Source organism: Triticum aestivum, chromosome 4A (genome assembly GCF_018294505.1).
Source record: "Triticum aestivum cultivar Chinese Spring chromosome 4A, IWGSC CS RefSeq v2.1, whole genome shotgun sequence".
Classification (NCBI taxonomy): Eukaryota; Viridiplantae; Streptophyta; class Magnoliopsida; order Poales; family Poaceae; genus Triticum; species Triticum aestivum.
Genome location: NC_057803.1, coordinates 469,687,890 through 469,759,978, shown reverse-complemented (window position 1 = coordinate 469,759,978; position 72,089 = coordinate 469,687,890). Strand labels below are relative to the sequence as shown.

The 72,089-nt window shown below is 43.2% G+C and overlaps 1 protein-coding gene across 2 annotated transcripts; it reads right to left on the bottom strand.

Moving 5' to 3' along the window:
* Positions 1–49,417: 49,417 nt before the first annotated feature.
* LOC123086426 (uncharacterized) lies at positions 49,418–54,093 on the bottom strand. 2 transcript variants are annotated; one of them, XM_044508194.1, is made up of 9 exons: positions 53,930–54,093; positions 53,075–53,172; positions 52,518–52,690; positions 50,961–51,054; positions 50,632–50,742; positions 50,417–50,506; positions 50,046–50,131; positions 49,880–49,944; positions 49,418–49,812 (listed from the first exon to the last, which is right to left on the bottom strand). In XM_044508194.1, the coding sequence occupies exons 1-9, from the start codon at positions 53,994–53,996 to the stop codon at positions 49,703–49,705; spliced, it is 894 nt and encodes a 297-aa protein (XP_044364129.1). In that variant the 5' UTR covers positions 53,997–54,093; the 3' UTR covers positions 49,418–49,702. The 2 variants fall into 2 exon arrangements, with proteins under 2 accessions (XP_044364129.1, XP_044364130.1); XM_044508195.1 differs by having other exon boundaries at positions 49,418–49,806.
* Between the last annotated feature and the right edge of the window lie 17,996 nt (positions 54,094–72,089).

The following is a 72,089-nucleotide window of genomic DNA, read 5'->3' as shown; positions in this document are numbered from 1 at the left end:
TCCAAGCAGGACGGCCCCCTAGGATTCCTTTTGAATGGCTTCTTCCGCTGACTGGATTTAGAGCCTCTGAATCCGACATTAACTGCCGTATCCTCAGCATTATCGCTGTTAATGCGGTGCTTCTGCTTGTTGTGACGCGACCTGCCACTAATGTCCCTGGTGTCCGAACTACCAGGGTTGTTGGTCATATTGTTGCTATGAGCGAGCCAGCTGTCTTCTCCCGCGCAAAAGCGGGTCATGAGTGTCGTGAGTGCTGCCGTAGATTTCGGCTTTTCCTGTCCGAGGTGCCGGGCCAGCCACTCGTCACGGATATTGTGCTTGAAGGCTGCTAGGGCCTCAGCATCCGGACAGTCGACTATTTGATTTTTCTTTGTTAGGAACCGTGTCCAGAATTGTCTGGCCGATTCCTCTGGCTGTTGGATTACGTGACTTAGATCATCGGCGTCTGGGGGTCGCACATAAGTGCCCTGGAAATTATCGAGGAATGCGGCTTCCAGGTCCTCCCAACAACTGATTGATCCTGTTGGCAAGCTGTTGAGCCAATGCCGAGCTGGTCCTTTAAGCTTGAGTGGGAGGTATTTGATGGCGTGAAAATCATTGCCGCGGGCCATGTGGATATGAAGGAGATAATCCTCGATCCGTACCGCAGGGTCTGTTGTGCCATCATATGATTCGATGTTTATGGGTTTGAAACCCTCGGGGATTTGATGATCCATTATTTCGTCTGTAAAGCACAGTGGGTGTGCGGCGCCTCTGTACTGGGCGATATCATGACGTAGCTCCAATGAGCTTTGTCTACTGTGTTCAGCCCTGCCGAATTTGTGGCCGGCGTGACAGTTACTGTCTCGAGCCGTGGGGTGCCCACGCGATCCGTAGATCGATCGTGTTTGCCCTGCCTTGTCCTCCAACATGTCTCGTAAGTCCGGCGCATATTCCCGTGCCTTGGTACGGGGTGCGGCTTGAGTGGAGGGCCGGGAGGCCTCTCTATCGCGGCCACGAGGTGGCCGTTCGGCCGCATCAAGTGCTTCCTCCTCTAATCGGGGTAGTGACTCGCGCTTTGGGTAACTCTTGGAGGGGCGTTCGAGTTTATGCTCTTCGGCCGCAAGGACTTCAGTCCATCTGTCAACCAGCAAATCTTGATCAGCTCTGAGCTGTTGCTGTTTTTTCTTGAGGCTTCTTGCCGTGGCCATAAGCTTGCGTTGGAAACGCTTTTGCTCGACGGGATCCTCTGGCACGACGAATTCGTCGTCGTCGAGGCTTGCCTTGTCTTCGGAGGGAGGCATATAATTATCGTCCTCGACCTCTCTATCTGCCGCTCTCTCATGAGGGCTGGTTTCTCCATCCTCCTGTGCTAAACCTTGCTGGAGGGGGTTTTCTTCGGCACTCTCCGGAGTATTATTATCTCCCATGCTGGAATCACCATTTTTGTGTTGGCGGGATTTTGAGCGGCGCCGCTGACGCCGGCGCTTGGGCTGTTTCTTGGAGGGGTCATCATCCGCTGTTCCATCGCCCTCTCCCTCTTTTGGGGTGTCCACCATGTATATGTCATATGACGAGGTGGCTTTCCAGGGCCTAGTAGGCGCTGGTTCTTCATCATCTCCTTCATCGGCGTCCATACCGTCGATGTCTTCGGAGTCAAAGTTGAGCATGTCGGTTAAGTCATCGACAGTGGCTACAAAGTGGGTGGTGGGTGGGTTTTGAATTTCTTCATCATCCGTACCCCAACCTTGCTGACCATAGTCCGGCCAGGGCTCTCCTGATAAGGGAGAGACTTCAGTGACTTCAGGATATCGCCGAAAGGCGAGTGCTGAAAGATGTTTGCGGCAGTGAACTCCATGATCGGCACCCAATCGGATTCGACTGGCAGGGGCACGGAGGGTTCGGAGTCCGGAGAGGAGTCCGGCTCCTTGGAGTCACGAGCCTCACAGAGTATGGGGCTGGTGTTTGGCTCAATCGCTGTTTGGATCGCAGCCCCCGAGGTGGCGTCCAACCGCCCATCCTCAATCGGCGCAGTTGACTCCGAACTAAGGGTCGGAGCCGGTGCGGGTGCGGCCTCCAGGGCACCATTCAGCGGTAGAGTTAGATCATGCTCGTCATGACAGTGCGGCACGCTCGGCAGTGGTTCAAATCCGTCGGAGATCAAGTCCCCGCAGATGTCAGCCGTGTAATTTAAACTTCCGAATCTGACCTGACGGCCAGGGGCGTAGCTTTCGATCTGCTCTAGATGGCCAAGTGAATTGGCCCGCGGTGCGAAGCCGCCAAAGACGAAGATCTGTCCGGGGAGGAAGGTCTCACCCTAGACTGCATCGCCATTGATGATCGTAGGAGCCATCGGGCCTGACGGCGACGGCACAGAGGAACTCTCAATGAAAGCACCAATGTCGGTGTCAAAACCGGCGGATCTTGGGTAGGGGGTCCCGAACTGTGCGTCTAGGCCGGATGGTAACAGGAGGCAAGGGACACGAAGTTTTACCCAGGTTCGGGCCCTCTCGATGGAGGTAAAACCCTACGTCCTGCTTGATTAATATTGATGATAAGGGTAGTACAAGAGTAGATCTACCACGAGATCAGAGAGGCTAAACCCTAGAAGCTAGCCTATGGTATGATTATTGATGTGTATGTTGTCCTATGGACTAAAACCCTCCGGTTTATATAGACACCGGATAGGGTTAGGGTTACATAGAGTCGGTTACAATGGTAGGAGATCTGAACATCCGTATCACCAAGCTTGCCTTGCACGCCAAGGAAAGTCCCTTCCGGACACGAGACGGAGTCTTCAATCTTGTATCTTCATAGTCCAGGAGTCTGGCTGAAGGTATAGTTCGGCTATCCGAACACCCCCTAATCCAGGACTCCCTCAACCGATATTGCTGCAATGCTTCCTTGAAAAGCACAAGCAAGCTTTGCTCGTCATGACTATCCAGATTGACCCTCGCCTAGTTACAACAATGTAATGTAAATCATTCATGTGTTCAATCAGCAGAAAATAGGAAAATAATAACCATGAATAATAGCACTTACACGTAAGTTGGACAGGAAGATGTGAAAATGGTGTTTGTCTTCACAATAATCTTCCCATGATGGGAATATATGCACGTAGTCCCTAACAACATTGAAAGCATTGTCTTTTAAACTGGGAATAAATGGAATGGGGTTCCAATCTGCAGGAATTGGCCGTCTCTGCAGTTGGGATAGGTCTTCGGCCAGTGGACTTGCTGTAGTTTTTGCTGGAGTGGGATTTTTCTATGGTACAACTAGGGCTATGGCAAATGAAATCGGTATACCTTTTGCTGGAGTGCAGGTCCTGTATGGTGGGGCTAGTGGTGTGGCCAGTGAAGTATGGGTACAGTCTGCTGGAGTCGGTCTTACGTTTTGTGTCACTGGTTGTACAACCAATATAAGTGGGGTGCTGTCGGATTTCTCCGGCACCACCATGTTTTTCAAGGACTTTGCTGGTGCTCCTTCAGGTTCGGCAATCACCCTCTTCCTTTTTGATGTCTGATGCACAAGAACAACATTTGAGTGAAAAAACATGGTATGATGACAGATGGAATATGTATTGATAATGGATGGGCATGGCATCTCGACATATATGATGAGTAAACTAAGCATATGGCGGTGCAACAAAGTAGAAGAAATGCAAGACAACATATGCAAGATACCCGCAATCAATAAAACATTGCCAAATTAGAACAGGCACCTTGATGGGTGAACAGGATAGGCCATCTGCCTTTGACTCCTCGAGGTTAGAATAGTCATTAGGATCATATTCTGAACAAGAATCAACAGGTGGGGAGCGTATGAGTTTCATTGCATCCAGAATGGCACTCAATGCCTTGGTGCCAATTTTGTAAGTCATTGCAGTGTTTAGCTTCAAGAGTGGACTGCTGCTAGTGCGACACAAAGCAGCTACACAGATCATAGTGTAGATATAACGGGAAAACCTTAAGCATCAGAGTAAAATCAGCAAAGTGGAACTTGCTGGAATATATGTGCTAGTATTGCCGGTACGGCTAGAAAGGCTTCGGATACCAGCTCTCTTCAAGTGAAGGTGCGGTACTGTTAATATCAATGTAACTCTCAAAGGCGACACAGCTCCCCGCATTTCCTTGCTATTCTTATAGGATTCAAGTGGGCAGGCCACTACAAATCCTATTCCTATGTTTACAAGATCCTACGAATCAAAGAGGCTCAAAGTGTCCATCACAACCGACCATATAGACCTCTACACTGCAAATGTCCCTGCTCATCTTCAGTACAAGGAACATACTGTACTACTATCATACTCCCTCTATTCCAAAATATAAGTCTTGGTAGAGATTTCCACTATGGATCACATACAGATGTATCCAGGTACATTTTAGAGTGTAGATTCACTCATTTTGCTCCATATGTAGTCCATGGTGGAATCTATACAAAGACTTGTATTTAGGAATGGAGAGAGTACATATTAAAGAAGAACTGAAGAGGAACATGGTAAAGAAGAGCAAGCAGATTTTGGATAATAAAATGTTGGTTGCGCAGTGCCCACACATGATGAACCAGAGCGCATTAAGAATGCAACTCCTAGCTGTCTCTCGACCATTTCAGGCGGTTGGATGAAGATCCTACGTCTCCTAACCCTTCTTCTTCCTCGTCTCTGATTCTTCCCATACAGAACACCGCACGGGCCGCCGGCCGGACCACCGGCCCCCACCGCCTGTGTTCCTCCGCCACCCCCACCCCCACCCCAACCCCCACCCGCGTCGAGTTTTCTTCATTCGGCGAGGCCCCACAACCACCCGAGCCCCTTCGATCGCACCGGCGAACTCCGGCGAGCTCTGAAAAATCGACTGACCCAATTTTGAAATTTAGTCTAATGTGATTTAACTAGTGTGGAATATAAAAGGGGAAACCATAAGCATTGCGAGTATGGTGTTGAGCGTGCCATGGCGGATCGGAAGGTGCAAACCGGATAAAGACAACTTTGCAACCAAGACAAGATATCAGAGTAAAGCAGTGGCGATCTATTTTCTTGCTGCGATAAATAAGTTGAGCAAATATGAAAGAGTACCGCCTCTGGTGCGGCACCGTGTACGCATCTGCTGAGAATTTGACGGTGCTGCGGTAGCGATGGCTGTCGGCGGCGTGGAAGCAAATCTAGGAGGGTAGACGGTGGCGGTGGGGCGTGGTGGACGAGACGGTCGTAGGAGCGGCGCCGGCAAGGTGGACGACGGCGGGGATGAAGCGAGAGGACGGGATGCAAGGATCCCGGTCTGAAGTTGTGGATGAAAGAGGTTGATCTCTTGTAATGGACGATGGCGTCAGGGTATCAGCTCCGGCATGGTGGAGGAGGACGGCGGTGGATGGGGTGGTGGACGGTGGCGGACGGAGGAGGGTGGGTGGAGAGGGTGTTTTGGCGCCCACGGAGTACGAATGGGGAAAAGGGAGGTAGAGAGGAAGGGGGAACCATGTATTCAGGGCGCGCTTGTCTTAAATGCGAGGAAATTTACAAACTTAGCCCCCGTTTCAAATTTCTACTACATCACAGCAACACTAGTCGGTTGGGGATAGGACGGTAATCTCGCATACACCGAATATTTGCCGACGAGAGTTTGTTTTTGGCGCCCACCGTGTATGAATATGAATCGGGGAGGGAGTCGATTTCGACCGAGGACACACTGTGTTTTGGCGCCCACCGTGTATGAATCCGGGTGAGAGGCGGTTACGTCACGTTTGGGTGAAATTACAAACCTACCCCTATCGAAACCTATAGAAATCCAGCATATAGGCTTTGCGTGGCAGGGATAGGCAGCAGTAATTTCCATCTCGCAGATTTTGGTTTCGGGCAGTTACTGCGACTTTCCCCGCTTCGTTCAAATTTTGCAGAGCGCATGTTTACCGTGCCAACTCAATTCGAATCCCGTTTGTATTCTATTTTTTTGGGGCCGGATCCATTTTCAATTGGAATTACATTTTATATACATCATTTTTTATATATACTTTCAAAAGCACAACACCATTTATACATAAATATGGTTTACAAATGGCATGATCTCAGATTCATAAGGTTGTATCCATCAATTTGGATTTTCAAATATTTGAAACCTCTTTATGTTGAAATCCAATATATGCATTCCTCGCTAACTGTCTCTAATTAATGTGTGTTTCATGCGGGTTTTTTACTTCTCAAACATGTATAATGTGTTTCACACACACAACATATAGTGTAATCCCGTTTAGACATTAATTGCATATAAACCATGCAATGTTTGTAGTTGAAGAATCTATGGATCACCAATATTGATAAACTATATAACATTACACGTGTGCCCAAATTCAAATGAATATGCATGTTTGATACACCAATTTGTGTTATGATATTATCGATGTCGTGATCTCCAGTTTAAATATTTGAATCCTCTTTAATCCAGATATTCGTTTCATATAGCTATCACTCATGATTATATAGGACTATCTCTCTGGACCTATACGTGTTCATCGTCTCTCAGGTATCTCTCGTGCTACCTGTATGTCGACAATGATCTTTTATCTTCGTAACACACTGACGGTACTCTCTCCCTCGACCTTCATCACTCTATCTCTCTCTAAGTATATCTCGCTCCCTGCTATGTGTCTCTAACTATGATTCTCCATGTGGAATCTCTTTCTCTCACACAAACACAAAACTTTGTCTCCCGGGGTCTCATTTCTCTCTACTATTCCCATGTGTGCCACTCGCACACCCCTCATACAGAGATGTCTTTCGCTCCTTAGATATGAGAACCTACGACTCTTCCTCTTCAATATCTCTTTCTCACACACAAACACAAACTCTGTCTCCCAGGGTCTCATATTTCTCCATTGTTCTCTTGTATGTCGCTCACACACACCCTCTCTCCCTAGAGATATCTTGCGTTCCCTCGTATGTCTCTCTAGCTATCACTCTCGCTGTGAAATATCTTTCTCTCTCACAGACACAAAACTCTGTCTCTCTGGATCTCATTTCTCTCTGATATCTGTTTGTATGTGACTCACACGCACCCTCTCTCTATCTCTCTCACACCCACACACATAACCCAGCCTTCTGATCCACTCGACTCCTATCTCTAACGCACACTAGCTAGCATCTTTATCTTTCTATTTATCTGTTTCTCCATCAACCTTCTTTCTCGCCCTCACTCTTGATTCCTATCACACACACTACATATGTTTCTCTCTACATGCAGTCAAGTGCCCTCTCACACACATATAACTTCACCCTTTGAACCACCCGACGGTCATCTCCAACACCCAAACTAGTGGATGTCCCTCTAGCTAGCATCTCCATCTCTGTATCTATCTGTAGTTTCTCCGTCAACATTTCTTTCTCGCACGGAGTCTTGCTTCCTATCACCCACACTATATATGTCTCTCCATACATATGCATTTATAGGTTGGTCTCTTTTGCACAATCGTTGCGCCTCACTCCCTCTGCTCGCCATAGATGCATGCTCCAGCCCACGCCACTATCTCTTAAAGACAAAAACACATGCTCAATTGTCGGGACTTCTTCCATGCATTCTCACATGCATGCATATTGTCATACCGATCCGTCTCTCCCATGTCGTTGATCTTATGACTTATGTCTTCTTTCTTTTATCTCGATCATGCGCGTGCACACACACACATCCCATGTATACATGTATACCTCTCACGCATGCACGTTCAAGGTCTCTATGTCTCCATACGTAGTTAATTACCCTCAATCCTAACGCCACATCGAATCGTTCTCCTCTTTTGTGCACATAACTTCCGCCTGGATGGGTAAAACACACACTCACACTTAACAATCTCCTTCTAGCTACCCCCCGCCTCACACTCTTCCCCTATATCCCCGAAACCAATAAGACCATCCCTTAGTTTAATTCCTGCCTACATGCACCATCGATATATAGTAGTCTTCCTCGGTGTCTCTCAAACAAACACGTTCTCTCGAAGTCGACTCCTCTCATGCATATAGGTCCTAATGCGTTTTTCGAGGCTAACTTTGACCAAACGTTAGAGCAATAATATATGACATGCAACTTACACAAAGCATACCTTCAATTTTGTATGTCAAAGGAGCTTCCAATAATATAATTTGCATAGTATACATCTCATGTGCTATTAATCTTGTCAATAGTCAAAGGCTGTCTTGAAAAACACATTAGGCCCTATATAGATGGAAGGAGGGAGTAGGTCCCATGCAAAAAATGAGAATAAAATTCAAACATCTGGGCATCGTGGCTCGGTCGATAACATTGAGAAACTTGGTTTTAAAATCATGAAACTTGGCATGGTGTCATGTCATGGTAGTACCATGCCGTGGTAAAAAAATTGGCCGAATAGGAACAAATTTTGGTATAAGCTTCTTGCAAATCGGAGCTTCTCTCAAGAAGGCTCGTGGTTCTGGGAGGGAACGTGTCACCTTTGTGTGCATAATTCAAATTTGAAATACAAGCACATGTTCCAGTGCACCAAAGTTGGTTGAAAAATCACATGTGTGTCCTCGGGTAAATTTCTAGGTTCCATGCAAGAAACGGGAATGAAATTCAAAATTCTGGGCGTCGTGGCTGGGTTGGAAACATTGAGAAACTTAGTTTTTTAATTCCTGTAAATCCAAAACACGCATGAAAATAATGAAACTTGGCTTGGTGCCATGACATGGCACCAACATGCTGTGGTAAATTTGCAGTCCGATTTGCGAAGGCGCACACATTAACAATCAACAAAGTCATTTTGGAAGAAGTGTTGTCACGTTACAATCGGAAACACAAGTATTATTGAAACCGTGGGTGTTCTACTTACTAGTACCATTTACGTGCCGCCATGTGTCCCCTTTTTTATTAGCTAGGAGGCAACGTGCAGGGTAGCTATTTGAGTACGAGAGGCGTGCGATCAGACCCCTGCGCGTGCTTATCGGGAGGAGAGCCCTTTGACCTCCATCTGCCGTCCACCTCTCTCCCAAGGTCTCCATTAATGGCGCCCGAGCCTCTGTTTAATGGCGTGGCTATGTCTCACTCGACTGAGATTTAAGAGAGAAAAAAGAAAATCTGAAAGCACGGATCTTGATGTAAGATCCGACGGACCTATATAGCATCTACTGCGACTTATAGCAAGACTGATGAATATATAAGGACGATTAAATTTTTTTGATCAAAGAAGGGCTTGCCCCTTCCGATTTTCATTACTGAAAACCACCACAATTCACAAGAAGTTCAGCACAACTCCAGCCTAACACGAAGGACTAAAAGCTACCAGATTGAAATCGCAACATCCCAAGAGGCCAACAAAGGCCAAACATCCGCGCTAGAACCCAACATTTCACAACCGACGACACAATCCACATCCTAAACCGATTATTACATCAAAAGAAACCAGGAAACTAGTCTCCGCGGCGAGCGGCAATGAGCTCTTTCGTGTCCTCAAGACGCTGCTTGAGAACATCCACGGATTCCTCCACCAGCCTTTGGCGCTCGTTGCGGAGCATGTCATTCTCGTCCATAAGTTTCTTCAACAAGGCACTAGTCTCCTCCTGCAGGTCTGCACTTCGGACGATCTTCTCCCTCAGCAGGTCGCGCTCGGCCCGGAGCCTCTCATTGCCCTCCCTTAGTTGCCGGATGACGCCGGTAGCCTGTTCAAATGAGGCTATCATGTCGTCCTGCAACCTCGCCGAGCGGGAGATCTGATCCGTCTGGCTATGGACGATCGCATGCATGCGCCTGTAACAGTCGTCGCGTGCCCGCGAGAAATTTTCCCAGGCCGCCGCGGCGCGGCGGGACATCTCTACTGCATTCGTGGCGCGGCGGGACATCTCTGCTGCTTCCGCGGCGCGGCCGGACCAGTCTGCTGCATCGACGGCACGGCGGGACCTCCGTGCTGCTTCAGCGGCACGGCGGGACCTCTGTGCTGCTACTTCCGCGTGGCGGGACATGTCGGCTGCTCTCGCAGCGAGGCGGGACATCTCTCGTGCTTCCGCTTCCATGCTCGCCTCTCCCTGGTGGCAATCTCTCGACCCAGAACTCACGCTGGCCATGGCAGACGCAAGGGAAGGATGCTGAATGACTTGTTTGTTTTTGTGGATGAGGAGTTGAGGAGGAATGTGCAGTCATCTTGGCATACTAGTATTTATAACCGAGTACTAATACGCTCCTAAGTGGGAAACCGTTTAGGTTGTGATCGGTGTGAACAGGTTTGCAATTCAATATAGCGTGGAGTAATTTGGAATGTGACGAGACGCAAGCTCAAAATTTATTGACGGTTCTAGTTTCGAAGTGCGGCACTATTCCCGGATGGAGTACTTCTTTTTCTACTCCCTCCTTTCCGGTTTTATAGGGCTTATCTCAAAATTTTAGTTTTTCCATTTTATAAGGCTCAATTTGGTTGTCCCCAACACATGTTCAGATTCCAAGGTGCATTAAATCATTGCATGCAAGTATTAAGAGAAAATTGACCAATGCATGTACTTTATGCATGCATGCATTGCAATTAATGCATTAAACCTATCTCTCGGGACTTCTCGCACGCACCATCGTGCCACCCACAAAAACTTGTACTCTGAGTTTAGTAGTACGTTATACAGGAAGAGAAGAGGTGCACGCACGCACTCGTCCTCTCACACACGCGTCTATTTTTTCTCGAAAAGGAGGATGATGACCCCCGGCCTCTGCATCTGGGAGTCACACACGCAAATTATTGAAATATATCGAGTGCAGTGCTTTGATGTGTCGCGTCAACTCGTACATCAACGAGAAGTTTGATTATCCTCTCCCTCGCGGACTTAACTGCACATGCCTTTGGCTGTATGACAGGTTGGCCACACACCTGTAGGGCCCACCTGTCATACACGCAAAGGCAGGAGCGTCCCTCCCTCGCCCATGAGCGTGGTGGCTGGCAAGACTAGGAGAAGCTTTCGCTACACGCTCTCCCTCCCGCACGCGGTGGACATGCAGCAGTTCAATCGGTGTCAGATGGCCAGAAGCGTACTGTAGTACTCCTCCAGTGCAGTAGTATTCCATCATTGTTCGACTTCCCGAAGAGGCGAAGAGCCAAGCGCAGCCCGGACGCTCGTGTGGCAGTTTCATGTGTATAGTAGTCTAGGATAGCGTGTACCGTGCCTGTAAGCTTAAAATCGTTGGGGTCGGCTCCATGCTATGTGGCCGTCTCGAAGTTTTAAAAAAATTAAAATAGTCTTCTGGCCCTACCCGAAAACTGCCGCGCGTACTGCCCGGGAAAAGCCCCGCCCTCAACTTTTAACTACGCGAAAACAGTTCGAGCTTGTTCGTTCTATATAAATACAGTACTTACTGTATGTTTATTCACCCGTGGGGTTGTTCAATGAATGGAGGGGCGGGGAGCACAAGTGAACAATACTGTAGTACTACTAGTAGTAAGTAGGAGTCGTACAGTAGTCACCTTAAATAGAGAGTTTCTTTTCTTTAATGCCACGTACACAAATTGAAACGCTTGTTGTGGAGAGAAAAAAGATAATCACTCCACTATATATGGACGCAGGGGCCTGAGCGCTTGCTTTACTAGGGTTGCTCTCTTCATTCTCTCATCCTCTCCAGATATAAACAAGACAGCGGTAGCGACATTTTCTCTCTGCTCACCGCTGGTCACAGATCCGGTCGGATCCCTTCGGCCGGTGTGTGTAGAGGACTAAAAGGTGCATCGTTCACGCGGTCATCGCCGCCGAGGGAGGAAACCCACAGCTGCCGGAGGGGCCCGATCCTCTGCCCGTGCCGTTCTCTCCGACACATGGCCGGCTCGGGAGGTCCTCCGACCCTTCTTCCTCCCTGCCGTATTGTCCGCAGATCCGACCTGCCGCCGCCGACATCCCGGCGACCCTCAGGTATAAGTTCTTCGAAAGCGGCCTTGCTCTACTGCCCCAGCTCCCCACGTGTCTGCATGTGCATCTTTTTCTACTCCCATCAGCTCTTCCAAAGCCACCTAAATTTTTAGTATTATTAGAGGTAAAGCTACTTCATGCATTCGAATCTAGGGCTTTGTTCAAACAACGAAGAAAGGGGGGAAAGTTGTAGCATGAATCTAGGACTTGATTCAAAGAGGAAATAATATGGTGAAAGTAGTAGAGACCGGATACCCAACCGGTCTCTTGGTTGAAAAGGGAAATAATGGGAAAACGCAGTACAAACTGGATAAGGAACAGATCTATTATTGGTTGAAAAAAGGATAGAAAGTGGCGGCTGGTGGACAAGTCAACAGAGTATGTCCAGGATTAGATTTGCTGCCATCACATAGTAAAAGGTCTCCAGGATTAGATTTGCTGCCCTCACATAGTAAAAGGTCTCAGGATTAGATTTGCTGCCCTCACATAGTAAAAGGTCTCCAGGATTAGATTTGCTGCCCTCACATAGTAAAAGGTCTCCAGGATTAGATTTGCTGCCCTCACATAGTACAATGGCACTCCTGCTGTTTTCCCCAGTATGATAAGTAAGTTGCTCCTTTACGCTGCTGAGTGTCCTGGTGTCCCCACGGTCCCATGCCCTTAAACCAACTCTTTAGCTGCTGTTGATTTACTGTGTCTGGTAAACAAGCAATGCCACCATTAAAGTAATCCCATATTTGAGGAATCTCATTGTTGATCGTAATGCTTCTGGTAACATGAAGCATCGCTGACGTTTTAAAATTTCTATTGTCCTTGCGTGATTGCCATGAACATAATTAAGATGCTTCTTTTCATTTTGTATATGTTTCGTATATTCTTATTGACCAGCAACTGTTTACTTTCTATCTTTTTGTGCAGATAGGGATATCCATTTCACCTTGTTGCTATTGTGACCTTTTGGTGAACTGCAGAAAACACTTTTTTGGAATGAGTGTCTTGTGCAGTTCAACTAAAATGTCACGTGGGCAACATCTCTCAATTTTGGTGGAACTGCACAAAATGGTGATTGGAGTTTCCAAAATCTCCGTCAAGTTCTGCTGGTAATCTCGTGCAACATTTTATTAGCCTTTGCAAGATGGAGCCGTCACTGTCACCACAATGGCACTTTATTTTAGTGGAACTGCACAAAAGGATAAGAAAATTATAGTTGCACCTTACATGAGCCGGACAGCCAACCTTAATGTTCCTCAATTTTAGTGCAACTACTAAAGAAGAACCTGCCAGCTCACAAGAGCAAGTACTTCTTGCTAGCTGAATGATGCAATCTTTGCTTCATTTCAGGTGAACTGCAGAAAAAGGCGCATGAATTGAATCATGGAACTCCAGGCAGACCTCATCCAAGTAGAGCTGGAGGTTGAGTTCAAGGAGGCCGCTATTAAAGCGAAATCATGCTCTCCTGTCTCCTTGTTTGTGTTGTGCAAACATGCTGTGCAAACAGGAATACTCAACTACAGATGTTGTGACGGTCAAGAGCATTCGCCAAGTTCTTCGATTGTATGACATGGCTAGCCAAGATGGATTTAATCCCGATATTCACTTTATCAAAAGGCTCTAATGGGTTGGTTCTGAATCTTGCAAGCTGGGAATCAGTGAGATGTGTAGGCATCTTTGTTGTACTTATTATTTGGATCTTATTTGTTGGTTCTGAATCTTGCAAGCTGGGAATCAATGAGATGTGTAGGCATCTTTGTTGTACTTATTATTTGGATCTTATTTGTTGGTTCTGAATCTTGCAAGCTGGGAAACACGGCATGATGATGCAGAGGACAACAACCATAACAAACAGTTCAAACTCGGTAGTATTATCTTTGTGAAAGTGCGACAAATGTGATGATCGTGTGCGTCCTGAGAATAATAATTCTAATTGTTGTGCATGTTGATCCTGTGGCACTGATAGAACGAGCGAATGCATTGCTTGTTTTAAGTACAAATTTCTATTAAAGCTAATTAAATTTAAGTAAAGTGACCACTAACTCCTGTTATTACAGTACCAATACAGACCCGCTCGTGAACCGACGTGTGGCCGAGGGTGCATCTTCTGCCGGGCGTGCAGCGGACGAGGGAGGGGTAGTAACTGTTGTCGCCTGTACACACTCAGCTTACTGTTGAATCCAGTTCCCCAAGAGCTGAAAAACGAACTGCTGCCGCCGCCTACACACTCGTTCACTCGAAGAGACTCCAATGGCGATCCGAGGGGTGAGCCTGCTGGATATGGACTTCAGCAAGGAGTTCCCCTTTGAGTTCGCCGTTCAGTCCTATGGCTGCACCAAGTTGAATGTGATGTACACCAACGATACGGACTCGGTGAAGCTCTGCCTCGCCTCAGTCCTATGGCTGCACCAGGTTCTGGAGCATTCGCCCGTTTCATCGGCAGCGCCGACTGCACCTTCGCTACGGTGGAGAGAAGGAAGAACGCGACGATTCGGCCATCTGGTGCAACAAGCTTGTCGACATCCAGAAGCAATACAAGATCATCAGCAACGGGCAGGAGAAGGACTCCGTGGTTGACCTCGCTGAGACCATCATCGACCCCTGATACGCCAACATGAAAGAAGACGACCTGAACACGTGGGAGGTACCTCTGAATCTAGCCTACATAACCTACGCGGCCAAGGGCGCATACGCATGCTACGACATGTACATGCAGATCTTGGACATGAGGGCGTGTCTGCTTCCCGTAACCGACGAGTACACGGACAGCCGCAGCGTCATGATCAAGCGTGCCAGGAAGGTCTAGATGTTGTACTTTATCTGTTTATAAGCACCTTTATCATGTGAGTGTTTCATGCATTAGCCTATGTGTCGTAATTATCTGTTTTGTCCGAAATATTTCTTTTAAGAACCCATTAACCTGATTGCTTTTTTAGTGGCAATTTGCTTATGTATGTAAACTAGTTCACTTGTCCGTAAAAAAACTAGTTCACTCGGCTGCCGTGCTTTGAATCTCCTTCCTCCCAACATATTCCCCTCCTCAGGTGGACCCAGCAGGTCTCTGAATTTTCTCCCACTTTCTTTTTCGATGTAAACTGAGTTTTCTCCCAGTACTTTCCCCTAGAACCAACTCAACTGTCCCACGTCTAGCCTAAAAAATAATAATACCCCACGTACTATTAACTCATCAAATTAAAATGATATTTTATTTCGTAAGTTGAAAGTTCTTACAAAATAATAATAATAATTGTTTATATATAACTTGGCAAGTTAACTCCTAGTGATTGCGTACATAAGCTTGCAAAGATTTTAATGACGTGCAATCATGTGTTTATGTTTTTATAACATTTCTCCGTCTAGCCCAACATGATATTTTCACCCAGCCCAGCAAGTCCACGGCTTTCGAGAAAAATGCAAATGGGATTTAAATGGGCTGCATAGATGCTACATCATTGTTTCACCCAGCCCACCAAATGGAATAAAAAACAAATGGACTGACAGCTGGGTCCACGGCCACAGCCCAGTTTTCTTGTGATTTGCCAAGTAAGTCGCTTTGTCAGGCCTGTTGGGCTGCAAATCTTTCAAGACGAGGAGAGCTTTCATTCAGCTGGCCGAGAAAATGGCCCATCGGTAATGAGAAATAGGTTGTACATTTTTTAAAAACATCAAACCGGCAATTAGTTTCAAATATCTTTTTTTTCATTTCGAGATTTTAAATTACATTAATTTTTATGCGTGGAGAATTTGTTGGATTTTATATTGATATACATTTATTTTTAAAATCAGTTTGAATGTGAGTCGAAATTTTGGGATTAAAAACAGTTCGGACCGCACCGAAATATGCAAAATTTCGTATAATTTTTTAACCGTGGCCACAATATGGGCTGTAATGCTAACAAAAAGAATATGGGCTCCAAAAAAACCTTAAGAATTAGCAAACGGGTTGTATGCTGTTTTCCACAGATTTGAGGCTTTCCTAAAAAAAGGTTGACGCACAAGCAGTGACTGTTGGATGGCCATCCAACGGCCGTCGTGCTTCTTCAATCTCTGCTCTTCCTGCTCCAGCCGCTCAAACAGGCGCCGGCGGGACTGCCTGCTCCCTCCTCCCCGCGGCCGGCTCTGCTGCCGCGCAGGCCTCACCGCCCCACCGTACTCCCATCGCTGGCCTAGCCATCCCTCTACTCACCCACACCTGCTGTTATTCTCCGGCGACGGCAGACGAACCAGTAAACCCTCGTACAGTCGTACTCCCCTCCGCGTGGGAAACAACTGCCGAGTCTTCCCTGCCTCCGTGTCGTTCCCTTCCTAGGCCTCGCCGTCGTCCACCGCCCTGGTGCTCTCGGCGCGGCCTGGTCAACGTGGTCAACGACCGACATGCATCTGAAGTGGACTTTACGTGGAGAGGCCGACAGCTGGGTCCACGGCCGCACGCAAGGAAATGCCTCCTTATTACGCGCAAAATAATGATTCCTCCACCTGACATCAGGGACCCACCGAAAGGGCCTCTGTATTTCGCGAAAAAAATGTTACCGCCGCTGACAGCTCGGACCCACCAGCTATATCTTCGCACGCAAGGAAGTGCCTCCTTATTACGCACAAAAAAATGAATACTCCCCCTGTTAGCTGGGACCCAGTATAGTGGCAGGCTGACTTGTGGGCCTACTAAGTTGACGGGGACGGAGGGCTTTGTCAACTTAGTCAATATGCACGATTCTAGCTCCAGTGACCGTACGATGTCCATCCAACGGCCGTAGTGCTTCTTCAACCTCTGGTCTTCTTGCTCCAGCCGCCCAAACCAGCGCCGGTCGTGCCTCGTGCTCCTGCCTCCCGTGGCCGGCTGCGATGCGGCGGAGGCCTCACCGCCCCCTACTACTCCCACCGCTGGCCAGGCCATCCCTCTACTCACCCACACCCCCTGTTATTCTGCGGCGACGGCAGCCTCACACCGCAGCGAACCAGTGAACCCTCGTACTCCTCTACGCGTGGGCATCCACTGCCGCGTCTTCCCCGGCTCCGCGTCGTCCCCTTCCTAGGCCTCGCCATCGTCCACCGCCCTGGTGCTCTCGGCGCGGCGTGGTCAACGTGGTCAAGGAACGGCTTCCATCGGACGTGGACTGTACGTGGAGAGGCTGACAGCTGGGTCCACGGCCGCAGCAAGGAAGTGCCTCCTTATTACGTGCAAAATAATTATTCCTCCACCTGACAGCGGGACCCACCGGACGGGCCACCGTATTTCGCGAAAAAAACGTTTCCCCCTGACTGCTGGGACCCACCAGCTACATCTTCGCACGCAAGGAAGTGCGTCCGGGCAAAAAAAACGATTCACCCCCTGACTGCTGGGACCCACCAGCTACATCTTCGCAGGCAAGGAAGTGCCTGACAGTCGGGACCCACCTGGTCGAAGCGTACGTAGCGTTGTCATTCTGGTCGCGAACGTGTACGTACATACTGGTCGATGTAGGCGCACGGTCGTAGAGGCGCGCACGTGTCGTAGTAGAGGCGCGCACGTAGCATTTACACGTACGTACAGCGGCCAGGGTGCAAGAAAGAAAATACGGCCACGTATGTGTACATACGGGCGGGGTCTCGAACGCCTCCTCGCGCATACGTACGGCCAGGGCTCGTGTACATGGCTGGGTCGGAATGGAGAAACAGCGTCGTCATCGTGTTCATGGGGAGGCAACGGAATGCGTCGTGTTCATGGGGAGGCAACGGAATGTGTCGTGTTCATGGGGAGGCAACGAAATGCGTCGTGTTCATCGGAGGGCCTTGGACGAAACAGACGATGGAAATGAGCCTGGCGTACCCAGAAACAGAGGAAACGGCCTGTGTTCGACCGGCCACATTTGAAACGGGATCCTGTTCATCGGGAGGGGTCTGGCGTACCGCAAAACGGAGGAAACGGATCTCCTACAGTCGAAACGGGGGTCCTGTTGATCGGGAGGGGTGTGGCATGCCGCAAAACAGACGAAACAGACTTGTGTTGGAGTGCTACGGGCGAAACGGGGGTCCTGTTCATCGGGAGGGGTGTGGCGTACCGCAAAATGGGACTCCACGGGATACTGTTCATCTCCACCGTCGACCTCCTCCAGCCTCCACGGGCTCCTGTTCATCCAGCCTCCACCACGCGCTACTCCACCGGCTACTGTTCAACCACCCCTCCACCGTCTACTGTTCATCCAGCCCTCCACACCACGGGATCCTGTTCAACCACCCCTTCACGGGCACCCCTCCACCGTCTACTGTTCATCCAGCCCTCCACACCACGGGGTCCTGTTCAACCACCCCTCCACCGTCTACTGTTCATCCAGCCCTCCACACCACGGGGTCCTGTTCATCCACCCCTCCACGGGCACCCCTCCACCGTCTACTGTTTATCCAGCCCTCCACCACACCACGGGGTCCTGTTCATCCAGAGGCAACGCCACCGCTCACTGTTCATCCACCCCCCCGGCAACGCTCACTGTTCATCCCATCGATCGGCTTCAGTTAGCAGTAGTAGCGAAGGAATCGCTCGATCGGGTTCAGTTAACAGCCATCGATCGATCGCTCGGGTTCAGTAACGCGTAGCCTGCAGTGCAATCGCTCGGGTTCAGTTAGAGCCCAACGCCTCGCTCGGGTTCAATTAGAGCCAACGCCTCGCACACACGCGCGTACGTGTACGAGAGAAACGCGCATCGCTCGGCCCCCGACCTCCCACCGTAATTGGGAACTCCCCGAAATTTTCCTCGCCCTCGCTTCTACCACGGTTTTTTCTGTCATGGACGACCCAAAGAATGTCATGCAGCTGCGTCTCCGGCCCGCCCAGGACAAAAAGCCCATTTTCTGTCATGATTTTTTGTCATAGAAGTAGGAGCCCACCACATCTATGATGATACCGGGTTTTGTCACAATTATCGTCATAGAAGTGTCATATGTATGACAGAAAAAAAATTCGTTCGGCCCAAAATGTCACGGATGTGTCTTTTTTTTGTAGTGATGGTAAACGTTGTGTGACAAATTTGAAGCATGGGGTGTTCTTTGATTGCTTTCCTTATGAGTGGCGGTCGGGGACGGGTGATGGTCTTTTCCTACCAATCTATCCCCTGAGGGGCATGCGTAGTAGTACTTTGCTTCGAGGGCTAATAAACTTTTGCAATAAGTATATGAGTTCTTTATGACTAATGCGAGTCCATGGATTACACGCACTCTCACCCTTCCATCATTGCTAGCCTCTTCGGTACCGTGCATTGCCCTTTCTCACCTCGAGAGTTGGTGCAAACTTCGCCGGTGCATCCAAACCCCGTGATACGATACGCTCTATCACACATAAACCTCCTTATATCTTCCTCAAAACAGCCACCATACCTACCTATTATGGATTTTCCATAGCCATTCCGAGATATATTGCCATGCAACTTCCATCATCATCATATACATGACTTGAGCATTTATTGTCATATTGCTTTGCATGATTGTAAGATAGCTAGCATGATGTTTTCATGGCTTGTCCATTTTTTCATGTCATTGCTACGCTAGATCATTGCACATCCCGGTACACCGCCAGAGGCATTCATATAGAGTCATACTTTGTTCCAGACATCGAGTTGTAATATTGAGTTGTAAGTAAATAAAAGTGTGATGATCATCATTATTAGATCATTGCCCCAGTGAGGAAAGGATGATGGAGACTATGATTCCCCGACAAGTTGGGATGAGACTCCGGACTAAAAAAAGAGGCCAAAGAAGCCCAAATAAAAAAAGAGGCCAAAGAAGCCCACCAAGAAAACAAAAAAAAACAAAAACAAAAACAAAAAATGAGAGAAAAAGAGAGAAGGGGCAATGTTACTATCCTTTTACCACACTTGTGCTTCAGAGTAGCACCATGTTCTTCATATAGAGAGTCTCTTGAGTTATCACTTTCATATACTAGTGAGAATTTTCATTATAGAACTTGGCTTGTATATTCCGATGATGGGCTTCCTCAAATGCCCGAGGTCTTCATGAGAAAGCAAGTTTGATGCACTCCCACTTAGTTTCCAATTTGAGCTTTCATACACTTATAGCTCTTAGTGCATCTGTTGCATGGCAATCCCTACTCCTCACATTGACATCAATTGATGGGCATCTCCATAGCCCGTTGATTAGTCGCGTCGATGTGAGACTTTCTCCTTTTTGTCTTCTCCACACAACCTCCACCATCATATTCTATTCCACCTATAGTGCTATGTCCATGGCTTGCGCTCATGTATTGCGTGAGAGTTGAAAAGGCTGAAGCACATTAAAAAGTATGAACCAATTGCTCGGCTTGTCATCGAGGTTGTGCATGATGGGAGCGTTTTGTGTGACAGAAATGAAGCATGGCCAAACTATATGATTTTGTAGGGATGAGCTTTCTTTGGCTACATTATTTTGAGAGGACATAATTGCTTGGTTAGTATGCTTGAAGTATTATTGTCTTAATGTCAAATGATAGACTATTGCTTTGAATCACTCGTGTCTTAATATTCATGCCATGATTAGATACATGATCAAGATTATGCTAGGTAGTATTCCACATCAAAAATTATATTTTTTATCATTTACCTACTCGAGGACGAGCAGGAATTAAGCTTGGGGATGCTGATATGTCTCCGTCGTATCTATAATTTTTGATTGTTCCATGCCAATATTATACAACTTTCATATACTTTTGGCAACTTTTTATACTATTTTTGCGACTAACATATTGACCTAGTGCCCAGTACCAGTTCCTGTTTGTTGTAGGTTTTTTGTTTCGCAGAAAATCCATATCAAACGGAGTCCAAACTGCATAAAAACTGGCGGAGATTTTTTTGGAATATATGTGATTTTTGGGAAGAAGAATCAACGCGAGACAATGCCCGAGGGGGCCACGAGGCAGGGGGCGCGCCCTGGGCCCTCGTGGACACCCCATAGGCGGTTGGTGCCCTTCTTTTGCTGCAAGACAGCTAATATCCGGATAGAGATCGTGTCCAAAATTCATCCCAATCGGAGTTAAGGATCTCCGGGAATTTAAGAAACGGTGAAAGGGCAGAATCAGGGAACGCAGAAACAGAGAGAGACAGAGAGACATATCCAATCTCGGAGGGGCTCTCACCACTCCCATGCCGTGGAGGCCATGGACCAGAGGGGAAACCCTTCTCCAATCTAGGGGGAAGGTCAAGGAAGAATAATAAGAAGGGGGGCTCTCTCCGCCTCTCTTCCGGTGGCGCCGGAACGCCACCGGGGTCATCATCATCACCGCAATCTACACCAACAACTTCACTGCCATTATCACCAACTCTTCCCCCCTCTATGCAGCGGTGTAACCCCTCTTTTACCCGCTATAATCTCTACTTAAACATGGTGCTCAACGCTATATATTATTTCCCAATGATGTATGGCTATCCTATGATGTTTGAGTAGATCCGTTTTGTCCTATGGGTTAATTGATGATCGTGATTGGTTTGAGTTGCATGTTTTATTATTGGTGCTGTCCTATGGTGCTCTCCATGTCGCGCAAGCATGAGGGATCCCCACTGTAGGGTTTGCAATATGTTCATGATTTGCTTATGGTGGGTGGCGTGAGTGACAGAAGCGAAAACCCGAGTAAGTAGGTTGTTTGCGTATGGGAGTAAAGAGGACTTCATACTTTAATGATATGGTTGGGTTTTACCTTAATGATCCTTAGTAGTTGCAGATTCTTGCTAGAGTTCCAATCATAAGTGCATATGATCCAAGAAGAGAAAGTGTGTTAGCTTATGCCTCTCCCTCAAATAAAATTGCAATAACGATTACCGGTATAGTTATCGATTGCCTAGGGACAAATAACTTTCTTGTGTGACAACAAGCTCTCTGCTAAAACTAACTTAGTTGTGTCTTCATCTAAACAGCCCCTACTTTTTATTCACGTGCTCTTTATTATCTTGCAAACCTATCCAACAACACCTACAAAGTACTTCTAGTTTCATACTTGTTCTAGGTAAAGCGAACGTTAAGCGTGCGTAGAGTTGTATCAGTGGTCGATAGAACTTGAGGGGATATTTGTTCTACCTTTAGCTCCTCGTTGGGTTCAACACTCTTACTTATCGAAATAAGCTACAATTGATTCCCTATACTTGTGGGTTATCAAGCCTCCATCCACTGCCTCACCCGCCAACTAGGCCGTCTCGAGCGCGTGCAACCGCTCGAGCTCCCACCAAAACCACCGGCCCGCGTCAGCCATCTCCGGGCGGAAGGAGGAAAACAGGTCCCACGGTCGCTGAACCGTGTGGCCTTTGCCTAGAGACCGCTATTGGCGGCGACGAGGGGGGGGGGAAGGGGTGGGTGGGTTGCTGGCAGCGGCTAGGATTTGCTCCCGAGCCACCCATAGGAGCGACACCGGAGCCTGAATCGAGAAACTAGTATTCTTCACCTATAAAAAGGATGAGTGACACCTACCTAGGATTTATAGGTAGAGAGAGAATCTTAGTAACAATTGTTGGGATGCCTTCAATTCTTCTCTATATTCTTTTACCTTCATATTTGTTATGTTGCTTTGTGGCGCGTGTAGAGACAAGCTCTTGCACGAGAATTCATTCTCCTCATGCTTTCTTATCTCTGTGTCAAAAGTGCCACCTGATTGAACTATTAGATCCTTATTATAGTTGCTATTATGTGTATAAATGAATTTGAGTACTAGAATATTTTTGATACATGCAACACACGTATTTTGTAATATCATGCTAAATTATTTAATCATCTTTCAGAATTCAAACATAGAAATTATAAAAAAAGTGGCATAGTTCCACATTGATACATGAATCAATATTATATTTACCATGACCCACATGCTCCCTCCGTTCTAAAATAAAAGTTCTAGGTTTGTCCTAAAAAAACTTGTTTCAGTTTTATCATGTCTATAGAAAACATATTAAAATCTGGAACACCAAATTAGTCTTATGGGATTCTTCATAAAATATATTCCGTACTATGTGTATTTGGTATTGTAGATTTCAACATATTTTTCTATAAAGATGGCTACATTTAGAAAGTTTGGCCTAGGACAAATCTGGAACTTCATTTTTTTTAACAGAGGGAGTAATATTTCATCATTTCAATCATGTATCTCGCAATCTTATGATTGCCACAGTTATAACTTTTTCATGATGTAATTAGGAAAAACAATACCATGTTTGAGTTTATATCTTCCTTTGTGTAGTATTTAGCTTAGATACTTATGGAGAAAGTATTGTTCAAAATAGTTTCAAGCATATATCGTAAGATATTAGAGATGCAATAAAAAAAGTAAAAATTCCACCTTATATGCAGGTCCTTCAAAATAATTTTGGATGAATGACTTGTACTTCCTCCATCCGGGTTTGTAAGTACCCCCTCCCACCTCAAAGTGGTTTTAGGATCTCTAGCTCAAAGACATTGGTTCCACACTCAAGTTCATAACATAACCCCTCTTAATAGTATAGTGTCCTCATAACTCAAATCAAAGATAGATATCATAGATTAAAATGAATGGTCTTCTGCTCAAGTTTGGTATAGAGGGTCTAAACCACAAATGCTTTGTACACATTGGACTAACACATGTTCATACATCTCATAAACTTGGTTAATCCCATAATTACATCTTATTTATATCAAAAATGTAACATCCCAAATTTTCAATTTGGAATGTTATACACTAGATCATCATTGCATATCATATTTTTATTGCATTTTGGTTGATCCTAGAAAATTCTATGCAACTCAAGGACCCTGGGAGAGAGTTGGGGATTTCGTTATTTTCATATTTGAGTTTTCTCAAATTTTGAAAACAGGATCATTTGATTTTATTTATTTTATCTTCAATTATTTCTATTACAAAAATATGAGAGAGGGAATAAAATGACTTTCCCAAAATAAAGAAATATTGAGGATTTAATAAAAAATCAAATAAGATTTTATTTTGGTTTTATTTGCTATTTTATTTGAATTAGGGAAAATGCGTGTTTTTCAAAATTGCATTTAGGCCCCAAATAAATGTTCATCCTGTGCGGCTTGATTTTAGAAGCCGGGGAAAATTTATTTTGGGATTTTTGGAGTCCGTTTAGTATTACTTTTGTTTTTTTCTGAGTGTAATTATTAAAAAAAAAAGAGTCTGAACCGACTTTGGGCCGTAACCGGCCAGGACTCCGCCTGGCCTGGCCTTCAAATAGCATCGCCGAGGCCCGAGGCCAGCCCAGTCGCGCCCCGCCCTGAAACCCTAACCCTAGGCCGCAGCTGCCGCCTCGCCCGCCGCCCCGCCGCCTTGCCGCCCACGCCGCTCGCCGCCGCCTCGCCGCCGCCGCCGGAGGTCGTTTTTTGCCGCCGTTTTTTTTGGAAAACCGATCGGTTTTCCGTCGGTTTTGTTCGTTTTTTTTGTTTCGGTTTTTTTAAATAGATCGGTTTTCCGGTTTATTTAATTAGCGAGCGTTCGTCCGTTCGTTCGTCTTAACGAACGTTCGTCGTTTTTCTTTTTTCTCAGATTAAATCCGTGATTTTTCTGATCGCGATTCCTGATCCGATTTTCATTTTAGTCTAACTTTTTGCTCGTTTATCGGAATCAGGCGATTCAAGCGCTCGGAGTTTCGTCTCAAAATCCTCTTTCCGTTTAACCAACTCAAACAAGTTTTTGCCACTGTAAAAAATTGCCCTAGATCCAAAATAGTTCTTTTGCCGTTTGTCGTTCGTTGCTTCGTTCGATTTGATTCTTTTTGCCAACCGGAGTTCTTAAGTTGAACTTTCTGGTTAGATCTTTTATTCGAGTTTTATCTGTGCATTAGTTGAGTACATATTGTATGCTTGTTTGTTTGCGATAGAGTACCCGGAGTGCGCCGCTTGCTACTTCGAATCGCTAGGTTTTGCGGATCATCAGCAAGGCAAGTAACACTTTGATCATACTTCCAATTACCCAGTTTTTATTGCATTAGATCAATCCTCACACATTGCATGATTAGGATCTAATTAAATTGTGGGCTTGGGAAGTAGTTGAGGTAGTACCTATTTCCTGTTATTATCAAACCTTTGGGAGTTACTTCTACGTTTGCTTATTATGCCATGTTATGCTAGTAGACGTGGATTGGGTGAGTGAAATCCATGACAGATGTGAGATTGTTAAATTAAAGGTTTATCTAAGGTGGCAACTTAAATACACATCTGGGTGGATTGAGGCACCTGGGTATTCCAGCAATTGCCTGTTTTCTTTTGGACCGCCTGTTGGAAATATGCCCTAGAGGCAATAATAAATTGATTATTATTATATTTCCTTGTTCATGATAATCGTTTATTATCCATGCTAGAATTGTATTGATAGGAAACTCAGATACATGTGTGGATACATAGACAACACCTGTCCCTAGTAAGCCTCTAGTTGACTAGCTCGTTGATCAATAAGATGGTTACGGTTTCCTGACCATGGACATTGGATGTCATTGATAACGGGATCACATCATTAGGAGAATGATGTGATGGACAAGACCCAATCCTAAGCCTAGCACAAAGATCATGTAGTTCGTATGCTAAAGCTTTTCTAATGTCAAGTATCATTTCCTTAGACCATGAGATTGTGCAACTCCCGGATACTGTAGGAGTGCTTTGGGTGTGCCAAGCGTCACAACGTAACTAGGTGGCTACAAAGGTACACTACAGGTATCTCCGAAAGTGTCTGTTGGGTTGGCACGAATCGAGAATGGGATTTGTCACTCCGTGTGACGGAGAGGTATCTCTGGGCCCACTCGGTAGGACATCATCATAATGTGCACAATGTGATCAAGGAGTTGATCACGGGATGATGTGTTACGAAACAAGTAAAGAGACTTGCCGGTAACGAGATTGAATAAGGTATCGGGATACCAACGATCGAATCTCGGGCAAGTATCGTACCTCTAGACAAAGGGAATTGTATACGGGATTGATTAAGTCCTTGACATCGTGGTTCATCCGATGAGATCATCGTGGAACATGTGGGAGCCAACATGGGTATCTAGATCCCGCTGTTGGTTATTGACCGGAGAGTCATCTCGGTCATGTCTGCATGTCTCCCGAACCCGTAGGGTCTACACACTTAAGGTTCGGTGACGCTAGGGTTATAGAGATATAAGTATGCGGTAACCCGAAAGTTGTTTGGAGTCCCGGATGAGATCCCGGACGTCACGAGGAGTTCCGGAATGGTCCGTAGGTAAAGAATTATATATAGGAAGTGCTATTTCGGCCATCGGGACAAGTTTCGGGGTCACCGGTATTGTACCGGGACCACCGGAAGGGTCCCGGGGATCCACCGGGTGGGGCCACCTGCCCCGGGGGGGGCACATGGGCTATAGGGGGTGCGCCTTGGCCTACATGGGCCAAGGGCACCAGCCCCAAGAGGCCCATCCGCCAAAGGGACAAGAGGAGGGGAGAGTCCTAAAAGGGGAAGGCACCTCCGAGGTGCCTTGGGGAGGATGGACTCCTCCCCCCCTTGGCCGGACCCTTCCTTGGAGGAAGGGGCAAGGCTGTGCCCTCCCCCTCTCCCTTGGCCCTATATATAGTGGGGGGGAAGGGAGGGCAACCTAACCTAAGCCCTAGCGCCTCCCTCTCCCTCCCATGACACACCTTCCTCCTCCCGCAGCGCTTGGCGAAGCCCTGTTGGAATCCCGCTACTTCCACCACCACGCCATCGTGCTGCTGGATCTCCATCAACCTCTCCTCCCCCCTTGCTGGATCAAGAAGGAGGAGACGTTGCTGCTCCATACGTGTGTTGAACGCGGAGGTGCCGTCCGTTCGGCGCTAGGATCACCGGTGATTTGGATCACGACGAGTACGACTCCATCAACCCCGTTCTCTTGAACGCTTCCGCGCGCGATCCACAAGGGTATGTAGATCCACTCTTTCCTCGTTGCTAGATGACTCCATAGATAGATCTTGGTGACACGTAGGAAAATTTTGAATTGTTGCTACGTTCCCCAACAGTGGCATCATGAGCCAGGTTTATTGCATAGTTACTATGCACGAGTAGAACACAAAGTAGTTGTGGGCGTCGATATTGTCAATTTGCTTGCCGTTACTAGTCTTATCTTGATTCGGCGGCATCATGGGATGAAGCGGCCCGGACCGACTTTACACGTACTCTTACGTGAGACTGGTTCCACCAACTGACATGCACTAGTTGCATAAGGTGGCTAGCGGGTGTCTGTCTCTCCCACTTTAGTCGGATCGGATTCGATGAAAAGGGTCCTTATGAAGGGTAAATAGCAATTGGCATATCACGTTGTGGTCTTTGCGTAGGTAAGAAACGTTCTTGCTAGAAACCCATAGCAGCCACGTAAAACATGCAAACAACAATTAGAGGACGTCTAACTTGTTTTTGCAGGGTATGCTATGTGATGTGATATGGCCAAAAGGATGTGATGAATAATATATGTGATGTATGAGATTGATCATGTTCTTGTAATAGGAATCACGACTTGCATGTCGATGAGTATGACAACCGGCAGGAGCCATAGGAGTTGTCTTAATTTATTTATGACCTGCGTGTCAACATAAACATCATGTAATTACTTTACTTTATTGCTAAAGCGTTAGCCATAGTAGTAGAAGTAATAGATGACGTGACAACTTCAAGAAGACACGATGATGGAGATCATGATGATGGAGATCATGGTGTCATGCCGGTGACGATAATGATCATGGAGCCCCGAAGATGGAGATCAAAGGAGCTATATGATATTGGCCATATCATGTCACTATTATTTGATTGCATGTGATGTTTATCATGTTTATGCATCTTATTTTCTTAGAACGATGGTAGTAAATAAGATGACCCCTCATTAAAATTTCAAGAAAGTGTTCCCCCTAACTGTGCACTGTTGCGAAAGTTCGTCGTTTTGAAGCACCACGTGATGATCGGGTGTGATAGATTCTTACGTTCACATACAATGGGTGTAAGCCAGATTTACACACGCGAAACACTTAGGTTGACTTGACTAGCCTAGCATGTACAGACATGGCCTCGGAACACAAGAGACCGAAAGGTCGAGCATGAGTCGTATGGTAGATACAATCAACATGAAGATGTTCACCGATGATGACTAGTCCGTCTCACGTGATGATCGGACACGGCCTAGTTGACTCGGATCATGTAATCACTTAGATGACTAGAGGGATGTCTATCTGAGTGGGAGTTCATAAGATGAACTTAATTATCCTGAACATAGTCAAAAGGTCTTCGCAAATTATAGCTCGCGCTTCAGTTCTACTGTTTAGATATGTTCCTAGAGAAAAATTAGTTGAAAGTTGATAGTAGCAATTATGCGGACTAGGTCCGTAAACTGAGGATTGTCCTCATTGCTTCATAGAAGGCTTGTGTCCTTAATGCAACGCTCAGTGTGCTGAACCTCGAACGTTGTCTGTGGATGTTGCGAACATCTGACATACACATTTTGATAACTACATGATAGTTCAGTTAAACGGCTTAGAGTTGAGGCACCGAAGACGGTTTTGAAACGTCGCGAAACATATGAGATGTTTCGAGGACTGAAATTGGGATTTCAGGCTCGTGCCCGCATCAAGAGATATAAGATCTCCGACGATTTTCTTAGCCTGCAAACTAAGGGAGAAAAGCTCAATTGTTGAGCTTGTGCTCAGATTGTGTGAGTACAACAATCATTTGAATCGAGTGGGAGTTGATCTTCCAGATGAGATAGTGATGTTTCTCCGAAGTCATTACCACCAAGCTGCGAGAGCTTCGTGATGAACTATAATGTATCGGGGACATATATGATGATCCTTGAGATATTCGCGATGTTTGACACCACAAAAGTAGAAATCAAGAAAGGAGCATCAATTGTTGATGGTTGGTGAAACCACTAGTTTCAAGAAGGGCAAGGGCAAAAAGGGATGCTTCATGAAACAGCAAATCAGTTGCTGCTCTAGTGAAGACACCCAAGGTTGAACCCAAACCCGAGACTAAGTGCTTCTGTAATAAAGGGAACAGCCACTAGAGCAGAATTACCCTAGATACTTGGTAGATGAGAAGGCTGGCAAGGTCGATAGAAGTATATTGGATATACATTGTGTTGATGTGTACTTTACTAGTACTCCTAGTAGCACCAGGGTATTAGATACCGGTTCGGTTGCTAAGTGTTAGTAACTCGAAACAAAAGGCTACGGAATAAACGGAGCCTAGCTAAAAGGTGAGATGACGATATGTGTTGGAAGTATTTCCAAGGTTGATCAAATATCGTACGCTTCCTCTACCATTGAGATTGGTATTAAAACCTAAATAATTGTTATTTGGTGTTTGCGTTGAGCATAGACATGATTGGATTACGTCTATCGCAATACGGTTATTCATTTAAGGAGAATAATGGTTACTCTGTTTATTTGAATAATACCTTCAATGGTCTTACACCTTAAATGAATGGTTTATTGAATCTCGATCGTAGTGATACACATGTTCATGCCAAAAGATATAAGATAGTACCACCTACTTGTGGCACTGCCACGTAAGTCATATCGGTATAAAGCACATGAAGAAGCTCCATGTTGATGGATCTTTGGGCTCACTCGTTTTGAAAAGTTTGAGACATGCAAACCATGTCTATTGGTGTATATGCATGAAGAAACTCCATGCAAATGGACCGTTTGGACTCACTTGATTTTGAATCACTTGAGACATGCAAATCATACCACATGGGCAAGATGACTGAAAGCCTCGTTTTCAGTAAAATGGAACTAGAAAGCAACTTGTTGGAAGTAATACATTTTGATGTGTGCAGTCCAATGAGTGCTGAGGCATGTAGTGGATATCGTTATGTTCTTACTTCACAGATGATTTGAGTAGATGTTGAGTATATTTACTTGATGAATCACGAGTCTGAATTATTGAAAGGTTCAAGTAATTTCAGGGTGAAGTTGAAAGATCGTCGTGACAAGAGGATAAAATATCTATGATATGATCATAGAGATGAATATCTGAATTACGAGTTTGGCATAGAATTAAGACATTGTGGAAATTGTTTCACAACTAATATAGCCTGGAACACCATAGTGTGATGGTGTGTCTGAACATCATAACTGCAGCCTATTGGATATGATGCATACCATGATGTCTCTTATCGAATTACCACGATAGTTTATGGGTTAGGCATTAGAGACAACCACATTCACTTTAAATAGGGCACCACGTAATTCCGATGAGATGACACCGTATGAACTATGGTTTAGAGAAACCTAAGCTGTCGTTTCTTAAAAGTTTGGGGCTACAACGCTTATGCGAAAAAAGTTTTAGGCTGATAAGCTCGAACCCAAAGCGGATAAATGCATCTTCATAGGACACCCAAAATAGTTGGGTATACCTCCTATCTCAGAACCGAAAGCAATAAGGGATTGTTTCTAGAATCGGGTCCTTTCTCGAGGAAAAGTTTCTCTCGAAAGAATTGAGTGGGAGGATGGTGGAGACTTGATAAGGTTGTTGAACCGTCTCTTCAACTAGTGTGTGGCAGGGCACAGGAAGTTGTTCCTGTGGCACCTACACCAATTGAAGTGGAAGCTTATGATAGTGATCATGAAACTTCAGATCAAGTCACTACCAAACCTCGTGGGATGACAAGGATGCGTACTACTTCAGGGTGGTATGTAATCCTGTCTTGGAAGTCATGTTGCTAAACAACAATGAACCTACGAGCCATGGAGAAGCGATGGTGGGCCCGGATTCCAATAAATGGCTCGAGGCCATAAAATCCGAGAGAGGATCCATGTATGGAAACAAAGTGTAGACTTTGGCAGAACAGCTCGATGGTCGTAAGGCTATTGAGTACAGATGGATTTTAAAAGGAAGACGAACAATGATGGTAAGTATCACCATCAAGAAAGCTCGACTTGTTGTTAAAATGTTTTCCGACAAGTTCAAGGAGTTGACTACGATGAGACTTTCTCACTCGTAGCGATGTTAAGAGTTTGTTGGAATTATATTAGTGATTACTGCATTATTTATGAAATCTTGCAGATAGGATGTCAAAACATTGTTTCCTCGACGATTTTCTTGAGGAAAGGTTATATGTGATACAACCGGAAGGTTTTGTCAATCCTGAAAGATGCTAATAAGTATGCAACGCTCCAGCAATCCTTCTGAGGACTGGAGTAAGCATCTCAGAGTTGGAATGTATGCTTTGATGAGATGATCAAAGATTTTGGGTGTATACAAAGTTTATGAGAAACTTGTATTTCCAAAAAGGTGAGTGGGAGCACTATAGAATTTCTGATGAGTATATGTTGTTGACATATTATGGATCAGAAATGATGTAGAATTTCTGGAAAGCATATAGGGTTATTTGGAAAGTGTTTTTCAATGGAAAGCCTGGATTAAGCTACTTGAACATTGAGCATCAAGATCTATAAGGATAGATCAAAACGCTTAATGGTACTTTCAAATGAGCACATACCTTGACATGATCTTGAAGGTGTTCAAGATGGACCAGTCAAAGAAGGAGTTCTTGCCTGAGTTGTAAGGTATGAAGTTAAGACTTAAAGCTCGACCACGGCAGAAGAAAGAGGAAGGACGAAGGTCGTCCCCTATGCTTTTGTCATAGGCTCTCTACAGTATGATATGCTGTGTGCCGCACCTGAAGTGTGCCTTGCTATGAGTCAGTCAAGGGGTACAAGAGTGATCCAAGAATGGATCACAGGACAGCGGTCAAGGTTATCCTTAGTAACTAGTGGACTAAGGAATTTTCTCGATTATGGAGGTGGTAAAAGAGTTCGGCGTAAAGGGTTACGCCGATGCAAACTTTGACACTAATCCAGATTATTCTGAGTAGTAAACTGGATTCATATAGTAGAACAGTTATTTGGAATAGCTCCAAATGTAGCGTAGTAGTTGCATCTACAAGATGACATAAGAAATTTGCGAAGTACATACGGATCTGAATGTTGCAGACCCGTTGACTAAAACCTCTCTCACAAGCAAAACATGATCAAACCCAGAACTCATTGAGTCTTAATCACATGATGATGTGAACTAGTTTAGTGACACTAGTAAACTCTTTGGATGTTGGTCACATGGCGATGTGACCTGTGAGTGTTAATCACATGACGATGTGAACTAGATTATTGACTCTAGTGCAAGTGGGAGACTGTTGGAAATATGCCCTAGAGGCAATAATAAATTGATTATTATTATATTTCCTTGTTCATGATAATCGTTTATTATCCATGCTAGAATTGTATTGATAGGAAACTCAGATACATGTGTGGATACATAGACAACACCATGTCCCTAGTAAGCCTCTAGTTGACTAGCTCGTTGATCAATAAGATGGTTATGGTTTCCTGACCATGGACATTGGATGTCATTGATAACGGGATCACGTCATTAGGAGAATGATGTGATGGACAAGACCCAATCCTAAGCCTAGCACAAAGATCATGTAGTTCGTATGCTAAAGCTTTTCTAATGTCAAGTATCATTTCCTTAGACCATGAGATTGTGCAACTCCCGGATACCATAGGAGTGCTTTGGGTGTGCCAAACGTCACAACGTAACTGGGTGGCTACGAAGGTACACTACAGGTATCTCCGAAAGTGTCTGTTGGGTTGGCACGAATCGAGACTGGGATTTGTCACTCCGTGTGACGGAGAGGTATCTCTGGGCCCACTCGGTAGGACATCATCATAATGTGCACAATGTGATCAAGGAGTTGATCACGGGATGATGTGTTATGAAACAAGTAAAGAGACTTGCCGGTAACGAGATTGAATAAGGTATCGGGATACCGACGATCGAATCTCGGGCAAGTATCGTACCGCTAGACAAAGGGAATTGTATACGGGATTGATTAAGTCCTTGACATCGTGGTTCATCTGATGAGATCATCGTGGAACATGTGGGAGCCAACATGGGTATCTAGATCCCGCTGTTGGTTATTGACCGGAGAGTCATCTCGGTCATGTCTGCATGTCTCCCGAACCCGTAGGGTCTACACACTTAAGGTTCGGTGACGCTAGGGTTATAGAGATATAAGTATGCGGTAACCCTAAAGTTGTTCGGAGTCCCAGATGAGATCCCGTACGTCACGAGGAGTTCTGGAATGGTCCGTAGGTAAAGAATTATATATAGGAAGTGCTATTTCGGCCATCGGGACAAGTTTTGGGGTCACCGGTATTGTACCGGGACCACCGGAAGGGTCCCGGGGGTCCACCGGGTGGGGCCACCTGCCCCGGGGGGCCACATGGGCTGTAGGGGGTGCGCCTTGGCCTACATGGGCCAAGGGCACCAGCCCCAAGAGGCCCATGCGCCAAAGGGACAAGAGGAGGGGAGAGTCCTAAAAGGGGAAGGCACCTCCGAGGTGCCTTGGGGAGGATGGACTCCTCCCCCCCTTGGCCGCACCCTTCCTTGGAGGAAGGGGCAAGGCTGTGCCCTCCCCCTCTCCCTTGGCCCTATATATAGTGGGGGGAAGGGAGGGCAACCTAACCTAAGCCCTAGCGCCTCCCTCTCCCTCCCATGACACACCTTCCTCCTCCCGCAGCGCTTGGCGAAGCCCTGTTGGAATCCCGCTACTTCCACCACCACGCCATCGTGCTGCTGGATCTCCATCAACCTCTCCTCCCCCCTTGCTGGATCAAGAAGGAGGAGACGTTGCTGCTCCATACGTGTGTTGAATGCGGAGGTGCCGTCCGTTTGGCGCTAGGATCATCGGTGATTTGGATCACGACGAGTACGACTCCATCAACCCCGTTCTCTTGAACGCTTCCACGCGCGATCTACAAGGGTATGTAGATCTAATCCTTCCTCGTTGCTAGATGACTCCATAGATAGATCTTGGTGACACGTAGGAAAATTTTGAATTGTTGCTACGTTCCCCAACACCGCCACCCAGGCTCAAAGGGATCATGAGATTATTCATGCTAGAAACTTCCGTGTGCAGCCACAAGCTACTATGGGCTCTAGCATAGTTGATTAAGTTGTGCGAACTCTTACAGTGGTAGACTAGCAGATGTAGGGGAAAATAGGTGTAACGGTCTACCCGATCGTAAGGTGCTAGCGCTTCTGAAAGACTATGTCTCGGTCATCCGTTTCTCAAACACCATGTAGTGCGAGAAATCAAACGGAGGCGATCGAGTCTTGTGGGGAAAAGTGCGCAAACCTCTGCAGAGTGTATAAACCAATCATGGTTAGCCGTGTCCCCGGTTATGGAAATCTTGAGTATCTAGTACTTGGATTATCATGTGAATCTCATCATGTTACTCTAAAATTAATTTTGTTGGGTTTTGTTTAATGATGATGCTTAATTGGTATTGAGAATGATGTCAACCATTCTCAATGTTTAACAACTACCATGATAGTTAAATAAAATTTATTCCTTTCTAGTAGGGAAAAATTGGCTTTACGCAAAACTATAACCATAGAGCTTTCTACCAGCCAAATATGCATATAGAATAGCCTATTTCATTCCATTACTCTCTATGTGTTACTTTGCCAGCATATTCCATGTGCTGACCCGTTTCGGGCTGCAACGTTAATGTTGCAGACTTTTCAGATGACGATTAAGGTGCTTTTAGGTCGTGGTTCTATACTCAGTGATGCCGTTGGAGTTGATGGACTCACTTATCTTCCAAGCCTTCCACTGTTATCGTTATTAGATGCCTTAAGCCATATTTATTGTAATAAGTTCTCTTTGGAGACACTTGATGTAATAAGTGTGTGATTGCTACTCTGTTATAAATCCTTCAATTACTGTGTGGTGTCAGCATTAATGATCCAGGGATGACACCTGAGCACAGAGATTGGACCATTTGAGGTCTGGTCGCTACAAAAAACCACTTAGGGGCTTAAATGTCCTTTCACAAGGCAAGTTCCATGTAGGACCCTTGAAGGCACCCAACTTGGACGGCTTCGCGGTGTGCTTCTACTGTGAAACTAGGCCATATTGAATTCTACATTGGCGCCAATCAGACTATTATTTGCCACTAGGCACAAGCCACTTGAGACGAACTCCGCCATGATTGTGCTGATTCCAAAATCAGATCAATAGGAGACCTACAAGGACTCTTGGCCTATGAAGTTATGCTCGGTTCTGTACAAGATCGTAGAAAAAGTGTCTCATGAATAGAATATGTCCAATCCTTGTAGAAATTTTATCTTTGAATCAAAACACCTTTGTTCCCGGATAGTTGATTGATAACCCACAAGTGTAGGGGATCTATCATAGCCTTTTCAATAAGTAAGAGTGTTCAACCCGATGAGGAGCAAAACGAATTGGTTTGTGAAAATTTGTAAAAATATCACTTTAAAAGCTACAAAGAGTGTTTAATGGATTGTTTGAAAGAAAGTCTAATTGTAAGACAATAAATAGTAACAAAATGTTGCAAAGGTGCAACAAGTGCCCAATCCATAATTGTGTTAAGGACAAGTCGGTTGTATTACTTATACGGAGCAAAGCGTTCTTGAGGACACATAGAAATTTCATCTAGTTACTTTCGTCAAGATTCATTGAGTTACCATGCATTATTTTGATAATTTGTTGTGTGATGAAACCTGCGATAAGTTGTGGTTCTTACTTGAATAAGCAAACAACTTATAAGTATACCTCTATGCAAGCATCCACAAATACAAGAGAGTAATTAAGACAACAATAAATTCTATGGTTTTATAACCCCTCAAGCAACAGTTCACAAACTTAGGGTATGGTAATATCTGTCACTCCGGCCACCCAACCATAAAAGATCTAATCACATAATGCTCTTCTCTAGGCTCTTATAGGTGAAGTGGTGTCCAGTCGATGCTCACACAACACCCCTAGAGAATTACACAACAACACAATATCAAAACATCAAACTAGATTCAAACTCACAAGGTTACTAGTAATAAGATCTATCCCATGTCCTCAAGAACTTAACGAGCTACTCACAACACATCATATGGACCATGATCAGTGCAGATGAATATATGATTAACAATACGAACATATGAAACTTTCATCGATAAAACTTCTAAGCATCAACTACAAGTAGCAATTGATACGTCTCCGTCATATCTACTTTTCCAAACACTTTTGCCCTTGTTTTGGACTCTAAGTTGCATGATTTTAATGGAACTAACCCAGACTGACGCTATTTTCACCAGAATTGCCATCGTGTTATTTATGTGCAGAAACAAAAGTTCTCGGAATGACCTAAAACTCCAGGAGATTATTTTTGGAAATGATAAAAAATACTAGCAAAGAATCAAGGCTAGGGGGCCCACACCCTAGCCACGAGGGTGGGGGCGCGCCTGCCCCCCCTGGGCACGCCCCCTGCCTCGTGGGCCCCCTGGAGCTCCACCGACCTCAACTCCAACTCCATATATTCGTGTTCAGGGAGAAAAATATAGAGGAGAAGGATTCATCACGTTTTACGATACGGAGCTGCCACCAATCCCTAAACTCTCTCGGGAGGGCTGATCTGGAGTCCGTTCGGGGCTCCGGAGAGGGGAATCCGTCACCGTCGTCATCATCAACCTTCCTCCATCACCAATTTCATGATGCTCACCGCTGTGCGTGAGTAAGTCCATCGTAGGCTTGCTGGACGGTGATGGGTTGGATGAGATTTATCATGTAATCGAGTTAGTTGTGTTAGGGTGTGATCCCTAGTATCCACTATGTTCTGAGATTGATGTTGCTATGACTTTGCTATGCTTAATGCTTGTCACTAGGGCCCGAGTGCCATGATTTCAGATCTGAACCTATTATGTTTTCATGAATATATGTGAGCTCTTTATCCTATCTTGCAAGTCTATAGTCACCTACTATGTGTTATGATCTGGCAACCCCGAAGTGACAACAATCGGGACCACTCCCGGTGATGACCGTAGTTTGAGGAGTTCATGTATTCACTATGTGTTAATGCTTTGGTCCGGTACTCTATTAAAAGGAGGCCTTAATATCCCTTAGTTTCCACCAGGACCCCGCTGCCATGGGAGGGTAGGACAAAAGATGTCATGCAAGTTCTTTTCCATAAGCACATATGACTATATTCGGAATACATGCCTACATTACATTGATGAATTGGAGATAGTTCTGTGTCACCTTATGTTATGACCATTACATGATGAACCACATCTGGTATAATTCTCTATCACCGATCCATTGCCTATGAGCTTTCCATATATTGTTCTTCGCTTATTTACTTTTCCGTTGATATTGTTATCATCATTATAAAATACCAAAAATATTACTTTTGCTACCATTACCTTTTACCACCATTACCACTACTATCATATTACCTTGTTATTAAATACTTTGCTACAGATATTAAGTTATCCAGGTGTGGTTGAATTGACAACTCAGCTGCTAATACTTGAGAATATTCTTTGGCTCCCCTTGTGTCGAATCAATAAATTTGGGTTGAATACTCTGCCCTCAAAAACTGTTGCGATCCCCTATACTTGTGGGTTATCAAGACTATTTTCTGGCGCTGTTGCGGGGGAGCATAGATCTATTCTTTAAGTCACTTGGGATTTATATCAGCTGGTCACTATGAAGAACATGAAAGACGCGAAAACAAAAAATTATCCCTCAACTACGAGGGGAGGTAAGGAACTGTCATCTAGCTCTGCACTTGATTCACATTCTGTTTTGAGTAAGCTTGCGACACCTAGACCTGCTTCTGCTATTAGTTCTGATATGTCGCATATTATTGATGATGCCACTTCTGCTATGCATGATACTTATGATGAAACTACTTCTATGCTAGATACTACTGTGCCACTTGGTGAATTTCTTGATGAACAACTTGCTAGGGCTAGAGAGAATGAAATTATTGAAACTGATAATATTGATGAAAGTGATGATGAAGGCTCTCCTAATAAATATGAATTGCCTGTTGTGCCTGAGGGCTACGTTATAGATGAAGAAACTAAAAGAGACTTTCTTGCATGCAATAGTAGAAGTGATCTTAAGAAATTATTAGCTAAGCTTAAACAAAAAACTCGGAATGCTAGAATGAAATATGATCATGCTTATGCTACTTCACCTATATTTGTTACTGATAAGGATTATGAATTCTCTATTGATCCTGATATAATTACTTTGGTTGAATCTGATCCTTTTTATGGTTATGAATCTGAAACTGTTGTGGCACATCTTACTAAATTAAATGATATAGCCACCCTGTTCACTAATGATGAGAGAACTCGCTACTTTTATATCCTTAAAATATTTTCGTTCTCATTAAAGGGTGATGCTAAGATATGGTTTAATTCTCTTGATCCTGGTTGTGTGCGTAGTCCCCAGGATATGATTTATTACTTCTCTGCTAAATATTTCCCTGCTCACAAGAAACAGGCCGCCTTAAGGGATATATATAATTTTGTGCAAATTGAAGAAGAGAGTCTCCCACAAGCTTGGGGGAGGCTTCTCCGATTACTTAATGCTTTGCCTGATCACCCTCTTAAGAAAAATGAAATACTTGATATCTTTTATAAATGGACTAACCGATGCTTCCAGAGATTACCTGGATAGTTGTGTTGGTTCTGTTTTCAGGGAAAGAACACCGGATGAAGCTGAAATTCTATTGAATAATATGTTGACAAATGAAAATAATTGGACACTTCCTGAGCCAGCTCCTGAGCCCATTCCTAAACCAACTCCGAAGAAAAGGGGTGTTCTATTTCTCGGTCCTGAAGATATGCAAGAGGCAAAGAAATCCATGAAAGAAAAGGGTATTAAAGCTGAAGATGTTAAGAATTTACCTCCTATGAAGAAATGCATGGTCTTAATTTACCTCCTGTTGAAGAAATATATGGTTTTAATCCATCACCTATTGAAGAAACACACGGTCTTGATAACCCGACACAGGTAGTAAAGGTAAATTCTCTCTATAGATATGATAAAGCTGAAATCCCTCCTACTAAGTTTGCTAGCCAATGTTTGGATGCGTTTGATAACTTTATGGTTAAGCAAGAAGACTTCAATGCTTATTGCGGTATACAATTGAAACAAAATGCTTATATGATTGAACACTTGGGTGATTATATGTCTACAGTTAAAGGTGAACTTAAACTCATTAGTAAACATGCTTCTATGGTTGACAAGTACTTAAAGCTCAGAATGATTTGCTCAATGAATTAAATAGTAAGAAAAATGATAATGTTGTTAGAGTTATGACTAGAGGTGGTAAAATGACCCAGGGACCTTTGTATCCTGAGAGCCATCCTAAGAGAATTGAGCAAGATTGTTAGAGAAATGATATAGATGCACCTAGTCCTTCTAAAAGGAAGAAAAAGAAAAATGATAGGACTTTGCATGCTTCTAGTGAACCTATTGTTGAACCACCTGAGAATCCCAATGATATTTCTATTTCTGATGCTGAAACACAATCTGGTAATGAACATGAAACTAGTGATAATGTTAATGATAATGTTCATGTTGATGTTCAACCTAGCAATGATAATGAGGTAGAAGCTGAACTTGCTATTGATCTTGATAACCCACAATCAAAGAATCAACATTATGATAAGAGAGACTTTGTTGCTAGGAAACATGGTAAAGAAAGAGAAGCATGGGTTCAGAAACCCATGCCTTTTCCTCCCAAACCATCCAAGAAAAAGGATGATGAGGATTTTGAGCACTTTGCTGAAATGATTAGACCTATTTTTTGTGTATGCGTTTGACTGATATGCTTAAAATGAATCCTTATGCTAAGTACATGAAAGATATTGTTACTAATAAAAGAAAGATACCGAAAGCTGAAATTTCCACCATGCTTGCTAATTATACTTTTAAGGGTGGAATACCAAAGAAACTAGGAGATCCCGGAGTACCAACTATACCATGCTCCATTAAAAGAAACTATGTTAAAACTGCTTTATGTGATCTTGGAGCCGGTGTTAGTGTTATGCCTCTCTCTTTATATCGTAGACTTGATTTGAATAAGTTGACACCTACTGAAATATCTTTGCAAATGGCTGATAAATCAACTGCTATACCTGTCGGTATTTGTGAGGATGTGCCTGTTATGGTTGAAAACGTTACTATTTTAACGGACTTTGTTATTCTTGATATTCCCGAGGACGATAGTATGTCTATTATTCTTGGAAGACCCTTTTTGAATAATGTAGGGGATGTTATTGATTGCAACAGAGGCAATGTCACTTTTCATGTTAATGGTAATGATCATACGGTACACTTTCTGAGGAAACAACATCAAGTCCACAGTATCAATTCTATTGGAAAAATTCCATCGATTATTTTTGGAGGTTTTGAATTTCCTCTTCCTAATGTCAAGAATAAATATGTTATTCTTATTGTTGGGGATGTCCATATCCCCGCTGAGGTAACCTAGTGTTATTCGAAATTTCTCTGGTTTCATGTTACTCGAAATGAGTTTGTTAACAAGACTTGATCAACCTTGTTAATGGATTCCTTTTGATGAGCATGAGACGGATAAAGTTAGAAAGCACAACCTTCTGTACCCTTTTTTTACTTTCTGTTATTTATATTAAATAAAGCACAAATAGTAATTTATGTCTGTTTTCTGATTATCTGTGCAATATAAAAATACCTCAAAAATAAAAGTCCTCCAAATGCCCTGAAATTTAAATATGATTTTTTCTGGAATATTTGAGAATATCTGGCACTGAGAACACAACAGGGGGAGAAAGCACCTGGCCACAAGGGTCCACGGCACGCCCACCCCCCTGGGCGCGCCCCCTGCCTCGTGGGCCCATGGTGGCTCCCCTCCACTTATTCCTGCACCTACACACTTCTTCTTCCTCCCAAAAAAATCACCATCCATCTCAAGCACGAGTTCTAGCTCATTTTGCTGCGATTTTCGATCTCCTTGCTCAAAGCACCTCTCACAAAACTGCTTTGGGGGATTGTTCCTTGGTATGTGACTCCTCCATTGGTCCAACTAGTTTTTGTTCTAGTGCTTTATTCATTGCAAATTTGTGCTGCCTAGGTGACCATGTTTTTGAGCCTACATGTCAAATTTATATGGTTCCAAGTAGTTCTAATGCATGATATAGGCTCTAGGCACTTGTAGGAGTAGTTGCTATCAATTTTGTTGAGTTTGGTTTACTTTTATTTGAAGTTACTAAAAATTTCAGAAATTTTTCAGAAGAAGAAATATGTTTAGGAAAATGTACCAAGGAGGTCCTTCAAGGAAGCAAGGACCCAGGCTTGCAATGCGTGATGTTGATGATGAGCCACCAAGGGACGCTCCAGTGCGACCTTGTGAGTGGCATTCAGAGGACTTCATGGATTGAGCGGGAATTAAGGAAGAGTTTAACGCATATTTGTGTAACGCTGATCTTGTGAGCTTCGAGGCAGAAAAGTGCCGTCAGTACCACTATCTCACTAGTTCCTTTGTGAGGAGGTTTGAATTTTCATCTTCACGCAATTCTCAAACTGTCCTGTTTGATCTTTATGAAAATTCTTATACTATGGACTTAGAGGATTTTACCACTGCTTGCAAACTTCCACAATGGGGTAGTACTAGTGAACCTCGCAAATATGAGTTTAGAGATTTTCTTGCTAGTATAATTGTGGGGGAATCTAGAGATATAGCACAAGCTACCATAGGGAGCATTCATTTTCCTGCTATACATTATTTCGCTCTCTTCATAGGTAGATGCATTAATGGTAAAGATGAAGCATGTCACAAGTGTGTCCCTAACCTCAGTATTCTTAGGAGTGCTGTGTTAGGAGATAAATCTTATAATTTGGGAGCCATTATTGCACGTAGGTTGCATCATAATAGATTTAATGGAGATTTCTTTGGTGGAATTTATGCAACCCGTATAGCTAATTTTCTTGGTATAACCATACGTGAGGATGATATTGAGTTGCCTCCTGCTTATTTGGATTATGAGGCTATGGTTCATCATCATTTTGTTGAGAGGAACGATTAGTTCCTCCAGTACCGACTAATCTTTGACAGACGATGCACCTATCACGTCGCTCTCCCTGCTTCTACCTTCTTTGACTTTCAGGAAAATGGGATATATTACATAACCAGAGAAGAGGCGGAAGAGTATAAGAGGAGGGCTGAGATAGCTCGCCTTCAAGCTGCAGCCCACGATGCAATGACTGTTGCATCTCAGTACGACCTCAACTACAACTTTGGATATCCGCCAGGCCAGCCGTGGCCATACACCAACTTAGGCCAAAAGCCTAAACTTGGGGGAGTATGCATTTCTCATGACATTACATTCATGTTCACACACTCATTGCTAGTTGTCGGTGCTCATGCTTTTTCATTGTATAATTCATGCTAGTTTATTTTCCTTTTTATGCTTTCTTCTTGTGTGTTTGATAAACCTTAAGAAAAACAAAAAAATTAGTTGTAGCTTTTAGCTAGCTTTAATTTCTATGCTTGTAGTAGTAATTAAAAAGAAATCCCAAAAAGATTTCCTGTTCTTCTTTTGCTTGTTGGGAGCTTTCCCGTGTAAATAGTTTTATTTTTTTTCTTTTCTTTGGGGGTCGATAGGAGAGGACCATAATTAAATTGTTAAAGTGGCTCTTATATGCATTATTGTTGATTTAACCAAGAGTCCATATTGCCTTGTCTTCTCCTATTTATTGAATGCTTGCAGATTCCAGCTTAGTCCTATGCACATGCACTGTTATTATTATTCATATCATTCGGTCGTGCAAGTGAAAGGCAATTATGACGATATATGATGGACTGATTGAGATGGGAGAAGCTGGTATGAACTCGACCTCTCTTGTTTTTGTAAATATGATTAGTTCATCGTTCCTGATTCAGCCTATTATGAATAAAGGTGTTTGCAATGACAATTAGAGATTATAGTTGCTTATGTCATGCTTAATTAGCTAGGAGCTTATAATGGTGCCAACATGCTATTAAAATGGTTGTGATGTGGTATGATAGGGTGGTATCCTCTTTTGAACGATTCGAGTGGCTTGACTTGGCACATGTTTAGGCATGTAGTTGAAACAAAATCAACATGGCCTCTACGATATTTATGTTCATGGTACATTATATCCTACTCATGCTTGCATTTGGTGTTGATTAATTTTAATGCATGTTCATGACTGTTGTCACTCTCTAGCTGGTCGCTTTCCAGTCTTTTGCTAGTATTCACCTGTACTAAGCGGGAATACTGCTTGTGCATCCAATTTCATAAACCCCAAAGTTATTCCATATGAGTCCACCATACCTACCTATATACGGTATCTACATGTCGTTTCAAGTAAATTTGCATGTGCCAAACTCTAAACCTTCAAATAAATATCTTGTTTTGTATGCTTGAATAGCTCATGTATCAACTAGGGCTGTCTGTATCTTCCATGTTAGGCGGGTTATTCTCAAGAGGAGTGGACTCCGCTCCTCACTCACGAGAAAATGGCTGGTCACCGGGATGCCCAGTCCCATGCTTTATGCAAATCAAAATCAAAATAATTGCAAACAAAACTCCCTCGAGACTGTTGTTAGTTGGAGGCACTCGTTGTTTCGAGCAAGCCATGGATTGATGCTTGTTTGTGGAGGGGGTATAAACTTTACCATTCTGTTTGGGAACCACCTATAATGTGTGTAGCATGGAAGATATCGCCATCTCTTGGTTGTTATGTTGACAATCAAAGTATACCGCTCAAAAATATTATTCACCTCTATTTCAAAACCGAGCTCTAGCACCTCTACAAATCTCTGCTTCCCTCTGCGAAGGGCCTTTCTATTTACTTTTATGTTGAGTCATCATCCTCTTATTAAAAAGCACCAGTTGGAGAGCACCACTATCATTTGCATTCATTACTGTTAGTTTACATTGAGTATGACTTGACTGGATCTCTTTTACCATGAATTACAATGTCTAGTCAGTCCTTGATCTTTAAAGGTGATCTGCATTTATGTTTTGCGGTCTCAGAAAGGGCTAGCGAGATACCATCTTGTTATATCATATTATGATTGTTTTGAGAAAGTGTTGTCATCCGAGATTTATTATTATTGCTCGCTAGTTGATTATGCCATTGATATGAGTAAACATGAGACCTAAGAGTTATTGTGAATATGGTTAGTTTATAATCTTTGCTGGAAACTTGAATGTTGGCTTTACATATTTACAACAACAAGAGCAAACAGAGTTTGTAAAAGTTTTTCTTTATCACTTTTAGTTTGTCAACTGAATTGCTTGAGGACAAGCAAAGGTTTAAGCTTGGGGAAGTTGATACGTCTCTGTCGTATCTACTTTTCCAAACACTTTTGCCCTTGTTTTGGACTCTAACTTGCATGATTTGAATGGAACTAACCCGGACTTACGTTGTTTTCAGCAGAATTGCCATGGTTTTATTTATGTGCAGAAACAAAAGTTCTCGGAATGACCTGAAACTCCACGGAGATTATTTTTGGAAATAATCAAAAATATTGGCAAAGAATCAAGGCCAGGGGACCCACACCCTAGCCACAAGGGTGGGGGGCGCGCCCCCCTGCCTCGTGGGCCCCCTGGAGCTCCACCGACCTCAACTCCAACTCCATATATTCGTGTTCAGGGAGAAAAAAATAGAGGAGAAGGATTCATCATGTTTTACGATACGGAGCCGCCGCCAAGCACTAAACTCTCTCGGGATGGCTGATCTGGAGTCCGTTCGGGGCTCCGGAGAGGGGAATCCGTCACTATCATCATCATCAACCTTCCTCCATCACCAATTTCATGATGCTCACCGCCGTGCGTGAGTAATTCCATCATAGGCTTGCTGGACGGTGATGGGTTGGATGAGATTTATCATGTAATCGAGTTAGTTTTGTTAGGGTTTGATCCCTAGTATCCACTATGTTCTGAGATTGATGTTTCTATGCTTAATGCTTGTCACTAGGGCCCGAGTGCCATGATTTCAGATCTGAACCTATTATGTTTTCATGAATATATGTGAGCTCTTGATCCTATCTTGCAAGTCTATAGTTACCTACTATGTGTTATGATCCGGCAACCCCGAAGTGGCAATAATCGAGACCACTCTCGGTGATGACCATAGTTTGAGGAGTTCATTTATTCACTATGTGTTAATGCTTTGGTCCAGTACTCTATTAAAAGGATGCCTTAATATCCCTTAGTTTCCACTAGGACCCCGCTGCCATGGGAGGGTAGGACAAAAGATGCCATGCAAGTTCTTTTCCATAAGCACGTATAACTATATTCGGAATACATGCCTACATTACATTGATGAATTGGAGTTGGTTCTGTGTCACCCTATGTTATGACTGTTACATGATGAACCACATCTGGCATAATTCTCTATCACCGATCCATTGCCTACGAGCTTTCCATATATTGTTCTTCGCTTATTTACTTTTCCGTTGCTATTGTTACCATCACTATAAAATACCAAAAATATTACTTTTGCTACCATTACCTTTTACCGACGTTACCACTACTATCGTATTACTTTCCTACTAAATACTTTGCTGCAGATATTAAGTTATCCAGGTGTGGTTGAATTGACAACTCAGCTGCTAATACTTGAGAATATTCTTTGGCTCCCCTTGTATCGAATCAATAAATTTGGGTTGAATACTCTACCCTCGAAAACTGTTGCGATCCCCTATAGTTGTGGGTTATTAGCAATCAACATCAGAAACTACTTTCAGCAAGGATTCTAAGAAGAAAGTTCGTAGAACAAAAAGATGCGATGAAGGGGGTTGATGCAGATGACGGTAATGATGAAGATGTTGGCGGAGATGATGATCCCAATGATGACCGAAATATTGGTAATGATGATGGATTCAAACTCTCCCTCTCGGAGGGATGGATCTCCAGCAGAATTGGCCTGCGGAAGGCAAAAATGCTCTATCTCAATTCCATCTTGCAAACGGCGGCAAAAAGATCCTAACAAAATGCATGCAAGTTTGAGGTCAAATAGAAATTTATGACCGACGAGCGTCGAAAGGCGGTGGCCAGGGGCCCACACAGCCTAGGGGCACGTGGCCCTGCTACATGATGGCCTTATGGCCCCCTCTGGTCCATCTTCTGGCCTCTGCCTTGTTTCGTTCGGGAAAAAAATAGTAAAATTTCTAGGTCCTTTGGTGCTCCATAAAAATACTTTTTCTTCTATCCTTTGTTTTGCCCCTATTTTCGAGTTGTCCGACATTTTCCTGATAATTTCCCTCTTCGCGTGTTACACGAAAATTTAAGGGAAAGGGGCATTAGAATTGAGCAATTGTGTGCAAAAAATCATTAATAAGGAGTAAATTATAATAGGAAATAGTGATACAAAATGCATGTATAATTGATCACTTATAATGCTTTGGTAGTATTTGAGTGCTCTAATGCTATTGAGCATTGTAATAAGGAGCACGAAACTTTCATCTAAAACGTATGAAATGGTTGATTGGGACTTCCAAAGAAAAACAATGCAGAGGTTGGGTTTCGCTCCCCGGTGGGTGAATTGGATGATGTCCTGTGTGACCTTGGTGATCAACTTGGTTAAATTCAACGGAACACTCCTTAATTCATTTGTCCGACGAGAAGTACACCAAGGTGATCCACTCTCGCCTTTCTTGTTCCTTTTTGTTGTTGATGGTCTTTTTGCACCTCCTACACAGTGAAGTTGCCCAGGGTACCATAACACCGCTCAAAAAATGTCAGAAGGCTCTGGGGATTACACACTTGCTTTCGCAGATGACTCATTGCTCTTTTTAAGGTGGAGGCAACACAAGCGGCTAAAAGTAAAAAAGGAACCTCACAGTATATGCTAAAGAACAGGGAAGTTATTAACCCCCACAAGTGTTCCATCCTTTTTAGTCTCATGTGCCCGACTACTATTCGGGAGGACATTAAAGGTACTCTCCAAATAACTCAGATCACCTTTGAAGAAAATTACTTGGTCTCCCGACACAGGACGGCATAATGAGTCGGGGAAAATCAAAGAGTTTGGATGAAATTAACATTGATAATTACTTATCCATAGGAGCGTGGAGATCAAGATCAAAGTTATTTCTCAGGCCCTCTGGGTCTACATCATGAGTGTGTTAAAGGTTCGATATATCTTCTACGATGAACATGGCAAAGCCAAAACTCACTAGTTGGGCTAGGACATTATGCTCCAACATAAAGGTGAGAGGTGAGATGGGAGTTATGGACCTCAGGTTGTTCAATCAAGCCTTATTAGCCCATTAAGCCTGGCGCCTAATCCAATTCCCTGAGAGCTTATGTGCACACGTCCTCCTCGAGTAAAGCACTACTCTTCCAATGCTTTAACTCATACAATCACACGAAATACCTCCTTGACATGGCCCGCAATTGAATATGGGCTTGAAATTGTAAAACAGGGGTGCACCTGGCATGATGGCAACATGACCAATATTTTGAAGAAAAGTGTTCTTTGGCAAAAAAAAACTAACTTTTTTGAAATTCCCGGGCACTTTTTGGAAACACGGGAATTTTTGAATTCATGAACAAAATTTGGAAAATGGTAACATTTTTTTGAAAATTGCTCGTATTTTCAAAAATGTCTTCAAATAATTCATATATTTAACCCTTCCTCTAGTTAACATATATTGTATTATATATATCCAGTATAAATTATTTTAAAAGAAAGTATAAATTCGAAACGGAATTAAAAAAGATATAAAAAACATGTATGAATTTGAAAAAAAAAGGTTCAAAGAAATTCAAAAGAGTTTGTGGAAATAAAAAAAGTTCATCAACTCGAGGAAAACGTTCACAAATTTGAAAAAATCTCATCGATCTTGAAAACAAATTCACAATTTTGGAAAAAGAGTTCATATATTTTTTAAAAAGTTCATCAATTTAAAAATAATTTTATCAATTTTGAGAAAAAGTTCATCCAAATTTTAAAGAGTTCATCCAAATTTGAAAGAAGTTCATCAATATTGAAAAAAACTTCAAGAATTTGAAAAAAGTTCATCGATTTTTTTAAAAAGTTCACCAATATTGAAGAAAGTTCATGAATTTTAAATAATAATTCACCAGTTTGAAAAAAGTTTCATCGAATATGAAAAAAAAGTTTGTCAAATTTTACAAAAGTTCATCAATTTTGAAAAAAGTTGACAAATTTTTAAAATAGTTCATCAAACCAGGAAGAATATAAAATATAAAAGAAAACAGAAAAAAGAAAAAACATAAACATAAACAGAAAAAATAAAAAAACAGAAACAAAAACGAAAACAAAAACAGGCAGAAGAAAAAAGAGAACAAAAAATCATAAAGGAAAAACAGGAAAAATATAGAAGATAAGAGTAGAAGATGGAAGCAACCACATCTATTTGCGGTGGTGTGGTGGTTGCTGCAATGTGCAACTAACCAGGAAGTTCGCGGTTGGAATCCTAGTACTAGCTTTGCTTTTTGAGTTTTGGAGAACAGAAACAAAAATCCTTGATGGGCCGGTCCAGATCGTGGGAGGGGGTGTGCCCTTCAGGCGCCCGTTAGCAAAATGGCCTATAACGGGCTTCTCCAGGTAGAGTCGTGAGGCTAATGTGGTCTGTATGTTCTTTTTGGGCTTGGGCTTGCTAGAGAGGCGCCGTCGAAAGATGACGTAGAGCTTAATGTTGAAGGAGTGGCTATGTATCGCCTTTTGCGAGATCAAAGGAGGCCTCGCCTTAAGGGCAGCCTTCTGTCGTTACTATTGGGCCGACCCAAGTAGCTTCAGGTTACCTTTTTTATATATTCGTTTGTTAGAAATTTCCTAAAATATTCTAAATACATATATTAAAAAACCTTGCAATTATTTTTGACTTTAAAAACCACGAATTTGAAAATGTTAACATGGTGGAAAAATCGTTACAGTAGTTTACAAAAATGTTGATAACATTCAAATAAGTGTTCACAGCATTTAAAAGATGTCAACACGTTTCAAGAAAATGTACATGACATTCGTAAAAATGTTTATATTTTTTTAAAATGTTTGTGTAATTTTTAGAAAATGTTTTTTAGCGCTCAAAAAATATACATTACATTTTTTGAAAATGTTTACGCATATAAAAAAATGTTCAGGACATTTTAAAAGTTTGTTATGTATAGTTTAGAAAAATATTTTGTGTCATTCAAAAAAAAGATTCAATGTTGAAAACACGTTTTACACTAATTCGGAGAAATGTTCAAAAACATGTATTTGAAAATAATGATAGACATGTATATAAAATGTTTTAGATGTATACAATAAATATACAATGTGTATGTAAATATAGACACCAATAAATCATGTATTTGAAAAAATGTTAGACATGCATAAGAAATGTTCTTAATGTATCCCAAAAATGCACGATGTGTATGAAAGTATGAAAAAAAAAGTAGATGTGTTGAAAAAAAAAAGACGAAGACAAAAGGAAACTGAAAAAGAAACAAAGAAAACCCAAAAAATAAAAAAATAAACGAATAAGAAAAGGAAACCAAAGAAAATCATAGAAAACCTGAAATAAACTGTTGTTAACAGTGAAAACTGATAAGAAAGGCAGCAGAGAGGAAAAAAAACAAGCTAGAGGTGCTACGGTACTAGGCTGGCCCACTCCCTCGAGCCCAGAGGCGAGACCAAGTTATGTCTTGGTACCAGCAATATATAGGGAGGCAGCTATGTATCCCCTGTTGCGAGACCAAAGGAGTTCTCGCCTCAAGAGCTCCCTGCAGGTTAGTTCGTTTTTTTTGCTCTTTTGTTCATATTTTCAAAAAGGAAAAATACATACAAAACCAACGTCTTCCAGGTTGATTAATACATGTCCCTTGTTTCCACGCAAAAAGAAAATGCTACTAGTATGGTACCCTTTGCAAATCTTGACCATGCATTGCACCATCTTATGATACACCGATTTACCATGCTTACACTAACATAAGGAGGAACTTTAGGACAACTCTCGAAGAAATTCATAATGTAGATTGTATCCGCTATCAAGTTGGCTGCATTGATTTACATCTGGAATCAGAGGGATGTCGCAGCTGGCAAGATGTCAATTGCTGAGACCAAGGAATTCTGTGAAACTAGGATATTTGGGCTCCCAACCGATCTCAGCCCGAGTTTTGGAATTATCCATCCTCTTCCCCAATGGACCGTCTGTACCTGAAAAACTTTGTAATCGTGTTCGCAATAAACCCCCCAAGAAAAACAGCTAGACTAAACAACTAACCTGTGAAGCCCTCAAACTTGCCGTCAAATTTCTCGCTCCTGTTAACACGGTCCATGATTTCTTGCCTGCAAAGCCCCCAAACTCATCTCAACACAGTTGCAAGGCAGAGCAAAACTGAACTTAGATGAGCAGACGGCGAGCTGAGAAAGATGAAGGTTGTAGTGACCTGGACAGAGGTTGGTTGTCACAGCCCACAAAGACACGCCCGCGAAGTTTCCTCTTCATGATGGCAATTCCAAGCGAAGCAGCATCCTGCAAATAGCACAAGTAGATGATACAAAACATATCCTTGATATACCATTTCACCCACATGTAATCAACAGAACAGACGGTCTTGATAGAATTTATTTATGTCAATAGAATGATAGGCATGGATACCATTCTGAGCATTTATTTAAATTGTAAAGAGGAATGAACTTGGGCAAGGATGGCATTTGATCAAATATGGGTTGGGTTGAGATATGTTGAAACAATCTAACTGCAACAAACTCATCTAGAGACTATCCTATCATTTAATAAACAAGTAGAAGATCTTACTTCATAATGGATCATACTGATTATGAGATCTGGTCGTGCATCTACAGTTCCTTTTGACAACCAGAAAACATGAGGACCTTGATCCTTTTTGTGTGGTAAGTCAAGGAAACAAACTGCACTGGTTCTCTCCACTCTGATGTATTAAGAGTTTGGAAAAATTTATGTTTAACAATGCTTGATGTTTGGAATAAAAAGTAGCCTCATTGTGAGGATATATAAAGCCCTGCTAGCCTCAGGGCACAGCCTCCTGCCTCGAGGACGACATTTTCTGCTTTTAGAAGGACGTCAGTCCGAGGACTCCTACCAATCGGCACACAAGGAGAATCCTACAAAAGCGAAATGGAAAATCAAGGTCAAATAAAATCAAGATAGTAGGAGGTAATACGAGAGCATCACCAAAAAGTAAAAGCTTTCGACAAACTTCAGCTTACTTAACGACTAATTTATCATTTACTGCAATATTTTTCTTACAAAAAAAGAATAAAAAGATAAGAAATTTTTGATTCTTTACAATAAGCAGTTTAGATTAGATTTAAACTTATACCTCGCCACAAAATCCATTGTCATTGCAGTCATACACGGCAGTACTTGATGTAAACAGGAAAGAACCTTCCCCACTCCAGTTTGATGCAGCAACTCTGCACATTTTTTCTGAAATAAGATATTGTACATGTCCTTCATACACTATTTGGTGTTTGCTCCACAAAGATGCATGCAAGTGCATGTCATGTTTTATTGTAATAACATTATTTTATTTGCATCAATAATTCGTCTTGGGTATGTATTAATATGTACAAAAATATCATCGATCACTCCTAGTATCCTGACAATTAATGGGAAATAAGAATGCCTGGTGCGCGTGTTAGTAGTTTCCATCTCCCATTTATTATCATTACAGTATAAATCACTATTGAAGCTAGCAGTTCTCATACATAGTCTTATCACATTTATAATAAAACAATCTCAACTGGTGCATTATGTTGATATAACAAACTAGAGATGCAACTACAAAAGCATATATTTGAGTGAAAAGACATAATGGGAAAAACACCTCTGCTCAGACTCCTAGAGGCCGAGAACTATTCCCATCTTATGTTTCTCAGTTTGTGATAAATCTGATATATAAAGGTACGCATACGAGGGAAGGAAGCTTCCCATTTCTCCATTTAGTAGTAAATTATGCTAAAATAGATTGGATTCATGTATTTGTCCACAGTACCATGCGATGATGGTGTTAACAACATTATCTCTCACGTCCTACTAAATATCCAAATTTTAATACAATGTTCTTTCTATGTATGTGACTTTAATCTTTTCAGCGTCTTGATCATTTGAAGGTATATATATCACATTAAGCCTAGACTAATTTATGTTTATCAAGTTTGCAACATAAGCTTCAGTTTTCACAAATTTTTGTAGGAAAGATGGGAAACTCAGAATCAAATTTCCATATAACAAAATGGATGGAGGTACGAAAGCAACCCTCAGCCATGTTTTTACCAAAAAAAAAGCATAGTCAAATTTCTCAGTGTGTCCATCTGCAGTTCCTGCAAATAGTGCACGCCCCATCCATCTCTTTCTCTTTGAATTTAATTTGATCCTAGAGAGCAGTATAACACAATGATTATGAATCCAAACTACTACCTCCATAACAAAATATAAGACATTTTTGGTAAAGAAGGTGTACCTATTTTCTTCCATGGGTAGGATTAGATAAAGAGAAAACATCATGCATGACTTCATAAAAACAACCGAATGACATATATGGCATCTCTAAAATAACATACCATCTACACAGATTCGAAAAATACTCTAGCTCCTTCTGAACAACTATGATTAGTGACAATAATAGATACTTTTGTATTTTCAAAACATATGAATATGAAGTCCAAAAAACTATATTCATACATAACCACACGCCATATATACTTCCTATATCCAGAACATTTGCTAAGCACACAACTATTTTCTAGATGCATGTCGCCAAACATTATAAGCATGCCGATTTGAAGACTCATTTTGTTATCAGGAAATATCCCACCGTGATGTACCATCATATACAAAAAATATAAAATATACTGCAATCAAACACTTTGCTTACCTAAGATCCCCAGGGTAATCATCCGTGCGATATGGAGGAGCACAAAAAATAACGTATGGAACTTTCTGATCAACTCTGGGTCCCTTCAGGGAGGGAATTATCCCAATTTTAGTTAGTTCACTGTGATGATCTGTGGTTGCAGTCTGGCCATAAATTTTGCAATCTGGATGCTCCTGTAAGATATATTAAAGCTATGCTTGAATTCTTTACAATATTTACAAGGAAGAAAAAAAATTATAAGCATACAATTCTCACGTTTGGCAGACAGAAAAGATACATATAGTGGATATCAAATACTGGTTTTCAATGAAAATATCTTCAGGATTTACTAGTTCCAAGGCCACCGGAGAAATGATAACATGCTATGAGGAACAAATGACATTTAACTAGAAACAAGACCTGATTTGAACATGACAAATTGTTTTCTTTCATTAGCTCGGAAAATTCAAACCTCTCAACAAAATAATCATTTCATTAGCTCAACGTGGTATGAGGAAAGTTCTTGATATTTTAAAAATAACAGGCGAGCTACTTAGCGAGGAAGATACTTCTCCTACCTGTCGCCATTTCTCAGCTACGATTCGACCAAGCACACCAGGCCCGACAATCAGCAAGTCATTCTGACCAACACTCTCCGATGTGGACACCGTGACCCCTGCATCATGAGATACTCCTGCTGTCATCAAGGAGAATAATACAAGAAAAAGAAAGGATATATTAAAACAGGTGCCCTGTCAATTAGGGGCGCACGTGGAGAGTCATGTGCAATGGAACTAAATTGAAAAGGGTGCTGACGACGGCTTCCCCTTAAAGTGAATAAGCATCTACTCATAAAAATAGGACCCCAATAGCCAGCAAACGTTCCCCGGGAAGCATGGCATCTGCGAACATTTTTTATGGCAAGTTCTTCAAAAGCACATGGCAATTTCTTCAGGAACACATGGCAGCTTCTGCAAAGAAGGGATTTTGCTGTGAAAATTCCCGTGTTTGCCTGAAAGAATTGCCATGCTCCCGCAAGCGAAAAATATTAGCAAATGTCATCCTTCCCAGGGGACATTCGCTGGATAGCATGCCCTTAAAATAAGAACAGGGCCTAAATAACCATTAAAATAAGCATCTAGTCAATGTTTATCATGAGAATTGCATCGGGGAACCCCCTAAACCCGGAATCCGTTGGCGCATTGCGCTATTTCTTGCGTGCGATGTTCCAACTGATCTTCCTGGTCTGGAATCTAGAACTATAGTTCTGGCGATTTGCTGAATTCAGCACCTTTCTACCTAATCGAGCCCACGCCCCTTCCCGATTTCAACAACCCTGCCTGATCTAGCACGCCATGCGCTTCACAGTAGCATCCCAATTTTGGCTAGGTCAAGTTAAAGGTTCGAAAACTATTTGCGAGAAAAGCACGTACCGAGGGGGCCGGTGGAGGCCATCGGGAAGCGGCAGCGGGATGCGAACGCTGGGGGTGCAGCAGTCATGGTAGCCGATAGTGGTAGGTCGACGCCATGGCTTTGTAAAATTGGTTCTCGGACACCGGTGTGCTGCTATGGGACAGGTGGCCAGTTGCGTCACGCGAAAAACAACATCATTAAATTATTAATTTTCAACCATGTAAATGCGAACTAATCGTGTCTTGGTCAGGTTCCTCGTGGCGAAACCAACCCACAAAGATTTTCAATTCCTAAACTTACACACAGGTTTTCATCAACTACGAAGATGTGGCTCGGTATCTCAAAGATGCTCACAGAGTTAAGGCGTGCATGCGTTTATAGAGTTAAATGTATGTGTGTATGTGAGCATTTGTGCTTGTATTGTGTGCAAAAAACAAAATCCTACTAATCCACTTTTTATGACGATTTGGCTGAAAAAACTTCTCCCTTTGTTCACAAATACTCTCTCTGTAAACTAATATAAAAGCGTTTAGATCACTATTTTAGTGATCTAAACACTCTTATATTAGTTTATAGAGAAAGTATAAGATATTCTAATAATCTTATATAAATTAGATGTATATAAACACATAGTACGCCCCGACTCCGTGTTTGTTCCATCGGTGTCTCACATGATATTGTGCCTCTGGTACCTCCTCCTCCTCTGTACTCTTCTGTCACCCACTCGGCACCCCGGCACCGTCTAGGCCAACACATCATTCACGGTGGAGCCACAATGTAAATATAAAGGGCAAGACAACAATGAAGGAGAGCAATATTTTTGTATCTCACAAACTACAGAAGAGTACTATACCCAGATGTCACTCGCAGTCGGGGCAGGTCTAGCTGTAGCTTATAGTGTTGAACAACTCCACATTCGCACAGGTTGGCATTAGGACTTTAGGAGCACCAGCCCGACCCTCACGTCGCTCCCGTGCGAGCGACTCAAGCGGACGACTCAACCCTAGCCGCCGCCAGAATCTTGTCCCTACTCTCCGTCGCCGGAGTTCGCCACAAGGCGAAGCCGTGCGGATGATGGTGGCGGCGGGTACCTTTTGTTCGCGACTCTGGGCAGCACTCAGGCACGCTGGGAGCTGCTCGGTAGTCCAACATGTCAGCCCGCAAACTAGTGATTGGATTCGTCGATGTCGTGGGGCTCGCCGCGCAGGCGCGGAGCTATGAGAAGGCGTTGGGAGTTGCTTGCTAAAGCCGGTCCACCCGATGAGCATCTACTGTCCATGGCGTGTGGCGGTGATATCATGCCAGTGCACAAAGCTATTGTAGCACTTTCATGATAAGTAAAGTGTCAAGCCCACAGGGAGTGGAAAGTCGCTTACGTAGTTTCGTACGCACCCAAACTAGGATTTGAAAATACTCTACTCTATACATTGCTAAGAAAACGAGTAAAAAGGAGTTCTGCTAAACTACAAACGGAAAGGTAAAAACAGGAAAAAAAGAAACTAAGTTAGCAGAGACGATGCTTGAGTAGTAAAGCATTCTTGATGGTTCCAAAATCATTACTACTAGTATGCACATTTTTTCTCATATCCACTCTTCATGTGCATAAGTGGGTGGATCTGGGTACAATACATGTTCTACTCTCATGTAGACTTTATGCCACATACGTCACCAACTGTAGCTCCCACATACTGATTATAACTACGATTAATTAAGGGTTCCCCGTGGACGCAGCCTGACCAAGGGTTCTCTTTTATTCACATACCAAATGCAAAGACACAAAATTGAGGCTTTTATTATCACCTCTAATTACGTCAACATCCTAACCTCTAAAATGACAGTAATATGTTTCATGACAATAAGGCAATAATGCGAGCGAGACCTCCTCTCAACATTCGCGAAGGCTACTACCAAGAACATGATGAGAGAATTATTAATCGCATAAAGAGTTCATCCATATCCCAAAGAACTAGTACAACTACTCAAACATATAAACGAACGACACAAAATAAAGAGTCAAGTTAGAAGACGACATCGTGACAGTGAAGGGAGAACACATGATGGTGATGGAGAGGGCATCGCCGATGGTGGTGGTGATGATGATGGCATCAGCGATGGTGATGATGATGGCATCAGCGATGGTGATGGAGATGGGGGCGGCCTCGATGGTGCCTACATGGTGGAGATGGCATTGCCCCGAAGGTCGGTGTGCGCGATGGCGGAGCCTCCTCATCTTCCCTTGGACTTGTCCTTCCTTGTATGGTGGTGGAGATGGAGCAGCAATGGAGATTGACCTAGGATAATGGTGGCAATTAGGGTATGGAGAGGTATTTACAATGTCTCTCCCAAAACCTCCTCCGTTGATGATGGTTGCCTCCTTTGATCCAAAGGCTCAAGTGTCGGGAAACGTAGTAATTTCAAAATTTTCCTACGCACATGCAAGATCATGGTGATGCATAGTAACGAGAGGGAAGAGTGTGTCCAGGTACCCTCATAGACCGAAAGCGGAAGCGTTAGCACAACGTGGTTGATGTAGTCGTGCGTCTTCACGATCCGACCGATCAAGTACCGAACGCACGACACCTCCGAGTTCTACACACATTCAACTCGATGACGTCCCTCGAACTCCGACCCAGCCGAGCTTTGAGGGAGAGTTCCATCAGCACGACAGCGTGGTGACGGTGTTGATGTTCTACCGTTGCAGGGCTTCGTCTAAGCACCGCTACGATATTATCGAGATGGACTATGGTGGAGAGGGGCGCCGCACACGGCTAAAAGATCCAAGAGATCAATTGTTGTGTCTATGGGGTGCCCCTCTCCTCTGTATATAAAGGAGGGGAGGAGAGGGCCGGTCAAGGGGAGGAGGCGCGCCCAAGGGGGAGTCCTACTCCCACCGGGAGTAGGACTCCTCCTTTTCCTATTTGGAGAGGGAGAGGGAAGGAAGAGGAAGGAGGGAGGAAGGAAAGGGGGGCCCGGCCCCCCTCCCAATTCGGATTGGGCTTGGGGGGTGCCTCCTCCCTTGCTCCTTTCCCCTCCTTTACACTAAAGCCCATTAAGGCCCATATACCTCCTGGGGGGGTCCGATAACCTCCCGGTGCTCTGATATTATCCCGATCTCACTCAGAACCATTCTGGTATCCAAATATAGTTGTCCAATATATCGATCTTTACGTCTCGATCATTTCAAGACTCCTCGTCATGTCCGTGATCACATCCGGGACTCCGAACTACCTTCGGTACATCAAAAACCATAAACTCATAATATAACCATCATCGAACTTTAAGCGTGCGGACCCTACGGGTTCGAGAACTATGTAGACATGACCGAGACACGTCTCCGGTCAATAACCAATAGCGGAACCTGGATGCTCATATTAGCTCCTACATATTCTACGAAGATCTTTATCGGTCAAACCACATAACAACATACTTTGTTCCCTTTGTCATCGGTATGTTACTTGCCCGAGATTCGATCGTCGGTATCTCAATACCTAGTTCAATCTCGTTACCGGCAAGTCTCTTTATTCGTTCCGTAACACATCATCCCGCAACTAACTCATTAGTTGCAATGCTTGCAAGGCTTAAGTGATGTGTATTACCGAGTGGGCCCAGAGATACCTCTCCGACAATCAGAGTGACAAATCCTAATCTCGAAATATGTCAACCCAACAAGTACCTTCGGGGACACCTGTAGAGCACATTTATAATCACCCAGTTACGTTGTGACGTTTGGTAGCACACAAAGTGTTCCTTTGGTAAACGGGAGTTGCATAATCTCATAGTCATAGGAACATGTATAAGTCATGAAGAAAGCAATAGCAACAAACTAAACGATCAAGTGCTAAGCTAACGGAATGGGTCAAGTCAATCACATCATTCTCCTAATGATGTGATCCCGTTAATCAAATGACAACTCTTTGTCTATGGCTAGGAAACATAACCATCTTTGATCAATGAGCTAGTCTAGTAGAGGCATACTAGTGACACTCTATTTGTCTATGTATTCACACATGTATCATGTTTCCGGTTAACACAATTATAGCATGAATAATAAACATTTATCATGATATAAGTAAATAAATAATAAATTTATTATTGCCTCTAGGGCATATTTCCTTCATCAAGGTGAGCCTAATCCTCTCCTAAGCCTTTCGCTATTGGCCAAGGATCGTGTGGGAACAAATGGGGATGAAATCTGTGAAGAACACTGTTTGGAAGGGCAAATTTCAGGCCTGTCTGCACGGTCGTACTAGACGTCATTGAATGCTCTGGAATCTTTCATATTTTAGTCGCCATTTCTTCATACGTAGTTTAATTTTGACGTTCTTGGGCTCATTGGAATCACGTGAATGGCGTCGGAGCGCCAACGATATTTGGTCTTGATTTGGATCCCTTTGGAAAATCACTTTTTTAACCTCCCAAATGTCGAACTCTAGTGTCGTCAGTCCTCCACATTGAACCTGTCTTTGGTCCCTTTCATCATGCTTGGTCCTAGGTTGCTCCAAAACACCTATGGACACAAGAAAATAAATAAAACTAATAAAAAACAAATAAAATACTTGTAAGTGCATCTAGTGCCACCCCTAGTTGGTTTTGGAGTATTGATGCCAAACTTGGTTGAGGCACTAATGTGTTTGTGAGATTTACAGGAGAACACGGGTAGAAGTCCCCATTGATTCGGTTTATCCATCGAAGATGACCCCTAAAAATGTATGAAGACATTGGTGGTTCACAAAGACATTCGCGTCGAAGATAATGACGCATAAAGACATTCACTTGAAGACAATGGAGTGCGAAGACATAGTTTCTTTCGTAGTTTCATTTTCTCCTTTCCTAAGTCATAGGAACCACCGAACTATTAAGTGGGGTCCAGATGAACAAAGTTAGAAAACTGACGTGATGCTCAACCCAAATCCTATATGTCTTCGAGCAAAGAAAAATGAGAGAAAATATTATCGTAAGTTGGATGAGTCAGCTTTGCTTGTAGCCCAAGGCAAGCTGTCGAGTGTGTTTGAAATCTGACCTTGGACATGTGTCGATCGTCCATTGACCTAGGGTCATTTCGGACAAATCATGTAGGGTTTCCCCTGGCTATAAATAGCCACCCCTTCCACCATAAATTGGTGGCTGCTTAGAGTTAGTACACGACTTTTATCGTTTGAGAACAACCCACCTCTTGAGCCTTTTGAGAGAGAATCCTCGCGAGGACAAACCCAAAACACCTAGAGCCCAAAGAGTGTTTGGCATCACTAAAGTCTTTCTATTCCACGTCATCCAAATACTTATTACACTTGAAGACTGTGATCTTCCAGTCGGTTAGGCGTCGCGTTTTGACCATCCAAGAGTCATTGTGGATCACCGGTGAACGAAGTATGTGAAGGTTTGGAAGTCTACCTTGAAGGCTTACCTAAGTGATTGGGCGAGGACTAAGTGACCTTAGCTCAAGGGGAATAAGGTGAAGACGTGATCTTCTGAGTTTAATCTCAGCCTCCCTAACCAGACGTACAGTTGTCGCAGCAACTAGAACTGGTCTACCAAATCCTTGTCTTCATCGAGCAACTAGTTCTATCACTTCACCCCTTACTGTTTAGCTTCGTGAAGTCATTGCTTGCCTGCTCCGGTTGAATACACTGTGTGAATACATTCACCATGATTGAATATTTGGCTTCATACTGTCTTCCTATTCTGATCTGTCTACCTAGCAGCTACTTGTCTTTGTGCATCTTCTATATTGTACCTTGACTCTGTTGCATGGCTAGTGTAGTTTATCTTCCGCTGTATCATGTTTAGTTATTGTTTTAACTACCTGTCATCGAAGATGTTGCCTGTCTTGAAGAATTACAAAAAATCGCCTATTCACCCCTCTCTAGTCAATAACTAGCACTTCCAATACTAATTATACGAATGCTCATAGTGAAAAGTGTAAAAACGGTAATCATGCATAATGGACACATATTTTGTTCAATGGGGCATGATATATAAAGAGAACATGCAACAGGATGAGCTCTAAAAATACGTAAAATATAGAGCCATGAACCTCCCCGTGCTTGCTCGCCCTCAAGTAAGAAGATTGACTACCAAAAGCTTAGTGTTACCAACTCTAAATTTTCATTGAACCAAACCCCAAAAGTGATATCCATGCTTATTGTGAGATAATGCAAAAGTTAACCAACAAGGGAGTGATACATGCTATCCCCTTAGTTCCATTTACATGGAGGTCGATCTAGCCATGTATGAGCATGCAAGGTAACGGAAAACATGTCTCTAGTCATATAATGTAATATGATGGTAGTGCAAGGCAGCATACTCAGAATGGCTATGAAAATGCCATGATAGGTGATGACCCACAAGTATAGGGGATCAATCATAGTCCTTTCGATAAGTAAGAGTGTCGAATCCAATGAGGAGCAGAAGAAAATGACTTTTCAGCAAGGTAATTCCTACGAGCACTGAAATTGTCGGTAACAGGTAGTTTGATAGCAAGATATTTGTAACAAGTAAGTAACGGTAACAGTAAATAAAGTGCAACAAGGTAGCCCCATCCTTTTTGTAGTAAAGGACGGGCTGGAACGGTCTTAGATAGTAAGTAAAACGTTCTTGAGGACACACGGGAATTTCATCTAGTCACTTTCATCATGTTGGTTTAATTCGCGTTCGCTACTTTGATAATTTGATATGTGGGTGGAACGATGCTTGGGTGTTATTCTTACTTGAACAAGCCTCCCACTTATGATTAACCCCCTCGCAAGCATCCGCAACTACGAAATAAGTATTAAGATAATAATCTAACCATAGCATTAAACATAAGGATCCAAATCAGCCCCTTACGGAATATCACATAAACTAGGGTTTAAGCATCTGTCACTGTAGCAACTCATCATCTAATAACTACTCTGCAATGCATTTCCTTAGGCCCAAAGATAGTGAAGTGTCATGTAGTCAACGTTCACATAATACCACTAAGGGAATCACAACATACATATCATCAAAATATCGAACGAATATCAAATTCACATGATTACTCGCAACATAATTTCTCCTGTGGCCTCAAAAACAAGGGCAACTACTCATAAATAATATTCATGCTCAAGATCAGAGGGATATTAAATAGCATAATGGATCTGAACATATGATCTTCCACCAAATAAACCATATAGCATCAACTATGAGATGTAATCAACACTACTAGTCACCCACATGTACCAATTTGAGGTTTGGATACAAAGATTGAAAACAAGAGATGAACTAGGGTTTGAGATGAGATAGTTTTGTTGAAGATTTTGATGAATATTCGTCTCCCAAAGATGAGAGGGTTGTTGGTGATGATGATGGCTTTGATTTCCCCCTCTCGGAGGGAATTTCCCCCGGCGGAATCGTTCTGCCGAAGGGCAAAAGTGCTCCTTCCCAAGTTCCACCTCGAGACGGCGGCGCTCTGTTCCGAAATTCCTCTCCTTATTTTTTCTAGGTCAAAATACCTTATGTACCATAAGATGGGCACCAGAGGTGGGCCGAGGAGCCCACTACCCACCAAGGTGCGCCAGGGGGCAGGCGCGCCCTGGTGCCTTGTGGGCACTTGGGTGGCCCCCTCTGGTAGTTCTTTTCTCCAATATTTATTATATATTCCAAAATAATTCCCCGTAAAATTTCAGCTCATTTGGAGGTGTGCAGAATAGGTATCTGTGACATGGCTTTTTCAGGTCCAGAATTCCAGTTGCCGGTATTCTCACTCTTTTTGTAAACCTTGCATAATATGAGAGAAAAGGCATTAGAATTACTCCACAAAGTATTATATTGCATAAAAACACTATAAATAATAGTAAGAAAACATGATGCAAAATGGACGTATCAACTCCCCCAAGCTTAGACCTCGCTTGTCCTCAAGCGAAAGCCGATATCGAAAATCATGTTCACATGTTTAGAGAGATAGAGAGAGAGGTGTCGATAAAAACAAAATATGGACATGGTAGCATCATGCTTATTATTATTATAACAGCAACAAACTTTATCATATAGATTATCGTGAACAAGTAACAATTCATCACAACATCAAAGTAGAAAGCATAAACTTTATTGAAAACTAACAAACTATGTTTTTAGTCAACTTGGCAACTACAATTCATCATATTTTCAGGGAGGGTCTCGTATCGGAGCCTTTTGGCAAGTCCACATACTCAACATCATTTAGTCTTCTATGATTGCTAACACTCACAACATATGTATGAGCAAAAAGTTTCAACCGGACACATAGAAAGATAGGGGCTTATAGTTTCACCTCCCAACTTATTCACCTCAAGGGTGATGTTAACAATAATAACTCATGCTCACTCATATCCAACTGGGTATATGTGCCTAGATCTTTCCCCACCACATGATGTTTGCCAAATAGAAAATAAAAAGGAATAGAGGAAAATACTTTGACTCTTGCATAAAAGTAAAAGATAGGCCCTTCGCAGAGGGAAGCAGAGGTTGTCATGCGCTTTTTGGTTTTGTATGCACAATCTCTTAATGCAATAGAACGTCATGTTATATTGCTCCTTATGATAGCAACGTTTATTATGCATTCTGTGCTCTTATTACTTTGTCATCACAAGTTCGCACAACACTTATTTTCCCTTACACTAAAAGATCAAACACATTTAGGAGCAATTTTTATTGCCTTTTTGCACCGAGGAAAACTTAATTGAAGGATCTTACTCAATCCATAGGTAGGTATGGTGGACTCTCAAAACATGAATTTGGGTTTACACTTTTTTTGGATGCACGAGTAGTACCTCTACTTAGTGTAGATTTTTGGCTAGCAAAGATATTGGGCAAGCACCCCATGTTGGAGGATCAATGACAACATAACTTCTATGTGAATATGAACAAATCTAAATCATTAAATATGAACAAACATAAACCATTACATTGTCTTCCTTGTCCAACGTCAACAATTTGGCATAAGATATTTAATGGGGGCTCACAATCATAAAAGACGTCCAAGATGGTAACACAAAATCCTTCAACCTAAAAGTAACTCAACGAAGGAAAATTGTGGTGGCGTGACCCATCGTATAAGAACCGTATGACCCCAAGCATCACACAATTATCATGGCATCTTGTTAGTCTAGTTCTTTGTTAATGTATTCACTATCAGAAAGAAAATTTCACTTTGTCAAAATTTTCAAACTCTTCAAGTATTGTGCACCCATTCCTTCTAATATGTGGAAGTGATGGTATGGGTGCCAAGTGAAGGAAATATACCCTAGAGGCAATAATAAAGTCATTATTTTATATTTCCTTATACCATGATAAATGTTTATTATTCATGCTAGAACTGTATTAAACGGAAACTTGATACATGTGTGGATACATAGACAAAACACCGTGTCCCTAGTAAGCCTCTACTAGACTAGCTCGTTAATCAAAGATGGTTAAGTTTCGTAACCATAGACATGTGTTGTCATTTGATGAACGGGATCACATCATTAGGAGAATGATGTGATGGACAAGACCCATCTGTTAGCTTAGCATATTGATCATTCAGTTTTATTGCAATTGCTTTCTTCATGTCATATACATATTCCTTTGACTATGAGATTATGCAACTCCCGGACAACAGAGGAATACCTTGTGTGCTATCAAATGTCACAACGTAACTGGGTGATTATAAAGATGCTCTACAGGTATCTCCGAAGGTGTTTGTTGGGTTGGCATAGATCAAGATTAGGATTTGTCACTCCGAGTATCGGAGAGGTATCTCTAGGCCCTCTCAGTAATGCACATCATAATAAGCCTTGCAAGAAATGTGACTAATGAGTTAGTTACGGGATGATTGATATGTCTCCAATGTATCTATAATTTTTTATTGTTCCATGCTATTATATTATCTGTTTTGGATGTTTAATGGGCTTTATTATGCACTTTTATATTATTTTTGGGACTAACCTATTAACCAAAGGCCCAGAGCAAATTGTTTTTTTGCCTATTTTAGTGTTTCATAGAAAAGGAATATCAAGCGGAATCCAAACGGAACGAAACCTTCGCGAGGATCTTTTTTGGAACAGACGCAATCGAGGAGACTTGGAGTGGAGGTCAAGGAAGCAACAAGGCGGCCACGAGGTAGGGTGGCGCGCCCCCCACCCTCGTGGGCCCATAGAGCTCCGCCGACCTACTTCTTTCGCCTATATATACTCTTATACCCTGAAAACATCAAGGGGAGCCACGAAACCACTTTCCACCGCCGCAACCTTCTGTACCCGTGAGATCCCATCTGGGGACCTTTTCCGGCGATCTGCCGAAGGGGGATTCGATCACGGAGGGCTTCTACATCAACACCATAGCCTCTTAGATGATGTGTGAGTAGTTTACCACATATCTTCGGGTCCATAGTTATTAGCTAGATGGCTTCTTCTCTCTCTATGGTTCTCAATACAAAGTTCTCCTCGATGTTCTTGGAGATCTATTCGATGTAATACTTTTTGCGGTGTGTTTGCCGAGATCCGATGAATTGTGGGTTTATGATCAAGTTTATCTATGAACAATATTTGATTCTTCTCTGAATTCTTATATGCATGATTTGATATCTTTGCAAGTCTCTTCGAATTATCAGTTTGGTTTGGCCTACTAGATTGATCTTTCTTGCAATGGGAGAAGTGCTTAGATTTAGGTTCAATCTTGCGGTGCTCGATCCCAATGATAGAAAGGGAACCGACACGTATTGTATTGTTGCCATCGAGGATAAAAAGATGGGGTTTATATCATATTATTTGAGTTTATCCCTCTACATCATGTCATCTTGCCTAATGGGTTACTCTGTTCTTATGAACTTAATACTCTAGATGCATGCTGGATAGCGGTCGATGTGTGGAGTAATAGTAGTAGATGCAGAATCGTTTCGGTCTACTTGACACATACGTGATGCCTATGTTTATGATCATGCCTAGATATTCTCATAACTATACGCTTTTCTATCAATTGCTTGGCAGTAATTTGTTCACCCACCGTAATATATGCTATCTTGAGAGAAGACACTAGTGAAACCTATGGCCCCCGGGTCTACTTTACATCATATAAGTTTCCGATCTACAATTCTAGTTTACTATTTATTTTGCAATCTTTACTTTTTAATCTATACAACAAAAATACCAAAGATATTTATCTTATTATCTTTATCAGATCTCACTTTTGCAAGTGGCCGTGAAGGGTTGACGACCCCTTTATCGCGTTGGTTGCAAGGTTCTTATTTGTTCATGCAGGTACTAGGCGACTTGCATGTAGTCTCCTACTGGATTGGTACCTTGGTTCTCAAAAACTGAGGGAAATACTTACGCTACTTTGCTACATCACCCTTTCCTCTTTAAGGGAAAATGAACGCATGCTCAAGAGGTAGCAAGAAGGATTTCTGGCGCAATTGCCGGGGAGATCTACGCTCAAGTCAAGACATACCAAGTACCCATCACAAACTCTTGTCCCTCGCATTACATTATTTGCCATTCACCTCTCGTTTTCCTCTCCCCCACTTCACCTTTGCCGTTTTATTCGCCCTTGTTCCGTTCGTCTCTTTCCACTTGCCTCTTGTGTGTTCGTTTTGTTGCCATCATGTCTGAAACTGGGGAGATTATCGTTGAAAAGGATTGTAGTAACGATGGGGGAAACGTTGATGCTTTTGATTATCCTCATGAAGAACCTACTATTTTACACACTGAAAGGTTTTGGATCGGTAGTGGTAATATTATTGGAAAAGGAGTTATTCAAGATTTCTTTACTTGTGCCGGTGCTTTGCCCACCATGAGCAGGTCTATTCTTCATAAAACTAGTAGTCTTGTGGATGCTATATCTTTGCTCGTGGTTGAACTTGAAAGACAATTTATCCACATGTATCCTTGCATACAGAGGATTTTTCTAGAATTTTCTAATATTGAGCATTCTTTTGTTAAGCGAGCAGCTATTATCTTTTTAGCTCATGAGTTCAGATTTATAATAAAAGAGGCCAATGAAATTTTTGCGCATTATAGGGTGGATGCCGGCCGTCCTCCCATAGAAGCGATCCTTTTCTATCAAGAAGACATAATGCGCTTACGTTCTTTAGATCATGTTGCTTTTAATGAAAACCTTAGAAAAAAGGTTCCTACCAATGTTCTAGTTGATAGGATTTCCGAACTTAATGATAATTTTGCTATCCAGAACAATGGGTTAGGTTTTTCCCTTGAACAAAGGCTCATGACTTTTTGCCAAAATAATGCTTATAATGATGAATTGGTTGTGCAATATGAGGGGCCAAAGGAGGAACCAATACCTCCCGAGCTTGATCTTGGGGTCTTTTGTCCCATTAAATTTAGCCCTTTTGATTACTTTTTCTTGCCACAAAGAAAACTTGCTGCTGAACGCAGGGAGTATGAGATGAGTTTTCGCGATTTGCCTTATCATTATCATGGCAATACCAAGATCTATTCTTACCTTTATGCCTAGCTAGGGGTGTTAAACGATAGCGCTTGTTGGGAGGCAACCCAATTTTATTTTTGTTCCTTGCTTCTTGTTCCTGTTTAGTAATAAATAAATCTTCTATCCTCTGTTATGATTGTGTTTTTATGTTTTAATTAGTGTTTGTGCCAAGTAAAGCCTTTAAGATCTTCTTGGGTGATTGTTATTTGATCTTGCTAAAAAAAACAGAAAGTATGCACTCACGAGAATAATTTTCATTTTCTTACCAGAGAGCGATAAAATACCAATTCCAACTTAAATAGATTGATATACAAATTATTTAGGACTTTCTAATTTCTCAGGATTTTTGGAGTTACAGAAGTATTCGAAACCTACAGATTACTACAGACTGTTCTATTTTTGACAGATTCTGTTTTTTCGTGTGTTGTTTGCTTATTTTGATGAATCTATGGCTAGTATCGAGGGGTATGAACCATAGAGAAGTTGGAATACAGTAGGTTTAACACCAATATAAATAAGAGGTCATTACAATACCTTAAGGTGGTGATTTGTTTTCTTATACTAACGGAGCTCATGAGATTTTCTGTTGAGTTTTGTATTGTGAAGTTTTCATGTTTTGGGTAAAGATTTGATGGATTTTGGAACAAGGAGGGGCAAGAGTCATATTTTGGGTAAAGATTTCATGATCTTTACCCAATCATCAAGCCTCTGTAGCCACCGAAAACCAATCTAGACCAGTTCCGGCACCCTGCCGGAGGGGGGAATCCCTCTTCGGTGGCCATATTCATCATCCCGGCGCTCTCCATGACTAGGAGGGAGTAGTTCACCCTCGGGGCTGAGGGTATGTACCAGTAGCTATGTGTTTGATCTCTCTCTCTCTCATGTTCTTGATTCAGAATGATCTTGATGTATCGCGAGCTTTGCTATTATAGTTGGATCTTATGATGTTACTCCCCCTCTATTCTCTTGTAATGGACTGAGTTTTCCCTTTGAAGTTATCTTATCCGATTGAGTCTTTAAGGATTTGAGAACACTTGATGCATGTCTTGCATGTGCTTATCTGTGGTGACAATGGGATATTCACGTGATCCACTTGACGTATGTTTTGGTGATCAACTTGCAAGTTTCGTGACATCGTGAACTTACGCATAGGGGTTGGCACACGTTTTTGTCTTGACTCTCCGGTAGGAACTTTGGGCACTCTTTGAAGTTCTTTGTGTTGGTTGAATAGATGAATCTGAGATTGTGTGATGCATATCGTATAATCAAACCCACGGATACTTGAGGTGACATTGGAGTATCTAGGTGACATTAGGGTTTTGGTTGATTTGTGTCTTAAGGTGTTATTTTACTATGAACTCTAGGGCTGTTTGTGACACTTATAGGAATAGCCCAATGGATTGATCAGAAAGAATAACTTTGAGGTGGTTTCGTACCCTATAATAATCTCTTTGTTTGTTCTCCGCTATTAGTGAATTTGGAGTGACTCTTTGTTGCATGTTGAGGGATTGTTATATGATCCGATTATGTTATTATTGTTGAGAGAACTTGCACTAGTGAAGGTATGAACCCTAGGCCTTGTTTCAACGCCTTGCAATACCGTTTTCGCTCACTTTTATCATTAGTTACCTTGCTGTTTTTATATTTTCAGATTACAAAAACCTATTTCTACCATCCATATTGCACTTGTATCACCATCTCTTCGCCGAACTAGTGCACCTATACAATTTACCATTGTATTGGGTGTGTTGGGGACACAAGATACTCTTTGTTATTTGGTTGCATGTCGGATCACGGGTTCCGGCAAAACCCTTAAGGTTCGAACACTGGGGTGCGCGCGAAGATTTCCACCCTGCCGATCCACGTCCTAACTTAGCTAAGATCTTACGAACTAACTCGACGAACTCGCAGCACAAAGGACACAAGATTTATACTAGTTCGGGCCATCGTTGTGGTGTAATACCCTACTCCAGTGCAGTGGTGGTGGGTTGCCTCTTGGGCTGAGGATGAACAGTAAAAAGGGGAAGAACAGCCTCCTGAGGTTGAGATGTTCTTGTGCTTGGTGAACTTGTGTGTGTCTCCAATCTAAGATCCCGTCTCCCCCAGCTATGGTGGTGGCTAGTCCTATTAATAGTGGCCTTGGTCCTCTCCCCAAATATTAAGCGGGAAGGGAGCCAACAATAGCCAATTCAAAGGGGGACAACTATTACAAGTTATCCTGACAAAAGCAGTCTTCGTCTGCCAAAAGCTCTGGTGGTGACGCCGTCTTGGGCTCCACGGTGACCTCCTTCTTGCCATCCTTCTGGTCTTGGTCTCGTTGCACCAATATGGAAACCTTTGCTTGATGCCTCGGTACTCTGCGTCTGCTCTTGCCCCCTTAGGACCAAAGAGGAAACAAGGACACTGCGCGCGCTGGCGCCCGCCTGGCGCTCGCCTAGTCTCGATCGTCATGCCTCACGTTGAGAACCTCACGAGGTTTGCCTGGCCTTGAACTCTCCGCCCCTCACGAGCCATCCTGGCGAGGCTGCTCCTGAGGAGGTCTTGCATCGTCCGCCTCGCGAGGCTTGGTCCCTCGCGAGGGTCTTGAATGACTTGTTGATGAAGATGGGCCGTACAGGCCTGCTAGCAAAGCCATGCCGTGGGCCGCGGGCAGGCAAGTCTGGGGACCCCCATTCCTAGAACGCCGACAGTAGCCCCCGGGCCCAAGGCGCGCTCGGGCTAGGCTTCGAGGCTAAGCCAAAGGTCAAGTGCAGAGCGCCACGGCCCCAATAGCCTGCCGCCTTGGTCGACGTGTGGCGGTTGATTGGACGTGGGCGTCTCCGCTTCCCCATGCTGCCTCGGCAACTGCCCGACTTGACAAGTCCCTGCGACATGCAAGGAAAACCATCTTTACCTGTGATCGCGGGGGGTGCTGGTTGGCCTTCTCCTGGTATAAGTGGGAGGGGGTGGAGCCCCCGACGCCCATCTTTCCTCTGCCTCTTCTGCTTCTTCTCCTTCCTTGCTCCTCTCCTGCCAGCAATGGCGTCGTCGAGGAGGTTCACTGCCGCAGAGAAGGGGAAGGCCCCCCGCGAGGGGCCCAGCTCTCTGGTGCCCAAGCATGGACGCGGCCGTCCATGCAAGCACACCACAACCCCCGTCGTGGCCCGCACAACCGTGGTGGTGCCGCTTCGCGGGGCAGGGGTCGCTCCGGTCGTGGCAATCTCATTGATGAAGGGAGACGTGATGTGGTCGCGCGGCCTCCCAGGCCGCGCTTCCACTCGGTGGAGATGCTGTGAAAGCACAAGTGCTCCCTAGGTGGTTTTGGTAATTAATGTCAACATATCTCTTGTTGGACTAACACTTTTACCTAGTATGTTTCAGATAAGTTCAACAATGAAGTGGCATGGACTAGAGGATGTGGAACCCCTTCAAAATGCTAAGGACAAAGGATTGGCTCAAGCTCCAAGCTCAAGACTCTACATTTTCTATTTTAGTGATCCAAGATCGCATTGAGTCTATAGGAAAAGCCAATACTATTAAGAAGGGATGAGGTGTTGCTTAATGGCTTGCTTGCTCAAAGTGCTTAGTGATATGCTCCAAAGCCCTCAACCTCTTTCTCACTTCCAAATATGTCCCACACCAAATATCCAACTCGGCCCCACCGATTCTTTCTATCCCGAGCCACCGAGTTCAGTTGACATAGCCGCTGCAAGAAACCCTAATCAGTTCGATCTCACCGATGGGATCTCGGTCTCACCGAGATGGGCTTTAAAACTCTTTGTTACCTATTGCAATATTTTTGGTCCCACCGAGATATGCAATCGGCCCCACCGAGTTTCCTTGGCCAACTCTCTGGTTCGCTTAAATCGGTCCCACCGAGTTTGAGTAATCGGTCAAACCGAGTTTTGGATTTACCCTAACCCTAGCACACCAGTTCCATCGAGTTGATCCAGTCGGTCCCATCAAAAACCCTAACGGTCACTAGATTTGCTGAATCGGTCCGACCGAGTTTATCAATTTGGTCCCACCGAGATTGGCAAGTTGTGTGTAACGGTTAGATTTTGTGTGGAGGCTATATATACCCCTCCACCACCTCTTCATTCGAGGAGAGAGCCATCAGAACAAACCTACACTTCCAACTTAGTTTTTCTGAGAGAGAACCACCTACACTTGTGTTGAGGCCAAGAAATTCCATTCTTACCATATGAATCTTGATATCTAGCCTTCCCCAAGTTGCTTTCCACTCAAATCTTCTTTCCACTAAATCCATATCCTGTGAGAGAGAGTTGAGTGTTGGGGAGACTATCATTTGAAGCACAAGAGCAAGGATTCATCATCAACACACCATTTGTTACTTCTTGGAGAGTGGTGTCTCCTAGATTGGCTAGGTGTCACTTGGGAGCCTCCGACAAGATTGTGGAGTTGAACCAAGGAGTTTGTAAGGGCAAGGAGATCGCCTAATTCATGAAGATCTACCTCCAGTGAGGCAAGTCCTTCATGGGCGACGGCCATGGTGGGATAGACAAGGTTGCTTCTTCGTGGACCCTTCGTCGGTGGAGCCCTCCGTGGACTCGCACAGCCGTTACCCTTCGTGGGTTGAAGTCTCCATCAATGTGGATGTACGATAGCACCACCTATCGGAACCACGTCTCAAAAATCTCCGTGTCTCCAAATTGCGTTTGCACACTCCAATGCCATCTCTTTAAATTCTTGCAAGTTGCATGATTTACTTTCTGCTGCTCACATACTCTTTGCATGCTTACTTGATATGTATTGTGGTTGTTAAACTTGTGCCAGAACTCCACTTCAACCTAAAGAAATTAAAAACTGGTACTTTTAGCACTTAGTGTCTAATCACCCCCCCTCTAGACACCTCTTCTCGATCCTTTCAAGTGGTATCAGAGCTTTGGTCTCCATTGCTTTGGTTTAAACACCATTGGAGGAAGATGGATGAGTCTACTTTGGGGAGTCTTAGACGTAGAGTGCCTATTCTTGATGGAGAATATTTTCATGAGTGGAAAAATGAAATGCTTAAGATTTTCAATGAATATCATTTGAACAAGTACATTGCTAGCCCTTGTGCACATCATGTTGATCCTTTGCATCCTACCCTTGATGAATCTATTGACATGATCCGCAACCTTCAAACTGTTAATCTTATCACCAGAGGCTTGCCAAGAAACTTGATTGAATGTTTGCCCACTCTTGATTGTACCTACACTATATGGAGATTTCTTGATGAACGCTTTCCTAATTATTCCTTGAAAGATCTAGATGAAATTCTCCATAAGTCTATTGCCTTGATTAAGATGAGTTCCAATGATCCCAAATTTGGTGACTGCTTATTTGAGCTTACTAATCTTACGAGTGCCAAAGGAGATGTTGGAATCATTAGCAATATCATTTCCAAAGCTATTAGAATTCATAAAGATAACCATAGAAATGATCATTTATCTAATGAATTACCCTCTCTAGGAATTTATCAATCACAAGATGATGTTGAACATGGATACTATGATGAGGATGAGGATGACAGTGACTATGATCTTAATGATGCAATGAGACACTTTGGTCTTATGGCAAATCTTCGTGGCTACATGGCTGGAGGAAAGGAATGGGTTCTTGATAGTGGATGTATTGATCATATGGCCGGAGATAAAGATATGTTCCGTGAGCTTGCTGGAAATGATGGCCCTCGAAAGTATGTCACCTTTGGTGATAACTCAAAGGGTAAGGTGGTTGGCCTAGGTAAGGTGGCCATCTCACATGATAGCTCCATAC

Excerpts from the sequence above, each read along its gene's own strand:
- LOC123086426 (XM_044508194.1), bottom strand. The coding sequence starts at position 53,996 with ATGACTGCTGCACCCCCAGCGTTCGCATCCCGCTGCCGCTTCCCGATG. Across the intron at positions 51,055-52,517 it reads GATTACCCTGGGGATCTTAG|AGTTGCTGCATCAAACTGGA; the intron begins GTAAGCAAAGTG and ends AAAAATGTGCAG. Across the intron at positions 50,507-50,631 it reads TGAGGCTAGCAGGGCTTTAT|AAAAAGGATCAAGGTCCTCA; the intron begins ATATCCTCACAA and ends GACTTACCACAC.